This window comes from Lytechinus pictus, chromosome 1 (assembly GCF_037042905.1).
Source record: "Lytechinus pictus isolate F3 Inbred chromosome 1, Lp3.0, whole genome shotgun sequence".
In the NCBI taxonomy this organism is placed as follows: Eukaryota; Metazoa; Echinodermata; class Echinoidea; order Temnopleuroida; family Toxopneustidae; genus Lytechinus; species Lytechinus pictus.
The window spans coordinates 19,815,285-19,887,373 of record NC_087245.1 but is presented as its reverse complement, the minus strand read 5'-3'; the positions used below and the strand labels follow the sequence as shown (position 1 = coordinate 19,887,373).

General features: G+C 35.9%; 2 protein-coding genes across 3 annotated transcripts; one reads left to right on the top strand and one right to left on the bottom strand.

Moving 5' to 3' along the window:
* The first annotated feature begins 25,253 nt into the window (after positions 1-25,253).
* Positions 25,254-35,067, top strand: LOC129259031 (uncharacterized). Its single transcript, XM_054897303.2, has 4 exons — positions 25,254-27,059; positions 27,682-27,930; positions 28,616-28,829; positions 30,613-35,067. Exons 1-4 carry the CDS (start codon positions 25,278-25,280, stop codon positions 30,879-30,881), a joined length of 2,514 nt encoding a protein of 837 aa, XP_054753278.2. The 5' UTR covers positions 25,254-25,277; the 3' UTR covers positions 30,882-35,067.
* A 9,865-nt stretch (positions 35,068-44,932) lies between these two features.
* Positions 44,933-67,691, bottom strand: LOC129259021 (nuclear receptor subfamily 1 group D member 2-like). Of its 2 annotated transcripts, XM_064097763.1 has the most exons (7): positions 67,053-67,691; positions 61,719-61,947; positions 53,589-53,701; positions 52,986-53,130; positions 52,340-52,554; positions 51,481-51,889; positions 44,933-47,910 (listed from the first exon to the last, which is right to left on the bottom strand). In XM_064097763.1, the coding sequence occupies exons 3-7, from the start codon at positions 53,694-53,696 to the stop codon at positions 47,711-47,713; spliced, it is 1,077 nt and encodes a 358-aa protein (XP_063953833.1). In that variant the 5' UTR covers positions 53,697-53,701; positions 61,719-61,947; positions 67,053-67,691; the 3' UTR covers positions 44,933-47,710. The 2 variants fall into 2 exon arrangements, with proteins under 2 accessions (XP_063953833.1, XP_054753267.1); XM_054897292.2 differs by lacking the exons at positions 61,719-61,947; positions 67,053-67,691 and adding an exon at positions 61,511-61,614.
* Between the last annotated feature and the right edge of the window lie 4,398 nt (positions 67,692-72,089).

Below are 72,089 nucleotides of genomic sequence, written 5' to 3'. Positions count from 1 at the left end.
TGTTTGCAGATGGAAGAGTAAACAGAGAAGGGGCCATTTTCTGTCTCTTTAAGATTTCCATGGACAGTCTTGGATTGAACAGGATATGAACTGAAGGAGTTCTAGAACTTTTTAACCCATTGGGGACTGGCTGATTATGCTGTAACACCCATTTCCATAGACCCCAGCCTACATCCAGGCTTGGCTTGGTTTTCAATGGGTTAAGAGCAGATTAAACTGAGTATGGGCAATTGATCACTGTGTAGCAGTTTATGCAATCTAAACTTGATATGAACTGATTTTGGATGTGTAGGTGTCCAGGGATCTGACTTTTTGTTATTATTTTTTCTGGCTTCAGGCTGAGGATAATTTGTTCATGGTACCACATCATCAGATGTTATTCAATGGAGCCAATAAGTTAGCCAGTCCTTCAGCCCATGGTCAGGCTTCCATGCTAAAATGAGAATTCATGCTATCAACAATAACCAAAAGTTCCTGGATGTATGTAACACACAGCTTGAATTTGCCCTTCACTTTTTGCACTGAACTAGAAATTCTGCTTCTTGTTCAGTGATGTGTGACTCAACAACTTTTTGTCTACTTGTACTGTAGCAAGCGCTGGTCTAGTCGCATTTGCTTTCTCACCGCATTCTCAATCATTTCTTACATTTCCAGGAGGAACCATCATTTAACTTGCTACTTGTGTTATCCCTCTTGCTGTATACTATTCTTACCTTCAAGCTACCAGAAGTTACTAGGTCACACAACCATATGCTATGAGCTACATTCAGGAACTCTTGGTTATTGTCAATAATGGTGATCCCCCCCCCCCCCCGTTCCACTTGGGCTGATGGAAATGGAGTTCTTTTTAAATCTCAAGATTTATTGCATAGAAGGCTGATTGGACTAGAATCTTGAAACTTTAATGGAGGACCAGGTATCGACCACAAACCAATTTTTATAAATTTTCTGGATTTTGGAAGGAACTTTTGCAAACCATGATAAGAATAGGATAAATATGCTGATATGGTCAAAAACAAAAACAACAAAAGTCTGCATCATCTTGCCTCTGAATAGATATTAGCCCTGGTTTGTAGATAATGTAGAAAGTTATTTTGAAGATCATATTAAAGAGATACATTGAAAACAAAAATTTTGAATTACTTAAATTTAAATTCAAGTGCAATATTTTTTATCAATACACTCTAAATTACATTAATTTAGATTTACTCCAGATCAGCTGTGATCAATGACAAGTTGATATGTGAACTTGACTTGAATCCTGAAGATTTTTTTTAATTTTAAGATGGACTTGTCACCATTTAGTAAAGTTATAAAAAGAAAGAAGAAGGCCTTGAACTTTAATCTCTCAAATAATCAAATAAGCGAGCTTTGTCAAAAGTCAGAAGGGTGTCATGGTCTGTGGGTTCAAATCCACGCCATTCTGCAAGAACTATACCCACAATGTGGTACACTCAACCCAGGTGAGGTGAATGGGTACCTGGCAGGATTAACTCTTTGAATGCACAAGGCTGGCATCTCTGGATAGATTATTTCTAGATAGATAGCACAATTTATTTTATCGTTATTATTACTACTACTACAATTTCAGTGCCAGTTCTAGTTTTAAAGTTTGGAAGAGGGCGCAATTTTGGTGCTCGCCATAGGCACTGGTTTTCGTAGATACCACCGTATTGCCTTTTCTGAAATTATTAGTCAGTCTAACCAAAAAAAACATCTGAATCCCCCATTCCACTTGCCTTGAATCTATTAAAGGGTTGCACCAATACTATAGCAGAATAGAATGGACAAGATTGGGGATGGGTTTACTTTAAGGCATTATTACCTGTATCATGATCCATACAGATTATGCGAGGATGATAATTGACCTCTAATCAAATCCGTTAAGTCTTACCCAAGTTCATCCTTTCAAGAAATAAAAACATTAATCTATCCAAACAAAAGATATATTTCAATAAACACATCTATATTGTTAATACGCAAGAAAAAGCAAGGTCACGGTAGAGCCCGGGATGTATTAAGGTAACTTACTTTAAAACCCATTTTCCTGGCCATGTTTGCCTTTAAATCCAGCAACAATCTTATCGCAGCTCATAGTGGCTTTGAAGCCGTCAGGGAAATCATTGGATTCGTCCTCCCGGCGATACTTTATCCTCTATTCTTACCTGTCAGAATGTAAGGTATTAGGTGACTTTATTCTTTCAACACCTTGGTGACATTGGTCCTGTTCACACGCTTGAGTAGATCTTGGGGGTGTTTCACAAAGGTTTAAGCATGACTTAAAATCGCTCTTAAGGTTGACTTGGCTTGGTTGCATCGGACGGTGGGTCCCTTTGCTCTCCTACAGGTGATCCTTTTCCATTCAGTTCTACCCTGTAGGGGGAGTCTAATGTCACTTCTGATTTTGTCCCTCCATCTGGAAGGGGAACGTTCTGGTGGTCTCCTCTTTTCTAAGTCATTTCTTAAAGTTGTATACTGGGCCCCATCTGTGTTATGATTGATCCAATCAATCGTAACTCTATGGAAATCCATCAGTGACATAATTTTTTTCTACACGAAATTTGCAAAATGTCTTTTGTAAACAAAGGCGAACACACCAAATTTTCAAGAAAACCATGAATGTATGTATATACATCATATCTAGAAGGAAAAAAATGGAATAAACATGCATTTTAGATGTGAGCATTGCTGGCTTCCATAGTTGCAATAGATCTGATAAATCTTTGTAAGACGAGACCCTGGAATACAGTGCCTCACTCCATTAGTTAGATAAAGCTCAATGGGCATCCACTGACTGTATTCAGACATCATTGAGGTTACATGATAATGTGTGCATGTGGGAATTAAAGGATAGCTTTAATCACACTTAACTCTTCTTGATAATTCCAACAGGGGGGGGGGCATACTACCCCTATAGGACTTTGCAATCAATGAAAAGGAGGTCTGAGTCATGGAATCCTATATTATCCAAGTTATTCATGGCTTGAGTGAAAATGAGGAGTGCCCCCCCCCCAAAAAAAAAAAAATAATAATAATAATAATAATGATTAAAATCAAATTATCAATAACAATATTAATACAATAACTACTACTACTAATAATGATAATAATAATGATAATGATAATTATAATAGTTATAATAATGACAAAGATAGAATGAAAATAAAAGAATGAAATTATTTACATTAATAAATTATAAATGAGTAGGGAAAAATATGATACAAACTTAAAATATTAAAATCTAAAACAAACAATGGAAATAAATGAATAAATACATAAGTAATGGTCTGCTTATCTAGTGACCAATGTTAGTTGCTATCCAAGTTACTTGATGCAAAAATAAAACATCATAAAGGACATTACAATTTTACCTGATGCCATTTGCATGATCAATATTTATAGAACAGTATAAAGAAAATTGAATTATTATGAAAACACGATTTACAAGCAAGCATATCAAATCAATCACCTTAATTTCAGTTTGCAAGATTTCCTCTGATAAGTGACGTTAGCGTTTTGGTTTCTTTATGAATGTTTGAGAGTTTTCTTACATATATCTTGTACTATGACTCTATATTCCCAGGATTCCTGAAAGAGTGATGCAGTAAATACATTATACTAGGAAACTAGTGTTACTTGTGAATGGGCTCTTCTGTTGAATGTATGTTAGCTTTACATTTCTTTCAGAGTACTATGGATATATTGATGAAACCAGGGAGAAAGAATAGTCGATATAAGACAAGAAAACGAGTGAAGAAATTCAGAAAGTTAGGCAGTAATGTATCGTGGGGTACTCGCCGACATGCAAGGGATGTCGATAACGAGTCGCACAGAAGGAAAATATCAAAGGAAACAAGATACAGAAAGAGAAGGAGGAAGGTGGAAAACATTCAACGAAGTTCAATTTGGCATCACATACAAGCACCTCTCGCGTTACCATCTCACCCACACTTCAAGTGTGCCTCTCTTAACGTTCTCCTTGGAAATCGAGTTGTACATTCCATTTCCCTTCCGTGACGTGAGTTCCTTCCCCTCGCTCAAATTCGCTAATCTTTTAGCCCGAGCATCAATTAGTTATCTGTCGGTGGTCAGAGATGTGTGCAGGGGGAGATGAGAAACTTCTCCAAGGAAAAAAAAAAGATGGATGATCCGATAGCAAGGTGATAATTAACATGTGACTCGTTTGAACTTTGACATACTTCTCAAATATTTATTTTGTTAATAAAGTGCACAAATCATCTCTGTCCAAGCCCCCAGATAAGACACGCAATGGGGCAGCCTCAAGAAAAGACCATTACGTGTAACATGAAGTGATGTAATTGATATTTATCATTTGTAACTGTTTGACGGTGGCCACAAGCCTACAGATACAATTAATTGTACAATATTTGTACATCGATGGCGCTGTACCATCGTGAGTGGTGATAGAACGCACGTTCGGATGGTCTTACTCCGTTATCGTGAATGGTGATTGATTGCCATTCAAGATTTGTCATCACTCGCGGCCACATTTATGCTATAGATAGCACGCAGTTTTAATATGTCAGCAACATGTCACTGATCATGGCTGGTTGTAACTTGGTAAAGGTTAGGTCGCATGCACGAAACAGAGAACTATTTTTTTTCATTGTGGCATATTGTACGTAAACATGGACAATGTGCTATGTTCATTGCGACACCTCATCATAGGTCACACTGCTGTTGATTCGAAGCATAAACGTGCTACCTATTCCAAGTGGCAATAACGTCTGTCTGAATGACCTGTTACTGATCGCCTGTTGCAATCTATCACAAGTGGTGAATAACATGTGAATGTCATGTTAATGATCATCAATACTGATAGTGCCATCCATTATGTTTGAAAGCGCCCAAAATGAAATCGGGAACCTAACATATGCAGCCTAATGAGAATGGGTGATACCTCTTTTGTTTTATGAATTGCAGAATTCAGTGGTAAATAGTTTGAACGACAATATTGTTCTCAAATCAGAATTTGGAATTAAATACATCATAACATCCCACATATATAATGCTTTCTCTGAATGTCAATGTCTCCTTTTCTGTGAGGGTGTGTGTTTGTCTTTCAGTTTTTCTCAAATGCAGCCTTTTAAATTTTTGCCCTTTTCTATATTTTTTCTCCCCCTCTCATACCCTCCCTTTGTTACTTTATCCATCTTTATCTTTCAGTATCTTTCATGCTCTATCTCTGATGTTCTCAGTTGCCCTCTTTTTGCTCAGAAGCAGCAAACTAGTGAATTTTCTTTATATGAGAGCACTCATAACTACTCATTCCCTTTCAAGTCCCACTCCTACCAAGTATGTGCATAAGAGAAACCTGAGAAGGGTCATATACAGTTTTTTTGCAGCAAAACATACATGCCTCTCAAGCAAGTCTGCAGATCTAATTGCTAGCCTATCGAAAATCATCTTTTATTTGCCTTGAGGACTTGTTATTTCCTCATTTTGAGGATGGTATCACAGTACATTTTAGTTACACCACTGATTTACTTTTTCCTTCACTTTCTTTAAATTTTAGGCATTTATATTGGATTTTCTTTTTTTCCCCAAAGTATGCCCAAACATGTTTTTTACCTTTTGAAACTGTTTATAATAGTTATGCAGTTTCAATGGAAGATTAATTTACAACTACCTTTTTGAGTTATTGAAGGATTATGGACTCTTCTGAATGTTCCTTTATTTACACCATTTCTTGTAGAAAACTGATTGCTTTTTTTTCTGACACTGAAAATTGCTTTGTAACATGCTTTATCATTTTCTTTAATCTCATACTCTTGACAATATAAACACTCGTACATGTTAGGATCTGTCGTTTCATGTAAAGAGCTTTATTTCATTTTTCCATAATATTTGTACTTTTGTAGGAGAGTGTAATATGAGAAGCGTGATATATGAGTTTAAGCTGCCCAGTCCTAAAAGTGGATGTCATCCAACTTCTGGCTGTGTCAGCCCCATAGCCTTCAAGACACATCAGGGGCTTCGAGCGTGATTTCTGTAAATGTTTGTGTACATTTGTAAGTGTTAAATACATTCAGTATGTTACCTTAATAGGTGATCACCTTCACTTTGCATCCCCGCTGATTGGCAGACTCCTCAAAATAAATGCCCGCTGACAGAAGTATCCTTTCTCTGTCACGTTGAATTGTTGACGGAAAAATGTGAAGCGTCATCCCCGGATTAGAAAATTCTGATCTTCGGGATTAGCAGCGGCCAAATCGCAATCTCGGAGGAAGAGGATCGAAGGCCGTTAGAAGTTCAATCTTAGGACAATTACAGGAAACTGTTTTTCACACCCTCGGAGCGTGTTGCCTTTGAAGCAGCCCGGTTACCGTCCGACATGACGGATCGTGAGAGAAGGATGCGCACAAGAAGCAGAGGGTTGCTGATAACGATCGCACCTTTTCTATTTCAATTTTCCTAGTGTTTGTTAATGTGGTATTGTGCAAGTGACACCTGGAAGTGTGTAGGAGGCTCAGAGTGATGGATGTCTTGTTGGGTAAAGAAAGAAGAATGTGTTTGTTAAGAACCAGAGCCACATGTGTAACAATAATGATTAACATCATTGTGGTGATGGCATTGTGGGTGGGAGTTGAATCATTGTATTACATTCTCTTTTAAAGTTTAACAAACTTTTTTTCATTCCCCAAAACCTGGAATTCAAAGATTACACTAAGAGTACAATATATATGAAGTAAATATAGTAATGTGCAAGACTTAGCTGAAAACACTTAAGGAGGATACAAATTTTGATGAGTCCAATTGTAAATAAGATTTATAAAAGTTAGTGTCGTAAAAAGTGGTTTGATTCTACTCCCTTGATTTTGTTTTGAGAGAATATATGCCCCCCCCCTTCCCCCATTGTCACGACTGTCAGCATTATTTCATTATAAAAATCTCACACTTCTCATATATATGTTTCATTCAAAATATATTTTCAAACAGAACCACACCTTTAAGCACAAATAGATACCAATATCATAACCTTGCTTTCTAGTGGTAATTACCATAGTCACATCAACAGCCAATCAAAATCAAGGATTCCATAGAATGTACCATTGGAGGGTGAAGTTACTATAATAGTAACTTATGTAATGGCCTTGGGGTCTTCCCTATTACCTCATTATTTTGTTCTATCCCTGTGTGAATGTGATTCCTTCGTAAAGTCTTTGATTTTCATAAAAGTTCCTGAAGTAGCATTTCAAGTCACTTTACACTATACTGTTACATTCATGTATGATTTTTTTTTATATATTTTGGTTTGTATATTGATTTTTAAATGATTGAATAAAATGAAAATTGAATTGAAATTGAATTGAAGTCTAATTTTTTTCTAAATATCAAATTTGTATGTCAATTTTTGATACATTCAAATTGCCATTCTCAGTGGAGAAATAGTCAATTAAAAATGATGCATGCCAAACACTTTATAACATTGGCTCTTTCCAATATCAATTTCGATTTTTTTTTTTTTTCTTCGTCAACTGTCTTTGATAGTTGAATCAAATCAAATAATTTCCTAAATAATGATCGTGCTGATAGACACTGTTCCAATGTATAATGAACTACATAAGAATAGAATATTCTTGTTATTTCAGTTATATATTCTTTTCTTTGATGTATTTTTATATCCATTGCAGGGATTCTTCAGGCGGAGTCTCAACCAACATGAATCCTACACATGTTCAAATAATGGACAATGTGAGATATCCCTCTACACGAGAAATCAGTGTCAACTCTGCAGGTGGAAAAAATGTCTTGGCGTTGGAATGTCAAAAGATGGTACGTAAAATCCCTCTCTCATACCAACCCATGCTGCATCCTCCAACCTCCTCATCCTCCAACCCCATAAGCCTCCACCCCTAATCCTAAGGCAGGCAAAAGTCAGAGCACTGTCTCACTCACAGCAATCCTGCAAAGCATCTTTTCATCTTTTATCTTCACATTTCATCGTAGACAAAGCAATGGGGAATTTGAGAAAACTTGTGTGAAAGATGCATCAATGCCTTTCACTCTGTATTTCCTTAACCCCGTACTATCCTTAAACCGGACTATCGCACAGCTCATGAATATCGATGATTTTGCCACACAGAGTATGATTAACGCGCAGTTTTGACTTCTGTCATTGGCTAACGCTTAGCCCGGTTTCGTTTCACACTGCATGTCTTAGCACCGCAATATTAAAGCCGGCTAACCCTGCTTTTTTGCAGGGCCAGATAGTACTGCACTATTTATCGTGCTAACCCACTTTGCTAAAACGTATAGCGTGAAACCGAAGTGGGCTAAGCTTAACCCCCCCCCCCCTCCCCCCTGAGCCTCACCAATATCCGGGGTTGTGGAAAATATGTGCAGTGTGAAAAGCATAATAGTTCCTTAGCAAGATTCCTACTAAAAGACGCGGCGCAGACTTTTGGAACCATGTCTAATCAGTATGCTGGTTATACCACCTCAATGTCAGCAAATTAATAAATGATGTACATGTACAAGCTCTTGTATTAGGGAAATATTTCTTCTCCCCCCAAAAAATTTTTACTTCATCTCTTGGCTTTTTTGATGTGAAATCTTCCCACTTTTCATACAGTATGCCAAAAGGGCAATAAAAACAATAAGTATGATTGGAACACAAAATGAATGATGTTACTCAAAGACACAAGTCACCTCGTCGGAATCATATTAACAATATTTCATAATTTCCCTTTCTGCAGTGTTTCTCTTTGAAATCTATACCATTTTCCTCTACTCTTTTGTAGTAGTAAGCAAATGCTCTGTTTCTTTTCTTGTTTTATAGACATTTTAGTCACATTGTTGTACCAGTGCATGGTCAGACACACACAAATGTTTTCAGAACTATCACTGATATATAACAAAAAGTATTTCGTTTTGTCATTTTTGTACTGAAAGTAAAAACCTTTTTTGACATTCGATTAGGTTAAAATCAACCCAGCATATCCTTGAACTTTTTACGTACACGCAAGCTATACTTGTGCTGGTATTTTGTATATTTTCTAAAGTGGATGATAATGTTTATTAAAACGTAATTTGATGTCGCCTGAGATCTTTTGAAATTAATATCTCCTCTCATCCTCTATTATTTTTGTCTGGGTGTAGGAATTGTAATGACTCTATTGTAGCAATAGGTCCATGATTGTAGCTACACCAGATATTGCCAAGATTAAAACAAATTGTGTTAACACCCCCTTTCCTGTAAACTGGAGCACATTTATTTTTCTTTGTCTTTCCCTTTATTTAGGGAGTTGCATAATTCAGGAGGCCACCATTAAGCAATGGTCAAATGGTCAGCCCATCAAAAGTCAGAGTTTGTCCTTTCTCAAGATTGTAGTCAAATTAGTCCTCTCTGATTAATCTTGGGGTTCAAGAAACTCTGAATCAGGGATTCTCACTTGAGCTTGAGGCATGTCCTCCCCTGAGAATTGGGTTGGAAAACTTGCTGTAAACCAATGCTATTTTCCATAAAAGCCTTGAGTTGACTCCCAATTGTAATCTTGAGATTCGAAGCTTATCGAAAAAACAAAATTGATTGCATCTTCATTAGAAATTATCTGCAGCTCGTTCTAAATTGGGATGTTTTGCTGGATCAGAAATAACTGGATGATTTGGAAACGTGCAGGTGTGATTGTCTTATGTCCTCAGTTCCGATGAGAGAAGTAGATGACCAGGCCCCTGTAGGCCTGTATCACAATGATTTGTGATCAATTGCACATTTGAAATGGCAATTCACATTGGTTACTGGAATGTGTTTTGAACAAAATGCATATTCAACACCCGGGGGGGGGGGGGCACTCATTGGTGGTAAGGGGACGTGCTGCTTTGATGGCCCCCTTTTTCAGACCTAACTTTCAGTTCTCTAGATACTCCGAATGACAAAAGTTCCATTCAGAAGCCGCCCCGCTCGCAAGACCCCCGTTACGAAACACCTCAGTTCCCTTGCCCTGCCAAAATTGTCCAACGCGAGCTGCATGCATGGCTTCACGACTCCCTCCGTTAGCAGCTCCATGCACTGCTAGTGCCCACATCTACATGCAAAGTGCTAGCGTGCACCGTACCTACTGTACCACAATCCCGTTCCGCAGACCCTGTTTTTCACATTGCCCAGTATATATTTAGTTCCCAAGACCCCGTATATTACCCGTGTGGTCAGTTCCTTAGACCCCCATTTCAGGAATTTGTGAGGCACACCCCCATGAAAATATAATTTGATTCCCCCCCCCCCCCCCCCGGATTCATGAATGCTTATAATTGGTCATGTTTGCTTTGCAATCTATTTGTCACAACATTTGTGTTCCAAGGTAGAGGAGTATGTATCTCAAACCCTAGAGACTGTTGCAGGTAGAGTCACATTTAATCACAACTCACAAAATCAAATGCAAGTCCCAAATACAGGCTTCTGATTGGTTGATCAAGTTACGTTTGATTGCAACTCCTGATGAACGTGCCCCTGGCAGACCTGCCAACCAGTATGTTTTAGCCGTATTTAGTACGTTTTTGCAACCAAAATACGGCAGTACGTTTTTTCTTTGGAAAATACTTTTTTTTTATTTATTTTTTACTAAATCGTAATTTATTGAGAAAAATAATCTCTATATGTCTCTATTTCATAAAACATACACAAATATGGTTATTAGATCAATGTTATTTCAGGTAACTTGTTTTTTTTTTCAATCATTTTGTTAAAACCAGGGTGGAGATATACACATGTTTTTATGTTGTTTTTTTCATCTGCAAGAGCAGTGCGCATTTTAGCTTGAATGCAGCTTGAGCGCCGCGATGAGCGAGTGCGCCAAGCATTTTATTATGAAATACACTTTTTTTAGGGAAAAATACATTTTTTTTAATCACAGAATACAGTTTTTCATTCCCAGAGGTTGGCAGGTCTGCATATATATCTCATACGGTAAAAATACTGATTTTGAGGGATAAGAATACTGAAAATGCAAAATACAACTTGGCAGCTCTGCCCCGATCATCTCGAGTAGGTCCCGGGGGGGGGGGGGGGGGGGGGTACTCGGCCAAAAAAGTGGTAGGTATGTGCCGTGGGCGAGACAAAAAACGGAGGCTCTGGAGCGGGCATATTGTAAAAAGGAGGGTCCTTGGAACGGGCTTCGGAACTACAAATGTTTGTGAAAACGAGGGTCCTTGGAACGGGTTGCCTGCGTGTGAGTGCGTATGCATCCCTATGGAACGGGCATACGTGCATGCAGCTAGTCCGGCGGCACGGGCGCCGGGTGCGCTCGCGCAGAGGCGATGGTCAGACAGCGCTCTGCGGCCGCTTTTCACCAAAAATGCAGCTAATTGTAGCAGATCATTGTGGGCGTAACGAAAAATATGCGAAGCTTTGGAACTGATTTCTTTCTTCTTTCTCGACAGAACAACCAACTTCAGTGCGGTAAAAAAAATGAAAGTCAAGTCTTATAAAGTGTTTATATTTATATGAAGGGGCCTACACCAGCCATTTTTATGCTGGTATTTATCATTTCATTCATTGGTTAACGATCATGAATTTATGATTGAACCTTTTCAGAAGATCAAAGATTTAACATTCTGATGTTTCCTACCCAATCTACCAGTATGATTAGTTTATCTGACTTTCACTTTAGATAACCCCTACTTGTAATGCCTTAACTTATGAGCAAGTGTGGAACAGAAAGTCCCTTGCTGCTGGCGTACAGGTCCCACTTACGGCCCTTGAGGCTTAGGGGTTCTAGATGTTCTCTTGTGCAATTTAATTTTGTGAGAATTTTATCCAAAAAATTCATAACAGTTTTATATGAAAAAATACAGGCAAACTTAGACCAGATTTCAAAATTCAGTGAAAGCCAGTAGTAATCATAATTTTGTTTTTCAATAGCTGGCCAGACTGAGTTAGTTAGGGACTTCTATGACATCAAATAACAAAGAAGAACCGGCAGAAACAACTCAAAACTCACTGAACTTTTTTTGAAAGCCATATTATTTTGACTGCCATTAGTTTTATTTCAGTTGCGTGGACACACAATATAATAATATTGAGGCATGTTTCATATAGTGACATATAAGTGATTTAAAAAAATAAAAATTCAGCAAAGTGTCACTGGCCAGATGGAGAAGTTCTGAGGGCCGAATTGCGTTTGATTGGCTCAGAGCAAAGTTGTTGATGCTTACTTTCATAGTTCAAGATGAATTGGAGTAAATCTCAATTTAGTTCAGTTTCAACATCATTTTGGAGGTGTTGACACTGATTTATGTGATAATTACCCGTATTATTTTAATGGACTAAAAAAATCCAACTAAAATCCAAGTAGCATTTACAGGAAAAAGACAGGAGGGGTCGGGATGTTACCTTGGCCTTTATTACAAAATTTTCCGGTCTAAATTGACATTTATTGTGATAGAGTTGTAACCCTGAACTTTGATGGTTTTAATAAAGCGCTGCAGCCCTGCAAGACTGAAAATAACCCAATAGGAAGGAAATGTGAGTTTTCTAAATGATTCTATAGTATTAATGGTTAATTAATGATCTATTCTCATCCCCATTAAAGCCAACTTCTATGCAATGTTGGTAAACCGGTCAGGTAGGGGAAGGGGGCAACCACCGCTGAAAACAAGGGTATGGGAGAGAAGAAGGCTTGGTTGTCCAATATCTATATAGCAACCTTGTTGTTTTATTTATAATTCATTTACTCTTGCTTACAGTTCCCCCCCCCCACACTCACATCAAAATACTCTTGCGCTGCCCCTCCTAAATCCATCTGGCATTTGTACCCTTTGAATAATAGATGATGTGGTTTCTATTGTTTTGTACTGATTCAACTGTTTCGGAACGATAAATTTGAGATGTGTCTGCATTATCCCTTTTAAAAACCTACAGAACTGAAAATATCTGGAAGAAATAGATAATGTAAATTGAACATTTACTTTCCAAAGCTCTTAGTAGGAACAAATTTTATTTCAAACATTTATTCATTAAGAGTTATTATTTCTTGTTTACTTCCTGACTTTTTAACCAAACCCAACAGTGATTTTTATGTCAATATTTTTATAGGTAAAAATTATAGAATTAAATGTCTAGAGTAAAATTTGCAAGTCACAAAGGCTAACCTAGAGTTGATAATTGATTTATAAAGAAGGAAAAAATAGTTATAGGAACTCATTGTAGTAGACAGTGTCTATATTGTGAATGCAAGAAAAAGGTGATACTTTCCCAAATACAAGAATTCCTTAACTGATGCTGGTGAAAATTTGCCTCATTTCATTTGATCAGTAATATTGGTTTGTTACCGTAGATTGCAGCTGAAATGTAATAATTCTCATTGTCTCATGGCCATTATATCAAGGTTAGAAAGATGAAATATTAAATGCACCTGCAATATACCTTTCCTTGTGCTAAAGAAATCATACAAATTCTGTCAAATAAAATAATCAAACTCATGTGTTTTTTTATAATTCTAATTGGGCTTAACTTCCTAATGGCGCCGTCACATTTCCCCTACAGTGGCAGTACCGCAAGTAAAAAACAGCCATGTTAACATTTTTGTACCAGCTACATATAGGTGGTTTGAATAAAACAGCTGTGTTTGACTCACCATGCGGGCACCAGAGGGGTAATGTGACTGCAGCATTCAGGAAATATAGAACAACACTTTAATTTTACATTTCATTTGGTATAATTTTCAAAGTGATGGTGTTTAAGAGCAATTAAATAGTTGGTTTCGACCATCTTTTATATCTTTCTGTTGTATATAAGACCTGTGTTTAAGCTTGTTAAGTGAAGATGAAAAATCAATGTCAGTGGATGATCTTTTTGTAATGAAATGATATTTCACAAATTCTATTCAGAACACAACTAAATGTTGTCCCATGAATAGGGAATCATTGGGGGGAAAAGCGTGGTAATTTGTTATTCATGTTGGCTGTCATTATTGCTGATATAAAAAGTCTAAAATCTTGTTTATAAAAAACAATATCTTTTCATAAGGTATATGAAAAAATACAATGCAAGATAGCTGTTGATGTGGACATACATCTGTGTGTGTAGCATGACACATCAAAAATGAATTCTCAATTCATCATTATGTTTTTTGCTGTAAACACATTTGTATTGGATCAACCAACAAGGTCTTTAATGTTAGCTATAGATTTCCCCTTTAAATAATTTTAATATCTGATTTTCATCAATATTTCATCCTCCATCATAATTACATTTACTCGCATCATTGCCTCTGACTTAACATCCTGCTCAATCTTTATGCCCTGTTCATTATTTGCATGAATTACAAGTAAGAGTACTCAGTAATGTTGGAGCTCCAGTTTACAAGGAATTGGTCTTATTTCTCCCCTTTGGAATGTCAGGCTCCTGTGAATTTCATGTCATGTTGCCTCATACTGGCCCCTCTCTCGGGACACTCACCAACAGGTTGTCTGGAAAACCCGATCTCAAACTCCACACAGCATGGCCTCCCGCTCTTGGAAAGAGTAGCCTTCGACGGCGACCATGAACCCGGTTTTCGTTGCACTTCGCCTGATGAATATATCATAGGCTGGGCTCTTAATGAAAAGCCGTAATTGAGAAACCTGGCATCAATTATTCATGACATCATCCAAAACTCCTCCCTCGTTTATCTTTTCTGTTTGTGTGCCCATCATCATTTTTTGGTCACAAAGTCATGTAACCCATCTGTACCCAGAGATTTCTTTCTCTTTCATTTTTTTACCTCTCAGTAGCTGACTTACCTATACTTTAATGCTCTTATTTCATGTTTTTAAATCATTTTATGCATTTTATGTATATCCTTTTTTGTTGTTGTTGTTTTTATCTTTAAATAAGTTACTTGTTATTAATGCAGTGGTTCATAAATTTTGCATTTCAACAAGCTGGATGACAAGACCTTTGAGTCAATCACCAAGAACCACTGTCTATGTAGTAGCACTTTATGGCGGAAACAATCATGATTTATAGTAGATGAATTTGGAGACAGATATTTTTTGTTAGGTGATAAAATATGCTGCAGTCAGACATATTGACTTCTCCAAAAGGCTTATTCAAAATATATTGACATTCATTTGTTTACTCAAAGATGTTAGTGAATGCCTCATAATTGAAAATGAAATTAGAATTGGGATATTTAAGTTGTATTGTTTATATGGGAAATAAACAATTAAAATATATTGGTAGAAATGAAATAGGTGAATCAAGAAGGCTTCTTATGATTTGGTAATAGCAAAGATGTGACAGCTTTTATTACACGGTTATGACAAATTTAAGTGATTATGAAACATTAATATTTTTTATTCATTTTTACTTCCGAACACTGCAAAAAGCTTTTATCCAGTTCAACTTAGTTCACCTTAGGGTGGCACGACATTTGCTCCTGGACAATTGATCCGGTCTTAATATCTCAGAGGGCATAGAGGTTAGAGTTAAGATTGTAATAGTTTTTGGTTCAGAATAATGTAAAGATAAGGATTAGGGTTTATTTAGTTATGGAGGTGAGATTATGTATTTGGTGTAACCTGCAGATTTTCCATCTGAGCAATTGTCGCCAGAGAAAATGTCATGGAACCATCTTAAACAGTGCTTTAATACAAAATATGTAAATATTGAATATGCTGAACAAAATGTTAACCCCCTTTTTCAGAATACCATTATGTTTTTATTTTAAACTAATCTTGAATGACAAAAAATTGTTACATTTACTTTAATAATTAAGTGTACTCACTCAGCCATGAAATTGTTATAGTCTCTCATATTTATATAACTTATGAAGATACATTTGCTAACAATATTTGATCCTAATTCTTCCAATGAGCTTAATTCTAAATTAATTTTTTTTGTATTTAGTGCATGCTGACTCACGCATGACTTTATACAGAAATTGTAAATTAGGGAAGCAATATTTCTTCTAAATCATTTTGTTCAATTATTTTTTTATAACTAAGTTATAGCATTTGAAAAGGGAGAGTTACTTGTTTGTTCTGTTTATAACAAATACTCCAGAGATAAGGAGTTAAAAGAAGACGAAATACAATTTTGATAGTAAAAATATTAAGGGGAGCCAATAAACTTAGGCCTATAAAGAACTCTGTCTCCATCAGATATATCTTATTATATCTTTTAATTTTTACTAAGTTAAGTTCTTTTTCAATAAATATCATGAGAAGAAATCAATATAAAGTTTGCTATCACTTGCAGAATTACTCCAATGATCATGTTCACGGAGAAAAAAATAAAATTTAAATTTTTTGCCCTATTATTATTAGGTGATTCAAGAATCGTAAAACTTAAAAGAGCATTTGTTTAACACAAAATACCAAGCAGTCTGAGATGATAATTAAAGTGTTTTGCCATATAAAATCCAGAATTTGGTAAATTTTTTTTCGTGTTATGAATATTTCATTCATTCATAACTGTAGGTTCAGAAATGGAAGTGAAGTAAGGCCTATTGAATTGTAACAAAGTCAGCATAAAATATGCAATGAGTTTGTCTGAACTACCAGACAGAACCCCATGAGTCATTTGTAAGAGCACCATACATATCTCATTTCATATGAACGCCAGCCCTCTTTGAACAACTTCAGGTGTTCTTACGATCATTGTAAGAATTCAAGACTTCTAGAATTGTCTCTCAATGGTACAAAACCTTACATGGTTCTTGTACTGTTCTTACAATCATTTGTGCGGCATTTGTATAGTGTTTATTAATGGTATTTGTGACCAAGCCATTACCTCTTGTTCTGAGTCTGGCTACACAAAGTTTTAATTGAATGATGTGGCTGATGTTTGAAATCAGTTGCATTGTTCATCATGTGCAATTAATTGTACAAAAGAACTTTGTGATTAGACAGCAAGCTTTGTGTTACAGTCCTCGATGACTGTAAAGTTCTTGATTTTGGAATAACACTTGGTGTGTTCAAATTGGCATATTCATGTTGAAATTGTACACTAATCTTTTGGATAATTTTTTTTTATTAAAGGGGAATCCAACCCAAATAAAAACTTGTTTTTATAGGGAAAAGAAAAATCAGACAAGTTGATAGGTGAAAGTTTGAACAATATTGGACAAACAACAAGAAAGTTATGAATTTTTACAGTTGTAAATATTGGTAATCACTATACCCATGGAGACTTAAAATTGGCCGCATATGGGATGTCATAGTGATGTAAGGCGAGGACTACTCTTCCATGAACTCCAATATATATTTTGGCTAAAATGTCATTTTTCCCAAAAGTTTTATTTCAAATTATATTTTTCTTTCATGAGGACATAAAACAATATACTACCTGGGTAATATTTAGATTACTGCCCCAGGGGAATGGGTACTTAGGAGAAAACCACAAATCCCTGATAATAAAGTACATGGCCTATGGGAAAGTTGTCCTTGCCCCTTGTCATAATTTACTCACTCAGTTGCCAATTTGAAATCTACATAGTATTAGTGATCTCAATTTTAAAGCAGCTATAACTTTCTTAATGCTTGTCCGATTTCTTTCAAACTTTCACCATTCTGTTTAATTTATTTTTCTCCTTCCCAACACAACATTTTATGGCCAAGGCTGGATTCCCCTTTAATAATTAAAATATATTGTGATTACTACAATGTATCTAAGCAGTGCATACTTTTAACCCGGTTTTAGCATGGCCACCTTGTTCGGGTGCTCGAGCATTCAAGGAATTCTTTCCTACCGGGTACTCATTTACCACACCTGGGTGGAGAGTGGCAAATGTAGATAAACGCCTTGCCAAAGGACGCGAGTGCTGCGGAAGTATTCAAACCCCAGACCTTGTGGTTCAAAGTCAGGAGACTTTTCCACTGAGCCGCAACACCTCTGCTAATTGCTGTGACGTTAAGGTGTAAAAAGCTAAATCCCCAATTCTTTGCCCCTGAGAAAATTAAATTTTCATGAATACCTTTCAAATTGATAACTTGTAATATAAAGATTAATCTTACACCAGAACCACTTATATTAACAAGCTGCTTCTATTATGAATGTGTAACAATGTACTCTGCATGATCAGACACTAACTAATTACTACAAGCTTTCATTTCACCTGGTTTCTTTGATCAACTTTTTATTTGTATAGTAATCGACCTTGTTGATTATCTCATAAGCCAATTCATGGAAGAATACCTCATCTATTAATTATCTTATTCAGGACACAGACTTTGCTCACATTTCCTCTGAAATATGAATTGTTTCATTAACAATAAGTCGTTGTGTAAATTAGTTAAATTGGCGCTGCAAATCAAAAGCATGATACAATAGTGTTTCATTAAGATGAGAGGGGTTTTGTGTGAAGCTATTTCAAAAGAAATGTATTTTTAAGTGGTCATTAAAAAGAGGTGAAAATGGGTCATGGACGTTCATGTAGGAACTGAAGGGAATGTTCATAAAGAAAGGAGTATTGAGTTGTAGATCGTTTGATGTTAATTCCAAAATTTCTAACACTTCAAAGTTCAAATGGAATTTTAATTTTTAACAACTTTTTTATCTTGCAAGAAGGGAAATCTTTATTAATAAATTTCATCACTGACGTTTAGAGCAGAATATTATTTTGTATATGACAATAATATACTCCATATTGAATAAGAGGGGGAGTTTCAAACTTGACTTCAGATACTTTAATCAAAATTTTTCAGTATATTGATATAGGCCTTTAGATTTCCTCCTTGCTATTAGAAATAATGTATTAACAAATACCTGAATTTGTGACAAATACTCGATGCTTGAAAATGACATTATGAATTTTGGCAAAATTATTTTCATAAGCAGAGTAAAAAGTCTTAATGACTTAACAAAGATGTGTGCATTAAAATATTTCATTGTTAACAATAGACTAGTTCATAGTTTGTTCATGTCTCCAGTGACCTGTAATAACCACCAGTATTTAAAACATGGAAAAGTATTTTTGTTTTCCTTTTTCATTCACAAGAAAACATAGGTGACTTGTGATATGTTTTTAATTCATTTTCTAAAAGAGGAATACATCCAGGAAGTGAACGATAGAATGCTTCAACAGAATATTACAATTTATGCGTTTACAATTTAAATTGGGCACCTAGAAACATCCATATATATATATATATTTATTTAATCTATGAGTCACGTTTGGATCAAATTTGCACAAAAAAAGTGTGTTGCTATGTCAGACTTATTTTTTGGAGTTTCATGTGGATGTGCTTTAGGTTTTTGCTCAAAGACTTTCACATGTATAGTGAGTGATTGTATTACCAATCGGCCTTGTATTACCGAACGCGCGTATCGTATGCATCAAAAAATAATTTCATACGCTCAAAAGTTTGCAACACCCTTCCAAAGGGAACTTGAATAGAAAGGTGATGAAAAATGGTCGAAAACACATTTTCAAAGTCTTGAAATTCTAAAAATAATAAAATATGGTCAAAATAGCTCATCAGTAATCTTGTTGTTTTCTCAACTTTTCCCATAGAAAACACACGTTCGGTAATACGATACCTTTTTCAAGTGACCAAAATATTTCACATGCGAAGAGGGGTCCGATTTAAAACATATATAATTAAAATGAAAAACAATTTTGGCAAATTTTTTACATATTTATATTTTGTAGGTAATTGTGTATTCATGGTGAAAGTTTGGTGAATTTTATGAGAATAATGTGTTTGATATGATTGAATTCATGAAAAGTGTTCGGTAATACGATCCACTACCATACATGTTCAGATTATCTACACACTTACTTTATTGCAAGTAGAGGTTATTCACAAATAGCATGTATCCTTTAAAGTCCCAAATATTTTTATTGACCTCGGCATTGACGAAGCGACAAAGAATTCATTAGCTCTCTGGTGATTAGCATCGGACAAGACCAACCTTCGGTTTTTCAACTCAAAATAAAAAAAAGTTTTGGGACACATGCTGTAGATTAATTGCTAACATATAACATTCAAAAGCAGAAAACATTCTACACTCTTGATTACCCATGTGTATTTTTCACTCAAGGCCATTGGGAGTTTCATTTGTCTGTGAAATTAAATGTAATTGTGGATTGTTCCGTGTACCTGCCATCTGCAGATCGCTCTTAAAGCAAAGTATTCGTGCATGGGTTGATCCCGAAAGGGTCCGATCATTCTCTATAGACAATAGAGCTGTTCAGTAATTACAATTATGGGAATTATTAGAGTCCCACTTGGCCTGTTTATCCCAAAATTGTGCAGTATTAGACAGCAGAAACAAATGCATAGGATACAAGTTTGCATTATATATTAATTGCGTACTGGTACATTATCACACCAATAACTTCATTCTTCTCAGAGAATTGGTTTTTTACAGTGTTTATTTATAATTATCCGTCTATCCAACCATTGAGCTTCTGGTGTGGTGCCTTTTTCCTTGCCGTTACAAATTAGGTGAAAACATGCTATCTTAAAGCAAGCAAATAGTAGGATACACATTGTATATCCCCAGAAGAAATTTTAAGTATAATATTTAGTAACATAAATGAAATGTTAAGAAAGCAAGGAGGTTCATAGATAATGAAATATGGGTGTATATCTGATTAAATTTTCAGGTAAATGAACAATTTTTTTTTCTTAAATCAGAGCAACCATATTTTGTTTGGATATAGTTTAAGAAACAATAACACACACCATCATACAATCATTATAAATGTTATGGTGAAGTGGTTTTAATTCACATCTCTTAATCAGAGTGTCATGGGTTCAAATCCTAATGTATGCATTAATTCCCTTCAGTAAGAAATCCATACCCATTGTACTGCACTCAACCCAGTTGAGGTTAATTTAGACTGAGCAGGATTTTATTCCTTTAAACACAGATCATGTAAGAGCTGTTCTGCTAAAGCCATCATAAATTTCCACCCCATAATTGTTAAAATGAGCATCGTAAAAAGAAGTGATTATTATAGGTTTGTATGGATATTTAGAACCCTATGTCAAGTCTTGGAAATAATATAAAATATTTGATGTATTAAAAATTTTAATATGGGTATATTTGTAATGTATTTACAATGTACAGGGTGCCATCAATCTTCACAAAATGAATGAATATGGCAAGCAATATCAAGGTCACACCCATTAATTTCTTGCATGTTCACACATACCGGATAATTGTTGGTGAAGTATACAAAAATTAAAACCTATTATGAAAAGTTATAGAGGAATTTTGAGTTTCTACATGCTGATTAACAAAACAAGTTAAGTGAAGCATAAAGAGAGATTAAGAGAAAGCTTTGAAATGAAACTTTATTTAAATATATTCATTTATTCATTCTTTTATTTGCTGCATCCATATTAATACAATATACATTGCAAAACAATCCAACTCTAATACATAGAGAATTGCAAACTTAAAAGACTTTTACAATTATGCATGAGGAAAGAAGGAAAGATAAAATAGATGAAGAGAGGAAAACAAGTGTGTTAACAGTTACAGATTCATGGTCAGTTGCATATGGACTGTATATATATATATATATATATATATTATGTATATATACCTACGAAAGTGCGAGGTACTGTATGTCTCAACCGTGGCATTGTACAGTTAGGAAATGGTATCTGAAGTTCTACTATTCATGTGAGAGTTTATGAAATGTATATGACCGCTTCTTTTACTGTAAAATCATTCTCCGAATTTTCTTTATGAAGTTGTCAGACAGAATTATTTTCTGTAATATTTTTAAGACACTCATTTATCACATGACCTTGATAATTCATATATATATACCAGTTTAAAGCTTATACAATATTTATGATAGGACCTATTGTCTCCCCCCCCCCCCCCCCCAGTTCAGAGGAATTTGTATATTGCATATATTATCTTGGTAAAAAAATGAAGGTTAAAAGAATGCCAAATGAAAGTTGTCTGGAGAATTTAGATTAGAGTAATTATTTTTTCAAGGGAATTATTTTGCAGGCTCCAGTAATGGCCATGATTACATATGTACAACCGACATTTAGATTCATTGTCAGAAGGGGATAAATTAGTAGAACAATCTAAATAAATTACTTTGGCCGAGTGCCATGTTGCTGTATAATATTGTATTTTGGGATTGTAAAGAGGGAATTTGCTGCATTGCTGTGCGAATGTTGCTTAAATCTTAATTGTAATAGTAGTAGTGAGAGTAGTAGTAGTGGTAGTAGTAGTAGTGAGAGTAGTAGAAGTCGAAAAAGTAGAAGAAAAAATGAAAACACTTTTTAAAAAGTGTGGAAAACGCTGTCACTTTACTCTCTACTGTGTTTTTAGAGAGAAAAGTAGTGATAATAGACCTAGTGGTAGTAGTAGTAGAAGAAGTAGTAGAAGTATTAGTTGTAGTAATAGCTGCCATCATGAGGTAGTGATAAAAGTAGTGATATTGCCATTGTCTTTTTTTTATAATTATGGATTATTGCAATCATCATTCTCATAAAAAAACCTTGGAGATAGTAAAGTGTTGAGTAAATAGGAGAAGTGAGCCATAATTACCCGATGAAAACTCAATTTTCCACTGTATGGGTTTAAGGTAATGAACAATTCCTCATTCTCAAAGTCACAGAAATGGGGCAAAATGGTGGGGTAAATTGTACTTTTTGCGTTTTGTAAAGTTTGTAAAAAGCATGAGATAGGAAAAAACAGAGAGAGGGAGATTAGAGAAATGCAAAGGGATGGATAAAGAGAGAGAAACAAAGAGAGAAAAAAGAAGATGAGAGAATGGGAAGAGAAAGAAGAGGGTAACTTATATTGTTACATCTTACATGTAAGCTAAGCGTGCATCCAATGGTATAAAAAAAAATTGTGTAAGATATATCATATGATTAGAAGAGAAAATGATCATAAGATGAGATGACAATGCTTGCTCCAGCAAAGTCCATGCGCTGTGTTTTCACATCCAATTTAGATACCCTTCCTTTCGACTCCCACTGCAAATTACCAATGGAGCCACTGGGATGGACCACAACGTTATTACTGGTCAATCTTCAGCCACGGGACCCGAGAGGGAGACGGTCAAGAAAGTAGCCGACAAAAGGATGATGGGAGGAGATGAATAGATGAGGAAAGAGTGTATGAGGGATAATATTGCAGAACTGATGTAGATGGATGTATGATGCATAGAGGGAGGAGAATGTAGCAGAAAGAATGATACATATTGCTAGGACTGGAATGGAAGATTGGGGAGTAGTATTTACAATTAGTACAAGGGTAGTGAATCATGAAAATAGAATCTTTCTCATTGTGAGTGATATACATGTATATTGAGAAGGTAAAGGAGTAGATTTGTGAATGAAGGGGCTGGAAGTTGATACATAAAAAATCCTTTTTTTCTAACGATTTTCATTTCGGTTATATTCTATTTGATTACTTGATCTGCATAATCAGTAAAGAAGGTTAGACAATATTTGGGAATTTCGATGTTGTTTAATTTGAATGTATTATGAAAATATGAAAATTTGACTAAAATTATAAAGAATATCAGACAAGTGGCAAGACATGAAGGAGATGGGTAGAGGCCAGGGTCATAAGTATGGTATCTGAGAAACAAAGCAGAAAGGGAAAGCAAACTGAGTCAGACGTATAATGGAGGTGAAGGCCAATGCGACTGTTTTCACATCCAATTTAGATCTCCCTTCCTCCCAACTTCTTGGTCTCTTGTTTGGAAATTGATTAAAGTAGCTAGTAGGGTGATGGCTGCGTATGCCTTGATTACTGGTCAATCTTGGGTTAATATCGGAGCAATCAGGAGACGCTAGTCAGAGATCCATCAAAGATACGTCATCTAGGGTTTAGACCGGTCCCGTCGATGGATGTGTGAGGCGGGGTTGTATTGATGCGTCTCGGGTTAACAGCAATGCAAGGTTTACTTTTCAAATCTTCCCTTATTTGTTTGTCTATTCATCTCTCGGTTTGTCTGTCTGCCTTCATTTAAGTCGGCTGTTTTTTCTTATTCTAAGGTTGTTCTTCTCTCTCTCTCTCCCTGTCTCCTCTCCCTTTTTCATTTCTAATATAGATGTTTCAAATTGACCTTTTTGATCTATAGTTAAACCTTCCTATCTTTGACAGATATTAATCTAAATTAAGTATTGTCGATCATACCATCTATAATCAGTTTATCCTCCCAGAGTCCCTTTCTCTTTTTTCTATTGAGTCTTTTTTGTTACATATTAGTTATTGATTTTTAGAAATTTTCATTTTTTTATAATTGTATTAACATAGCTGCATTTCATAAGGAAAAAAATAAATTTTCTTTGTGTAATTATTGCAAATGAAAAAAAAACAATGCTACTCTCATCACATATATGGGCTTTCTAAGAATATTATTTTTAAAATACAAGGGAAGGAACAATCTCCTACTATCCTAAAAATTTCTCTGTTGTTTTTAAATTGTTTTATTAATATGATATCATTCTTTGAAATAGATGCTTTGCATCTGAGGAGTCCACCCCCCCCCCCCTTGTACACACACACACACACACACACACCCACACCCACACACCCATCACAATCATTCTCAAAGCAGTGTAACTTACCCATAGAATGTCCAATCCTGATCCCTCTCACTTTATTGAGCTATTCAATATGCCGAGCATGGGCAGCCCCAATTAACTTCCAATTGGAAGAGGAAATGTCTAGGAATGCACAATAATCGGAACCAAGGGGGCGACAATCACACCCATTAAGTTCGAATTTCCGATCTGAGACCTGGATATTTCTCACTTTAAGGTCAATTATCAAGTAATAGAGTAATGTGCAATGTGTATTCTGTTCTTTAAAGAAGGTATGCTGAGAATCAACTCCCTAATATGAACAAAATGTAAGTGGGGAGTGAGGGAGCCCAAGAACTTGAAGAAAAGGATAATCCCACTTTCATATAAATAGATATTTTTTGTAATCAAAAGAAATTATTCAATGATATCTTGTTACCCAGTCTTGCAGAGATATTTAAGCAATTGGTTTCTTAGCCTTCTGTCAATATAAAGTTTCAAGCAGCTCATTTTTGTTAAACCTTTTACATTGTGTTTCTGTAAATCTCTGAGACTTCAATTTGTATATGGCCAATTTCAAATGGCTATGGGTTGATGTTAAAAATGTTTGTTTGGTCTGCCATGTCAGTAGAAATTGCCTGCCTTTACTCATTCAATATTTTTTAAATATTGACTTCTGAAAAGTAATCGTTGAGGTTCACATCAAATGATGTGTGATTTTGTCTTGGGATTTATTTGGTAATTGTTTCTTTGCACTTTTCTGTGTTTTTATGTTGAATGCAGGATCCAGATTAGGTCGGAGATCAAAACGGATGATAGAGAAGATGCATGAGACCATCGCCAAACAACGTAATCAGGGGGACATGACAGTGAAGCCAGCTGGTTTCTATAGCAACCATCCAGACCTGTTTGCCCAAGGGAAGTACGGACCAGGCGGAATGCCACCAGGAGGCATGAACCATCCAGGTGGACCTCAGGGAGCGATGCTAGGGCACCATATGCCTCCAGGGATGGGTGGTATGCCTATGGGAGGCATGGGTGCCATGTATGGCCATCCTTCTATGGGAGGTGGAATGGGGGGATTCCCCATGGCAGCCATGTTGGGAGGAGATGGGCAAGTCAATCCACAGGTGGTCATGGAACACATGCGCTCCATCTCCACCATCATCAAACAAGAACTCGAGCAAGGGGGTCAGGAACGAGACCCTCCTGCCTTTAACGAAACCTCAACACCACCTGAGGGCTCCCCACCACCGATCCACAGTCGACGATCATCAGTCACGGGCTGTCAAGACACGTGCCCATCAGCCACCATGCAGCAGAGTGCCATGCAATCACCGACAATCACAAGTTTATCAACCCCACCGTTCAGGGCAGGAGATCCCAGAGGCAATGGCGTCGATCTGTATTCAGCTGTCAAATTGAGTTCACCGGGTAATAACACTGCACAGAGGCAAGACACCTCACCGAACGTACCCCAGAGTAAGTTTGATAAGTTTGAGGAGGAGTATTCGCATTGTACGTACCGCACAGAAAGTGCCCCTAATAGTAATGAGCCGCCCACCGCCATGGAGGTAGATGAGGCTGCGTACAGCAGGCTACCTATGTCTACCATCTCAAAGATGCTACGATCAGGACAACCTGTTATATTAATACCTAAAGACGTCTCCAGGGAAGGGAGGGAAGGAGAAAAAGGGCACAGGGATATAGTTATACCGCCAAGTCCAACAGTAGTGGTGATTGACAATCAGAAAGACCTCGATGCAGATATGGACGATCGTGATCGCGATGATGACGAAGAGAAGAGTAACAGATCAGATAGCAGAGATTCCCCGTCATCTTCGAAATACGCGCACGGGGTGTCAATGAAGCGACGCAAGTCACTAGAGGAATTCCCACTCCCGCACGGCAAGCAGATCACTTCATATTCACCGCTTCAGGGCCACAGTGGCCAATTTTTTCAAATTCCCTCATCCTTCCCTCAGGGTATGTCCCCGGCAACATTCCTGCCCTCCCATTCACCTCTGGGTTCACCCTGGTCTCCTATTGCCATGACCAGACCTCCTCTTGCAATCTCCTCATCCTTCATGCCAGCCTCTCCCCCTCACCTCTCCATGGCCATGTCCCCCATGGGTAGTCCCTTCATGGTCCACAACGCCAAAATGCACCATGCCGCCTCCATGGATCGCAAGAGCAACCATTCACCTCTCAATCCCAAATCTCCTCACAACCCGCTCCATCAAAGAGTCCGGTCAACGCCAGACCCCGATAAGTCCGAGAGGTCGCCGTCCTTCTCTCCATCCCTTCATCCGTCGAAGTCGCCGTCATCTCCTCATCAGAACCACAAGCCATTCATCAAGGAGGAACCTGGGCTGCAGGATGAACCAAAGATTGACACTCCTAGAAGTGGGATGCTGGAAAACTTCAACCCCAATGAACCCATCACGCCAGAGATGAAGACAAAGCTTGAGAAGATCATTCATGATGTCAACAAGGTCTACCACGACACCTGCCATTATACCTTCAGAAGAATTAAATTCTTGAGGGAACGATATTTCCCTCAGCTTGGAGAAGATGAAGAACTTAATGGAAGGGTGAGTATCAAACAGAAATATTAAAGTTCTTGACTTCCATCTGAATCTGGTCTCTGCTTGCATGTTTCTCTTTTCCAGTTCCAACTTGTCTAAGACTTCCATCATTGAGTAGGAGAAATAACCAGTTTTCTCACGATGTATCAAACGTAGTACATTCTACGTACATCGTGAGACAACTGGTTATTTCTGCTACTCAATCCTTCACCACGATGAACCTCTTCCACATCACTTCCATCATATTTCTTATTTAACTCCTTTTGACCTTCCTCTTCTGTTCTCTTTCAATTATCCATCTATGACATACTACCTGATTGTATTCTGATTTTTTTTATGTATGTGTCATTTCCAAATTACATAAAATATACATTTAATGCAATAATATTTACTGTATGAGCTTTTTGCCAGTCAGTAATTACATTTAAGCAAAGAAGAAAACAGAATTTTCCTGGATAGACAAAGAAGGCTAGTTCATAGCTGAGATCTCATTATATCACTGAATCAGAAAGTAAGGAATGACTCCAATGGCATTCACATCAAACAACATTATGCCCATTTCTTTATCCCAAACAGTCAACTGTTACAATAAAACCTTGCTTTTTCCCCCAAACCAATAACTTTGCAGTTACACTCCAAGTACGACCATGACTGCAGCAAGTGCGATCCTCCTCCAGGATTCCCCACCAGTCCCATCCCACCCAGGGAGTTGGATCCTGCTGACGGCCCCATCGATGGTCAGAAGATGTGGACTTTCTTCTCCAACAAGTTCACCAGTCAAATCACCAGGATTGTCAACTTCAGTAAGATGATCCCTGGCTTTAAGCAACTGGACAGAGAGGATCAGATCACGCTCATCAAGACAGGACTATTTGAAGTAAGAGCACAATAAATATTCTAAAATTAAGATAATTTAAAAAGAAAATTATTCATACTGTAGTGCCTTTTTACCAATTTCTTAGGGAGATCTGTTTTGTGTGTTTCCTATAATCACCTGGCTTGAATGAAATTATATTTTCTCATGAAATTTAACGTAACCTCATTTGTCATTTTTTAAATGAAACTGGTGAAGTAAGACCCCAATTTTTATCATGGCTACATGATATATCGAACATCTTATTTTAATTAAATTTAAGAATAAAATAAGTTCCTATATTAATCATTAAAGATTGAAGATACAACCTGATGCAATCAGGAAATCACTTATCCAGACACCTTTGTTAATCACTTAAGTCCTCCAGCCACCTGCATCTTATACTCTGTATCTGATCTACCTATAAGGCCGTAATTTCCAATCTTATTTCATTTTGTTGTCATCTTTTAAAACAGAAAGAAATATTTCGGATATAAGCCAATGCAAAATACCATGGAAACAACAAATGACCTTTAACTGTGGACCATTCTACGTGGTAGGATCCATGATTTAACATTACAGGTTTTTGTAAAGTAGTGTCCGAACTTTTCAAGAGATGAGGTCAGACCATAATCAGACATTCCTCTCCTCTTCATCCTGACCTCTAGTTCGAAGATCTTACTTCATACCTTCTCCCTCTTCCTCGCAGGTATTAACGATACGATTCTCAACCGTCGTTGACGTGGCAACCAACACGGTGTACTGGTGGACGACGGGGGACACCTTCAGCCTGGTCGACGCCCACAAGATGCCCATGGGCAACCTGTTTGATCTCCTCTTTGACTTTGGTCAGAGGGTCAATCGAATGATGCTGGATGACAGCGAGTATGCTCTGATGTCCGCAGTGGTCATCATGTCAGCAGGTGAGAGTTTAGTTATTGTCAGCTCTCAAACTGTATCCTAATTACTAGGGCTGGGACTAAAACCCGGGTCCCGCCCGGAAGCCTCGGGTACCCGGGTAGAAAAATCAATACCCGATACCCGAAAATTGCTTACCAGTATAACGTATATGTATTGTATTGCGTAGTGTAAGACATGATTGTAACTCATCACAAAAGTACACAAGTCTCATTTTGAATCTCACCAATTACCCTCGAAGTATCCATAAATATACAAGTTTTTCAAGTGATGATGTGACCGAGATCGTTCGATCGTCGCCATGTTTCTTTTGCAGCTTGAGCATATACGTTCGAAGCGCTAGCCAACCACGTTCGTGTTACCATTTTCAGTTCATCATAAACCGTAAAGAAGGTTTATCGCTAATTAGAATAGCTATGCATCATGGGATCGAAAAGGGGGCTGTTAGCTAGTTCTGCACGTGCGCAGAGCTAGCTAACAGCCCCCTATTTGATCCCATGATGCATTGCGGTTCTGATTGGTGATATACCTTATGGTAACACAATCGTGATTGGCTGGCGCATTCGGCACTCCGAAACTACCCGGAAATCAATTGACTTTGTGCATGTAACGTAGCTTAGCGATAGATTCTACAAACTCACGAACACGATGTAATATCGACGCTACTTTGTAAGATTTTTACGGAAAAGCAATAAGTAATCAAAATTTGCTTACCTGTGTGGTATCGGTGAGAAAACAGATCCTCCGAGAATACCTTTCATAATTAATATGAAATATAGGAAAGTGGAATTCTAGGTCGATTTTGGTACGAGGTGATTATTGCAGACTTGTTTTGATGGAATACTGTGTGGGGCACGGGAGGCTTGCACTGTGCATGCTTACTATATTTTCATTCATAAAGTTTGCTTGTGGCGCAGTGGCTGGATGACGTCACCTATTGGGTTTTTTTTACCAGTCATAATTATTTCATGCGACATGATTTTCGGGTACCCGCCCGAAAATGACCACGAGTACCCGAAATCAAAAATACCCGAAAGTCCCAGGCCAACTAATTACAGAAAATATTATTTTTAAATGTGACCAGCCGCCCCTAAAACCAACTATTAGTACCAGGGAATGTTCCCTGTAATAGCCAAAATAGTAATTTGGTTTTCAAAAAGCAAGTATTAGAAAATTACCTCATCTGAAAGAGTAATTCTTCATACTGTCAAAATTTTAAATGGTTAAATTAAATGAAATACAAGATACAAGGATTTCTTTGACATTTTTTTTTTGGGGGGGGGGGACTGATTGGAAGTTTTACTGAGCTTGCACAGTGTGCACATCTCATGCTTGAATGAACCCCGAACCAAAACTTTGTTTTCTCATTATAAAGCCTATAAAACTTTCAAAATTCATTATGGGGGACTTATTGTTGGTTTTAAGATGGCAGGTCTCAAATGGTCCACTGCACAATGATTGTTCTTCAAGCACCCTCACACTCAAGATATGTGTATAACAAATAGCAGTTGAAAGGTCAGGCAAATCATTTGTTTGCAGTCCCTGTTATTCTTAACTGTATGCAGTGCAAGTGATCTTTAACTGAATGGTATGAAATTGCTTTAGTTATAGTTATTTCAATGCCTTTCAGCAAATGCTTGTTAGGTGAATCAAAATGCACCATCAAAATAACTCTGAGGCTGTCTTGATCAGAACTATGTTTCAATCTTTATTCAAAAATCAGTTTTTAGATTAACATTACTTTCATTTGCTCACCAACCGCCCTTTCTTCCCCTCATCATCATCTAGATCGACCTGGTCTCAAGAACCGTAAGCTGATTAGGGAAGTCCAGCTTGATCTCCTCAAGGCCCTACAGCTGGAGATCAGCGACAACCACCCGGATGACGACCAGCTCTTCTTCAGGCTACTCACGACCATCCCCAAGCTACGTGAGATCAGTCCAGAGCACACGCGCCGCCTGATGGACCTCAAGATACGCCAACCTGGTGTCAGCTTTCCGCCCCTCCACGCCGAAATCTTTGATCTGGATAAAGAAGATGCTACAGAGAGCAGTTAGCGTGGTCCAAACTCATCCAGGATATATCAGAATTTACTAAATTTTGTCTATTTTTTGAGATTTTCAGTTGATACTTATATGTGTATGCAGAGAATGGTGTTGCATATGATACTCATTATGACAATACTGCCAAGATGAATATATCTTTTTTGTGGCAGCTATCACAATTGTAAATGGGTGCGTTTACATTTTACCGGTTTTTTTCTTCTGATGGAACAGAAAAAAATTATATCTTGAATAAAGATAATGCTCGTGTATCTTGTAATTTTTGCTAGAAAGAGGTTATCCTACAAAGTCTTGCTTATTTATATCTGTTAGAAATGGTCATCATGGCATTTCTAAGAATTATTAGGCAACTCTCAGAATGATTAATTTTATTGTATTTTAACCCCCTTTGGGTGATCAAAAAGTATTTTCATGGTTTATAAAACAATATTATTTCATACCAGTAATGGGTTTTTTATCTATTTGATTTTAAGCTTATCATCTACCATAGACAATTAAATTATTGTTTTTTACTGTAAAACAATCTTACCCTTCTTCAAATTTTCAATCATTTGACTATGTCCTTACTTAGGAAATTTTAATTACATCATTATTATTGAGGGGATTGCAAAACTTTTTTTTTATTTGAGCGAAATCAATTTCATAGTAGTTCTCCAACTGCCATGATCATCTTCTACTGTCTATTCTATTCTACTTATTCAACAGAAAGAATATTGGAATTAAAATTGACTTGTGTATGGCCCAAATTGTGAAAATATAGGATTTACTGGGTGAAAACATTTTATACTCTTCATATCGCAACATTGTAATGTATATTACATGAAATGAATAAGAGGATCAAATTATCAAATACTGCCTGATGGAATTCTCCCCCAAATTTTATTTTCCTTGAAAGTGTTCTATCCAGTAGCTCTAGAAGCTATTTATCATATTTTTATGATGTTGAAAAGAATCGCAAATCTTTATTTTCGGAAACGAGATTGAAATAGAAGAAATATCCAATAAATCATATACAGAGTACAACTGCCTGGAAAATACATCTCCAATGCAAAACAAATTAACAAACCTAAGTAGCATCCATATGGATTTGATGTATGTAATGAATTGTATCATAATATCCAGTGGATACATTGATTTTAATTGTTGACTGAGTTGTTATTATTATTGTGCTTTTGAGTGACTCAAAATTTTAGATCAATAACTATCTTTTTAATTTGTTTTATTTAATTGATTCCTTAATCTTCAAAATATTTTTTGTGTCTGTTTTTTTTTATAGGTTTGAAAGTAATTACTTTGAGGTGTTTGCCATATTCCAAACAATGAATAAAAAGATATAAGGCACCATTAGACTTTTTCCTTGCATATTCATGGCATTAAACATCCTTTTCAATCAATATGACTCTAAAAACACATGTCTCGATGATGTTTTGAGTCATGATATTTCTTATTTTGTTTGATTTTGATACTATCCATAATTTTTGCTTAAACCTGCAGCTAATTTGTATAATACAAAAATGAAAGATTGAGTAATAATTCTGTGTGTGATAGCATCATACGTTTTGCATTGAATAGGTTAATGGAGACCAGGGTCACTTTTATAGTAGCTTGTAACTGTAGCTTATAACAGAGTGGACAAAAATTGAAAAAGCCTTTGTAGTCGAATGTGTATTGTAAGTTGTTCTTTGTGAGTTAATGCATGGAGGTTGTATACTTCCTTGGTTTTTGTCACACAATTTCTCACTGAATTTAGATAAAAGAATGTTGTAACTTATTCAGGAAATTTCTATTGTTGTATCACACATTTGAATTTAATACTTGATCGAGAAAGTAATGATATTTTTGCCATTTTAAATTTGATTCATTTTTTTTCTGAACCAAATTAATTATATTTTTTTTCTATTTTATGTAGGTAACACTTAAATCAGTATCAACTACTTTAAAGAAAATGGGATTTCAAAAGGAAATATAGAATATTTCTTCTTGATATATATTTTATTTGAAAACAAAAACATGGTCATGGTGAAAATGATAACACTTTTTCTTTAATTTGTGGATGTTCCAAAGTCCTTTCTTTGTTATCAAATGACTTGAATATTTAGTCACTTTGCCATTCTTAATTCAAATTTTGTATTGTAAAATCCCTGTCAAGACAAAGGTAAATATTTGTTTATATTTTGATAAATTCACCAAAGAATTTCTGTGTATTTGTCAAGACATGAAAATGAAGAGGGTCACTCAATCTCATGGACAATATTTTTTGGCAGTTCATTTATTAAAATACAACTTTGACATGACTTTTGATATCATAATACAGTTTTATTCATGATGACAGCACGGAGGGGTTGATATTGCAACGGATGATGTATGTAAATGCTTAGAAAATTATACATATTTTTAATTCAAAGTTAATTGGCAATCAATGAACATTAACAGCTCATCACTATATTTTTATTGTTAGTAAACTAAGTAATACACCTTTGTTCAATAATACTTCAACTCATTTTTTTCTTATCATTGCCAACAATTTTTATTCTTGCTAAACAAATAAGATGCTGTTTTGAATTCATGTTTTGTCATGTATCAGCACTTTAAATAAGATGCACAATATTTCTTTATGAGGTGTTTTTTTCTTTTGAAATATATTAGAGTGAAATAACTTTGTTATCCAAACATGTTTTACACATGAAAACCCTAGGTATACGTACTGAAATATTTGCTGGGTAGACGCTTTTTGTAGTGATTCCCATTTTGCCAAATTTGTATCTCCATTTCTTTATCACGTTCATGTGATTTGAGTATGCCTGTGATTATTGAAATTAAGCTGTGTCAGAATGGAAAAGGAAGTTTCTAAAATCATTATCTCTGTCATTGTGAAGACTCTTTCCTAGTTCAACTAGAAAACACTTGCGTGTTGTAAAAGAAAGTAAAATGAAATATATGAGTTACTGTAGCTGAAATAACGAATGCTTCCCCTTATCTCTAAAGTTAAACTTGCAGATCTGTAGACTGGACTGCCTAAATTGTGATGTGCTTGTGATTGTATAGATGATGGTTCTTGAATCTTACCATTGAATAAGATGTAATAACTCACTGTAATATATAAAGATATACGGCATATGTATGTGGCTTGTTATCACGAAATGCACAGAATCTATTGTTAACTCAAAGGGATGAAACCCAACATTTATGATCATTTAACTTTTTTTATATCATGCATATCTTAAAGATGTCATTGAAATATATTGCATATTATTCTCCTTAAACAATCTCAATTTTAAAAAGTCAAGGACTGCACTACCATTTTAGTCTTTTTCATATTTTGACAAAATAGATTTATATCTTTCATCTTTGTGTTATCTTGTAACATGCTTCTTTGCCAAATGAGCACTAATAAAACAATTTCTTTATAACTCACCTGGATTTTTTTTAAATTAAAACATTCCTAGTGTATTATTGTTACTTGGAAATATGCAGTTCATATTTACGCAATTTTGCTAATTCGGATGATAATCTTAAAAAGAAATCGAATTAAACCAGTTGGTAACATCAGTGAATTTCACTCTGATTTTGATAGTTTGTTATGTGAATTAATGTCCTGCTTATTTTTATTCTTTATTAACATTGTTATAAACAGTTCAATTACACAAATGCTGCTGGATAATTTTTTAATACCATAAAAAAAGAGATTGGTTTTGTGAGTCTTTAAACACAGTCGATGATGTATTAATATAGATTTATCTTGAATAATAGCAGTGTATAATGTGATGTTGTGTAATAGTAGCCCCTTGTTTAATTTGATGTGAGGTATATACATTTTTGAAAGAAGCTATTAAGGAGATGGGTGGGATGAATTGGGTCGGATATATTGTGTGGAAGGTAAAAATTCTGATTCATGGTCGTTTATGTAATTGATTTGCCGATGCCGAGCTTTGTTTGACGTGTTAATCACTGAACACAAAGGAATACACACCTTCTGACACGAGCCACTATTTGTAAATTATCTGAAATATAATCTCAGGCATTTTGAATGTGAATGTATAGATCATGTAGAGTTAAAACTTAAAAAAAGAGAAATCTGTGTGATCTTGGATGTAAATATGAATATCTAAGCATTTTTGCCACTACCTGTACGTAATCTGTGCTTTGACAATTTACAGAATCTTGAGTGTGTCTAGTGTATAAAAAAAAGAAGAAAAGAAGAAATCAATTTTCTATAGTAGATGCATCACTTGAGATCGTTGAATTGGAACAGTGCAAAAACTTACTTATAAATTGTACTAAAATATTTTTTTTCTCTTTTTGCTCACGCTCTCCTATGCTCTTTGCATGGAGATTGGCAGAGCTTTCTCGATTTGTTGTTGTTGTTGTTGTACATGCACCTTTATTTGTCCATTCAAGTTACAAGGGTGCATTGTCTGTATAAAATGTATTTTATGGGTTAATTCTGCCAGTTGTATTACATGGACTGAAAACATGTATTTTTGCATTTTCTGCCAATTGTGTGTCGTTCAATGTGTAAACTGCCAGATGAAAATGTTGTAAATTACTGAATTTTAAAAGAAAAAAAATAATTGCTGACTGTTTACCTCAAAGAGTTTAAAAGTTTAGGGCAGCCTCTGGTATGCACTAGCCAAGTGTTTTCATTTGACCAAATGTTGCCTATTGACATTTGCAATTATTGCCCTCAGTTAAAGGGGCATGTTAGCTTCTGTAGAATAATGCACCTCAAATAAATGGCTTTCATTCACGAAGCAGCCATTGTTAGTCTGTGGACACTGAATTTGAGTGTATCTGGAGTTTTGATTTATGTCCTATTAGTCTAAACCATGTCTTAGTGTGTCGTTGTGTCGTGAAGAATGCTTATGTACGACTGTATAGAAATGAAATAAGATTCTAAAACCAGCTGAAATTTGTGACATGTTTAAAAAAGACAAATTTAAAAGATTGTAAAAAATGTGAGTGTATTTTCCTATGCATGTTTTGATGCATCAAGTTTTATGTGTTTCTGCATTAGTTGTCCCGTACGACGAACCAAGTGGTTTGAAATCACCATGTTATTATTTGTTTGTCAGAAATATTCAAATGAATTGCATCTCATGAGGAGCTTAATTATGTTCTGAGAAAACATATTTCTGTTTGTAAATATAATATTTTGGAAATATTAGAATAAATTAGACATTCAACAGAATAGAAATCAAATACTTATCACTAAATATTGTCCATATTATGGAAGTTTGATGGGTATTTCATTTAAACTCCATGATTTTGAAGCATAACAATTAATATTGTTGATTATCAATAATTATTTTTCTCTATGTAAGTATTAAATGTATCACTGCTGTTTCTCTTTGCATAAGCAAACTTTATTGGGAAAGAATTTATTTCTGTATGTTTCCAAATGTTTCTCTTGTTTTATTTTATTTTCTGTCGTCTTAGTTTCCCTGAATTGTATTGAGAATGAAATTAAAAGAGGAAGAAATGCAATCACATGCGAGTTCTTGCAGCTTTGATTTCTTTATTCATTGTATTTGTTTTGGTTGTTTTTTGTGTTTTTTTTTTTAGATTATTGGAACATATGTTGATTGTCCTATTTATTGTTAGTATTTTTGTTGTTTTTATTTTATTTCAATAACAGCTGGTTGATAACTGTGTAGACAAGTTATGAGGGAGAGAAAAGAAATAGAAAGGAGAGGGAAAAGACTGATCTAGTGGATGAGAGTGGGAAAGTTATAAATGAAGAAATAAAATAGAAGAAAAGGCACACACGGAAGATAATGGACAGAAGTGTTGGAGAAAAGGAAGAAGAATACAAAAATATTGGGGAAAAGGTGGAGATCACATAAGGTATGATTATAGAGAGAGTGGTATTAAGACAGAGAAAAAAGAATATGGAAGGAAGAGAGACAATAATGTCATTGGAAAAGAAGGATAGAGGGGGAAAGAGATGGACAGATTGAAAAGAAAGTGCCCAAAGAGGGGGAAGGGCGGACGATGGATTGTAATGGGGAGAAGAGGGAAAACAAACTGGGGTAAATAAGATATGGGTAGGTTCAAGATCTCGGTAAAAGGAGTTGTGTATCTGGGGTGGACAGGGATAAAATGTTGTCGAAGGTGTAAATTCTATGGATGATACATGATTGAAGAAATGCAAGAAACCAAGATTCTTGCAAGCTTTATGATACAAAGGGGGCTTAAGATGTACCCTGTATAGAATTGAGAAACAACTGATAGGAGATACCTTATAAATGTGGCTATCCAAAATCTTTATTAACAAAAGTGTTATTGACAAGTCCAACCCAACCAAAAGTTGATTTGAATGAATAGAGAAAAATAAAACAAGTACAACACCGAAGATTTCATCCAAATCGGAAGTGAGATAAGAAATATATGGCATTTCAAATTTTGCTTAATTTAAAGGAACCCTGATATTTACATTCTCGTCGGTATGCAATTGAGGGGACTGATGACGTCACCCACTCACTATTTCTTTATCATATGAAATAAGATTTTTTTTTTTTCTCCATTTTCATTATCATGTGAAACAAAATTTAATTTATCCCTGAACAATGTGGAATTACAACTACGTTAACATTTTGTGGTTAAGTCAAGTTGGTCCTTCTTGTCAATTCTGTAAAAATTGAAATATCGTATAATTCACACAATAAAAAAACAAAAGAAAAAGAGAGAGGGACATCACTGGGTCTCTCTTGTGCATAACTGTTTTATGAAAACTAAGCAAAATATTTAAATGTCATATCTTTCTTATTTTACATCCGAATTTGATTAAACTTTCAGTGTTATGCTTGGTTGATTTTCCTCTATTGACTAAAGTCAACATTTGTCTTGGGTGGCCTTGACCTTTGATGAAAAATAACAACTTACCATCCTCAATAATGGCACATGACCTCTGATCGAGCCCCATCCTTTGATGTGCGCATCATCGTATTTTTCTTTTTCACCTTGAAATAATTCTTCGAGCAATGGTATCTTCACAGTATTTTGATCAAGTTGGGTCTTTTTAAGGAAGAAATAATTCAACACATGGAATTGTAACGTCGCAGATATCATAATTCTAAAGTAATCATTATTTAAAAACACTCCTTTTAAGTTTCCGGCGATAAAACGCATGGGCGCAATGGGGCTCATTAAGAAAATACTTTTCTAATAAGGTTTTAATGGTGTGAGAAAACGTGCACATCGATGTTTCATTGTTTCATATTATAGATATTATCTGCTTGTTAATGTTGCTGGTCCCATGATTTCCAAAATATTATTTAAAAGAACACAATCGAAAGAGATCCCAAAAGGACGATCTAATCGTCTGTCGCTAACATAAAAGAGAATACTAATGCAGTCGTTATGTAAACAGAAGAATGTAGGCGACGGAACTCATTCGATTGAAGAAACGTGTCGAATGTCCATCCATTAATGGCCCATGATCTATGGTTTTCTTTTGGTCTTAATTGTTTTTTTGGTACTGTTTACTGATCGTGTTCAAATGTTAAGCATATACCTTTTACAGGGGCGGACCCAGCATTCGCCAATGGAGGGGGGGGGGCGGAAAGAAAATTTTCACACACATTTTCCCCGATCGGCCGCTCAAAGTTGATTTTTGTTTGTTTATTTGAAGGGGTAGTCCCAACAGTCACTTCTTAGCTATATGCTTATAAAGCAATATAAATATATGAGCGCGAGCTAATTTTTTTTTTTTGAAATTTCATGTATTTTGTCATGAAATTTGAACATCCTGTTCAATGTTTGTGATCCTGAACAAGATTCGTATGTAATTTTATGATTACTGCGAGCGCAAAGCGCGAGCAGAAATTTTTAATATACGTTCTGGCCTGATCGAAAATGGACCTGTTATAAACTGTTTGTAGTTAGCCATGAAGACGATACATAATTATTTCAACAATCAAATATAATGCGCAGCGCGAGCTGAAATTTTTTCGACATTCGACCTAAAGAATTTGAATTCTGAGCACTTTTTGTAATCGTGAACAGGATAGATATATAACTAAACAATGCGAAGCGCGAGCGGAAAAATTGAGATTTAGACCCCAAAACTCTATTCATGTTTTATTAATCATGAAAAGAATCGGTTACTGGGTATCGATCTTCCCACATTAATAATACGAGTGCGAAGCGCGAGAATAAAATTTTGGATATTCTGATCTGAAACTGAATGATTTAAGCATGTTTTAAATAAAGAACTAGCTGCGTATCTCAATAAATATGCGTTCGCATGTTTTAGATTTAGACCACTGGCGGATCCGGGGGGGGGGGGGCAGCCGGCCCGTGCCCCCCCCCCCCCCACCTTTTGAGAGGCACAATTTTTTTTGCTTGTCAAATTTTTCCTCGCGAAAATGTGCCCCCCCTTTGAAAAATCCTGGATCCGCCCCTGATTTAGACCTAGAATCTGAGTATTTTGAATACATTTTTTATCATGAAAATCAATAATGCGAGCGCAAAGGGCGAGCTGAAAATATTTGATATTCCGATATTTCTTTGTGAAAAATACATTTCTCACCAATCAAATTGCGAGCGCGCAGCGCTAGCTGATTTCGACAATCAAACCTGAAAAGGGCTATAGAACTTTCTGGAATACATGAAGAGAATAGGTACTTGGCAAATCAAATAATGCTAGCGCGCAGCGCGAGCTAAAAATGTTGATACTCAGACAATAAAACAGACATTTTACAGACACTTTTTGAAAATCAGTTTGTAAATAAAAAGTTCGATGTTCGAGCTCATATATGTTTTGTATATTGACTTCAAAACTTGATATTTTAAACCCCATACCAGCCTATTGAGCAAGATATGTACAGTGTGTCTCATCGAGCATGCAATGCGAGCGAAATATTATTATATAGTGACAAGAAATTTTTTTTTTTTATTTTCCAAGTCTCACCCTCCCATTATTTTATTTACTTTTTTTTCCTCTTCACTTTTTTTCCTCCTCTCTTTTCCGTTTATTTCTTTCTTTCCCCTGTTTTCTTTTTTTGCTCCGCCAATAGGGGGGGGGCCGGGCCTTAAATTGCTCTCGACAACCTAAAAGTTTGCTACACGAAAGGGGCGACCTCACATCGCCGGTTCACGGAAGTGTGCCCCCCCCCCCCCCCCCCGAAGTTGAATGCAGTCAGAGCCCTTTATGACATTTTGGCAAGTTCGTTTTCAATGGCGCGTATCAGGCAAGCTCAATGCGAAACTGAGAAGCTGCGAGCCTTTTTGTACTAAGTTTCCAGGAAAAAAAGAAATTCTTTCTATTGTTTACCGTGATTGTATCAAGGTGGTAGACGTGATCCAATTCGATTTGCAGAGCTCCAACAGGTGAAGCATTTTTGTAGTTGGATGGATTGCCTCACCTGGCATTTTAACTTCACCGCTCTAGCTGCATAGGCCAACTCTACTTTACATAAACCAGGATTTATTGGTCTGCGAGCTAAATGTGATGGATATTTCAGGTTTTTGCTGAGCACAAATTTATGGCTGAAAATTTAAAATCATGAATGTAGCATCGAGATCACCATAACCAACAACGAGGCGTTCCCGATCCCGTGCAGTTTGTCAGTCAAGCAAAAATAATGTAAGTTAAAAATTCCCATGTATTTTTTTTTTGGGGGGGTGCCTTATTTAGTATCGATACTGTGTGGTGAATAACCTTGTTCTATGTATCGTTAAAAGGAGTTAAGGTTACAAATGAAAATTCGAGTGAGAGGATTTAGTAATAATGGATGAAATTGAAGTACATAAATAAAAGCTGTGTGTAAACTAAAAAACTCAAAACTAAAGTGAAACTAAAGAAAAACTGAGATGAATCTGAATTTTTAATTGAATTTAATGCGAAGCCGCAATTGATCTCCCCATAATTTCAAACGTCTCCAGCACATTAAGATATTCAAGAAGTTTTCTGTTGGATGATATAAATCAAAGAGGAATTTATAATTCAAAGGAAAGCTGTGATGGTCAGTATGGAAGGTTTCCCTGGGAAAGAATATTGAACAAGTGGTTTTGCATGGTTGTGTGTGTTTGTATTCAATGAGGGATTTCCCCATTTATATTTTCAAGTCAAACGGGCAAACACAACCGAAAATACGATTAACGTGCACCACGCATTATTTGCAATAGCGCCATCATTTGGAACTTCGCACAATTTTCTTTTTTTGTATGAGACAGTCCAACAGAATTGATAAAAATACAACGGTTGAAATACGATCTGCAAGAGACAATAAGATAATTCACAAATCTGAAACAGCAATATTGATGACAACCAAATCCTATATGTAAATTATTAGTCTTTTTATTTTTCTTCATGACGGACCTATATAAAACACAGAATAGTTTAGTCAATGGGCCTGTAAATGAAAATTACATTATCACTTTTTCTTACTGTCCAAAATTAAGTGATTTTTATATGGGGGGGGGGGTCGATTGTGAGTGTTCGACAAACAGACTTTTAAGCCACAACTTTTACTTTGTTTGCATCATAGGGTATATTTGCTTTTGCCCCCTGAAAAAGGAGGGATAGTGAATTAGTCGAGTTTCATGGAAATATAAAATATCCGACACCCGGGATCCGACATTTTTTAAACCAAAGTATGCGATACAGCGTCTGCACCCCGGCTCTGTTCTGTGCATATTGAAGAGCGCCATCATAATTATCTGAACAAGAAGCTCCGTTTTTGTTATTGACGTTTTGTTATCAATTTGTAAAACTTGCAACACGAGTGATTTATTCCGGGTCTATCTGTAGTCATGCAATCCAAGGGATATAAAAAGAAAGAAAAAAAATCACACGATACCTGTGATGAGATTCTCGGTTGACAGAATCTGCAGAAAGAAAGACAATAAAAGAAATGTTACCTAAAAGGTCAAATCTACCCACGAAAATATCGATTTAATTGAATTAGTAAAAAAAATGAAACAAACATAATAGTGAAGATTTCATCAAAATCGGATGCAAAATAAGAAAGTTATTACTTTTAAAGATTTGCTTATTTTTCACAAAACAATTAGCCTAATTTGCACAACTCAGTGATATGCAACTGAGAAGGTCGTGATCACTCACTTTTTTTAATTGTTTGAATCATACAATATTTTGATTTTTAAAGATTTGACAATAATGATCAACTTGACTGAACCACAAAATGTATTCAAATAAACCATTCACTATACTTTATGTCGTATGTAATTGATCAATGTTGATGTTGTATAAGTGTTATTCTAAGAAATTACTTAAGTTGTATAATTCCATTTTTGTAAAGTGCATTGAGAGTCCTTGCAGGTCTGAAATACGCTTTATTAGAACTTCATTATTAGTATTGTTATAATGCTAGAATAATGATAATTCCACACGTTAAGTGAGGAATAAAACTTTGTCTTACCTGACAATGTGGAGAAAATTAAAATATTTCATATTAATGAAGGACATAGAAAGATTTGCATAACAATTTTTCTTGTGGTTGACTCGTCCTCATATAGGCTATCCCTTTTTACTTAACACTAAACCCTATATCGTATCAGTGGCAGATTTGAGGGAAGTTTTTAAAAAAACTAACATGAGCAATATATTTCATTTTCGAATACATTGAATATACTCTTGCGCTCATTACCCGTCCTATTGTCCACATTACCACCCCCAACATTCCACCATGCACATAGGCGGATCCAGAGCGCCCCCCCCCCTTATTGACAGAGCAAAAAAAGGGGGGAAATAGGGGAAATAAAGAAAGAAAAAAAGGAAAAGAGAGGAGAAGAAAAAGACGAGAAAAATAAGAGGAAGGCGAGCGAATGAGATGAGATGAGGGGAAGACTTTGAATTTAAAAAATCTCTCATATTTCATCTCTCATATTTCGCTCGCACTTTACGCTCACATTGCCTGTTCGATGAAATAGATATCTTGCTCAATATAGGTTGATATGGAGCTTAAAATGTCAAGTTTTGAAGGCAATGTACAAAACATATTTCTGCTCGGACATCGACCTTTCATTATTTTGTTTTAAATTGATTTTTAAAAAGTGCTCTGTAAAAATTTTCGTTTCATGGTCTGAATATTACCATTTTATGCTAGGGCTGCGCGCTCACAAAATTTGATATGTCAAGGACCTATTCTTTTTATATATTCCATAAAATCCTCAAAATTCCCCTTTCAGGTCTGATTTTCAAAACGTATCAGCTAGCGCTGGACGCTCGCATTTGTTTAGTGAGTTTAATTAGTATATCTCAATATTAAATCTATAACAAACTACTGTACCCATTTCATGACAGTTTATCAAAAAATTCGGCTCCCGATTTGCGCTCAATAATATTGATAAAAAAATATATTAAGTCATTCATTCTATTCATACTTTTAAAAAGTGCTTAAATGTCCAGTTTTCGGGCCATAACATCAACAAATTTCGTGCTCTCATTAGGCTTATTAGATTAATAAATAAAAATTTTTCATGAATTCCTAATAATTAAATTGTTCCTTTTTTCAGAATGGAATATCGACATGTTTCATCTTGCGTTTAGGAAAAGGAATAGGAAGATAGTCGTTATTTTCATATGATTACAAAATGTCCTTAGAATGTCCCGGTCCTAGATCAAAACTCAAAATAATGATAAAAAGAATAATAAATTATCAGCTCTTTATTAAGTGCGATCCATATCCATCTCACAATTTTCTTGCACAGTGCTTGAAATGGTGCTTAAATTTACCCTTTACAGATCGGAATATTTTCTAGGTCTTTATCTGAACACACACACTCATGATTATTCAGATACGCAGCTTGTTCTTTACTTAAATTATTATCCAGTTTCAGATCAGAAATTTTATGCTCGCACTTCGCGCCTGTATTATTAATGTAAGAAGATCCCCAATTACTCATCCTTTTCATTATTTACAAAACATGAATAGTGTCCCGTTTTTAGGTCTAAATCTCGAATTTTTCCTCTCGGGCTTCGCGCTCGCATCAATAAATTGTTATATACCTTTCCTGTTCATGAATATAAAAAGTGCTTAGAATGACCATTCTTTAGGTCGGAATGTAAAAAATTGTTAGCTCGCGCTTCGCGCTCACATTATTTGATTGTTGAAATATGTATCGTCTCCATGGGTAACTGCAAACAGTCCTCAACAGGTCGCTTTTCGATCAGACCAAAACGTATACATGTATCAACAATTTCTGCTCGCGCTTCGCTCTCGCAGTAATCATTTAGTTGCAAACGCATCTTGTTCAGGATCACAAACATTGCCCAGAATGTTTAGCTCGCGCTTCGCGCTCGCATTATTTAAATAAGGCTTATGAGATTATTATATATTTATGTTGTTTTATCAGAATAAAGCTAAAAAGTGACTATGAGGAATACCCCTTCAAAGGAAAAACAAAAAATCAACTTCAAGCGGCCGATCGGGGAAAATATGGGTGAATTTCCCCCCATAGGAAAAAGCTGTATTCCCCCTTATGCATCTATCTTACTCTTTCGCCGCACCCGCCCCTCTGCCTTTTTCCTCTTCCTCCCTCAATCTGTTCCTCACTCTTTCTCACCTCCCTGCCTCCCCCTTCTCTTTGTATCGCTCTCCCTGTCTCTCTCTCTCACACACACACATCCACCCCTTTCATTATCTTCATGTACCCAATCTTGTTCCCTCTACCTTCCCCTTTCTTATCATTACTCTTGATTTGGAAGCACAATCCACAACTCCATTCAATCTAAATTATTTTAAGAAAATTATTGATAGGTTCAGTTTTTCAAAGACCACTTATGATCATCCCTCTATCTTAAGTCAGTCTCATGTCATTCTTTTCCCTATTTGTGATTTTCTTTGATTGTTGGTAATGTGATTTAAATTGTAATTATGTCATACCACGATCTTTAGGGGTGGTGGGAGAGAATCTCTCTCCTTGTTTCGTAGAAAAGACAAATTCCATTTAAATCCATAAGCCCCCTACCAACTTCATTCCGACCCTCATGCTACATATCTTTTATTTTACTTACTTGAAATATGATGCAAGTCAAAGTTTTCCAGAGCAACGAACACAAAAACAAGGTTAGCCATTGATTTTATACTTAAATTGTTTATGTGCCATTTTAATAATATCATATAATCTGCTGTACAATTTTGAAAACATACAATTTACACTATTTCATAATATGATCACGCAGGTAACGTGCACAAAATTATTATATCTTTCGACATTACAGTTACAATGTATGTATATTTTAGGACTGTCTATAAAGCATTTTTGAAAAACTTATGCACAAAGTCACCAAACATGATGCAGTCATCACAAATTACATATCACCACAATTTTTCAAATACATTCCACTTTATAAAAGTTCATCACCTGCATTATTTATCGTCCCTCTTTAAATAAAATCTTGTTCATGTTATTTTCTTTTACCTTTTTGGATACATATTGCACCCTGTTTGATCATTTAATCTTAGTAGTACTTAAATAGAAGCAGCAGGGCAAAACATGGTAATACTTTGTAAAGAAAATAGTGAATAAGTTAAAGTGACCATAATCATTATCAACTACTTCTATTGCACACACTTGACGTATTAGAGAGTTTTCTAAACCATGACAATTGGTAAGTGGAGGGTAAAAAAAAAAAACAGTGCGCAGAGTGGATAAAGTCATACTGACACAATCTTTCTCCATTTTGAAATCCTCTAATTGTCCTTTAAAAAGTAACAAAAATTGTTTAAGTCATTAGAAATAACACCCTTTGTTGCTTTTTACAGACATTTGTTTTCTTGGACAATTATTTGGAAAAAGTAGTCATTTATCAAGCAAGCGGGTATAGAGAATGCAGTATATTACGATGGGCCATGGTTTACAGTGAAAAAAGGGAACTGATATTAGCCATTATTTCCAGGAGAGGCAAATGATTTAAGATATTTATTTAACAAGTTCAGTGAATACCATGTGGATGTGTGTATATTAATCTATCTACATGTCTTTCAATGGAATGTTGGGTGAGATAATTGTTAAATAGTTTAGGGAAACAGCGTCAAATGGATTGTTTGGAGCAGAAGAACACAGGCTCAGATTTCACAAATCAACAAGAAAGTATATCGTCTCTTGAAAGGTTAAAATAGTTTGAATAGAAAGAGGAAATTTAAAAGTTGAGATGAATAGAATTTGAAGACTTTAAGGACATGTAGTAAAGAGATGGACAATATGATCTCTCGATTTACACATTGGAAGAAGAATGTGTTGAAAGATTGATAGACAGATAGTAGGAGATACATAATGGATAAATAGACAGAAATGAAGACAGAGAGCTAGAAAACTGGCAAAAGAAAAGACAATAAGATAAATGGATAGACAGATAGATAGATAGAAAGACATTTAGATAGATTGATGGATAATAAAGAAACTACAGTTTACAACTGGCCCCATTCACACAAGGTGCTTTTATCCAGATGTACAAGGGTTCAAAGTTGAAAAGGGTGAAAAATAGAGTCAGTGATGCTTTGATCAACAGAGCAAACAATGACATTGAGTGATTTTGTACTAACAAAATGACATATTGATGATTTTCTAACCACTCACTCAACTTTACATTAGTAACAAAAAAATCCCTCACCATCAGTGGTCAGCACTCCAGAACTAGAATTACATCGAAAGCATAATGTTAATCCTCTTTATTGATCACATGCTATACCAGCAAGGGAGAAGGTGATTTTCTTTGGTCTTCATAATATATATCTTACTATTATGCAGCAACAGAAAGCCACACACATGGAAAACAATACCACAACAACCAGAATACAGAAATATTAACATAGAGTGTGTGAAAAACTCCTACATGACAACATCCATAGAAAAGCAAGAAAAGCACAAAAATTGTTTACAAGGCCAAATATAACCATAACCCCATGATTATCCAAATTCCAAAATGGTATAAAATTAACTTGGCATTTATACAAAAAAAAAAAACTAAATTGAAATTCTAAAGGCATTTTCATACAATATCGGTGACAAGAGGTGCAACATATAATATTTTTCATTATTCCAGAATGGAAAACAACAATATTTATACATTATCAACCAGGGGGCGTTTCACAAAGATTTAAGTCAGACTAAAAATCGTGCTTAGATAGTCTGTGGTATAAGACACATCAACGCACTATCTAGATCATTTAGAGGGGACACACTCCACCACACTTCATGTGTGCATTGGTATCTAAGCATGAATCTAAGGGCCTTTTCACACGTGAATATTGAATCATCATTGTAATGATGATTGCAATTCTTCTTTAGAATCATCGGACATTTCACATGGAAAATTCGTACCGTAATTTGAGTTAAACTCAACTGGAATTCGCCTCCGGAGTAGAATTCAAATTTGCGATTGTGATTAGCTTTCATGATTCTAGTTTGGTTTCACACGTGCTAAAAATTCGTCATTAGCCTTATTTTCCTCTGGAATCATCATTCAAATTACGATTTTTTTTTACCGTGTGACAGGGCGGTAAGACACACTTGACTATTTGTGAAACATCCCTCAGTTGCTCATTGATATTCATTCATAGCGCAGCTTGGAAAGAAATTGTCAAAATTATGAGTCTTTGCAGTCATGGGGGACAAAGTGGTGATATGATGAGAAAACCCTCCTAGCATCGGACGAGACACACATGTTCAGACGGTGGTCTGTAACTATGTCACTACAAACACTATCTCTTCATTCTCTCGATGGTCCTTATGATTGACATGGCCACAATAAACACTGCCCTCTATAGTCCGCACAGAGCCGTCAGTCATCTATCTCTTAATACAAAGTTCCTTTCAACTGTCTTTAATACATGATTGTTCTAAGGAGCAGTGCCTCATTTTCCCCCATCAAAAATATTGAGCATCTTGTCAGAGTTGATGACGCTGAATTGTCTGACGTCTGATAGTCTGGTGACGAGACGAGGGAACACGGAACGGTCATTGGGATGGTTGTGCATGACCTGTGACTGCAGGGCCTGTATGACCTGAAGCTGCAGCGGTTCTATCTGATGAGGGTACTTCAGCCCAGGACGATCTGTAAATGGCCAAAGAAAAATATGAGAGAATTTGTTAGCTGAATCGATTACCAAATCCACACAAAGATATTAGTTATTGTGGCTTTGAAATGAAACATACAAGTATATAAATATTGCAAAATAGTCTAATAAAAAGAGAAGCCAAGCTACAGGCTTTTGCCTGATTCAGTCCCTGCCAATTTCCCATTTCATGATTTTAAATGGTACAGAACATACGGGGCTTTAACATGTTGTGGCTTCTTTTTTGGCCTTATGAGTAAAAATAATGATACACAGTTCTTGTATAGTGCATATTACATTATGATTATAACATCTATAGGTGCTTTGAAAGGACTTGGATATTATTACCCAAGCTTTAGCTTGGCAGCCGTAAATATCTACAGTGAACATGCATTTTAGGGAATAAATTCCTGCCCGGTACCCATTAATGTCACCTGGGTTGAGTGCAGCACAATGTGGGTAAATTTCTTGCTGAAGGAAAACATATCATGGCTGGGATTTGAACCCACGTCCATCAGATTGAAAGACAAGAATCGTAACCACTAGACAATACTGTCTATATTACTGAATATTTGATGAATAAGTGAATAAAATAATTGAAGAATAAAAATTAGCCCATCTAACGTTTAAATTTCAATGTATAATGAACAGAATCTCAAACAAATTTCAAGAAAAAAAAATTTGTGATCAACTTTTATCTACATGTACAAAAATAACCTTTGATTCATTCTTAATCACTTTTCATCACTGAAATAAAATCTTCTTCGAAACATGACAATATGAACTAGATTTTCCTCGAATGTATGATGCTTCTGTTGTTTTTATTTGTATTTCTTGCTAAGATATACCATCCAATGTCTCTCCCTCTGAATATTTCAAGGTTTATAAGGCATTGAATCTGAATTAGAACAGAATCTAGGTTAACCATTCTACCGTAAGGTGAACAATCGATAATGTGGTCTGTGTAAGAGACGACACAGACCACACACTCACACGCATACACCCATACCCAAATAAACAGAGCGCCCACAGCATGGCTAGGCCACAGGACGTTTTCTCCCTAATAGCTAAAGTAGGTCCTGTCATGACATACTTCTCGGCGGAAGTTCATGGGCATACCAGGGAGGGCAAATGGAAATACAGTAATACAGAGGGCCATATATCAGTCTCCTCCTACTTTCTCATTGCTATTGAGCAATAGGATTTTTACTGTATGAAAATGAAATTAAAATGATTGTGAATTCCTTCTCAAGGATATATATGTGTGTGTGCTAATGGTTATTTAGACATTGAAGTCTTAGCAACTCTAAATGCAAACGATGAGAGATAATTATACCATTTTGGTACTCCTGGATAAAGCATCAATAAGAAATAGTTGGAAATTGTGTGTTGCTGGCCCATATCATCCTCAAATTGGGGAGGCAGAAGTTAAACTTCCATCTCTCGGTGTAAATGATGCAAACAATTGCCCATTTTTATGGAAATATCATGCGTCACTGCACCATTAGGCCTACATCCCCATCCTCGGGGCATAAATGAAATACAATAGAACTGAAATTAACAGAAAAACTGCATATCTTGGCAACCGTTCACCAAACAATGCACGGAACCCTGGTTTGCAAGTCACCTTTAGAAGCAAGCGCTGCGGCAGGGGCAGGGACGACTTTAACTTTTGCTTTCCTTAAATAATGCAAAAATCAGAACAGCAAGACGTGGTATTTGGCCTGACTGACACACATTTGCCCTGGGTTCATGATCTATGGTGGCCTTAGAATTGACTATAAAAGGAAGCAGAAGTGATTGAATCATCGACGAAGCCCACAGTACCGTGTTGTTCCCTTTTTCTCTGTTTTGTTTTCATGACCCACTTCTAGCTCTAGTTCAAGTGCACCATGGTGCGTCAGTCAGTCAATGCATATCCCTAAACTATGCTTGAATTAATAATCCTTTTTGATTTGATATCATGGCATTACAGCATCCAATCGTTTTGTTATGTACTATACAGGTTAATATGAATCATCGCTTCTTTGCTCAATTTTCAGACACAAAGGTTCAATTTAAATCCATTATCTTGGTATGAATACGTCTTTTTACTATAATTTTTCAAGAATATTGGAGTCAAATTTTGGATTGAGAGGGAAATATAGTGTAGTAGTGCAGTAGATAGACACAAATGAAAGTTTAGTTTATAGAAAAGGAAAAGAGAGTAAAAGATAATGATGAAAGGAGATAGGAATATAATAAATAATTGGTAAATAAATATATTAAATATGGACAATGATGTTCTGAAGAGAACAGGAGAAGTGAATAATTATGAGAGAGAGAGAGAGATAAATAGACAAAGATGACATATAAAGGAAAGGAGAAAGCTAATTAAAACAGGGAGGTGTCAAGAAACAGGATAGATACGAGATAAATTGAGATATATCCTGGAATGAAAATAAGGGATAGAGAAAGGGAAAATAAGACATATCCAGAGAAGTGGAAGACAAAGAGAGAAAGACAGAATAAAAAACATTCAGAGGTAAAGAGGAGAGGAATGTTAGAAAAAGAGAAGGATTAGGATTAGAAGATATGGAAGGGTAAACTTGGAAAGAAGAAGCATGGATGGAAAGAGATGAGAGGAAAGAGAGAATAAGTAAAAGGAAGAGATATGGATTAGATGAAGGAAAGAGGCAGAAAATAAAGGCTGAAAAAGAAAGAAAAATTTGTGGAAAAGGAGAGAAATAAGAGGATATAAATAAGAGGAAAGGAAATGAAAAGTTTCGAGGTGAACTTGCAAAGCCCTTTGTGAAGTCACTACGAGCGACCTACTTTCAAGAAGGGGTTTAACCTTACCAATCTGTCATCGCATTCTAGCAACCAATCTTTTTCCTTGCCTATCATGTATCTAGCAAGGTGGGGTATTGCACTTTAACCAGGAATTAATAGCATGCTAGTGGGGTATGGGTTGATCCCGACAGAGTGATCAGTTGAATTAGGTCTTCACACTTCTTTCACCAATGGATTAATAGAGCATGGGTTGCCTGATATAGCGATATTAAGTAAACACCCCATTGCTTTGTGTTTTCCAAAGTCCTCAGAAATACAAATACTCTGACAATATATTACAAATGACAAATGTAATGACACTGTAGGCCTAATTGTTGGAGGTTTGCCCAGCTATGCAACATAAGGAAATGCATTTTTTTTTCTTCATTTACCAATATATTATGTACATGTATCCAGATGCACACAGAAGCAAAGAAATATACGTACACTCTCTCATTCAATTCCTTTTGAGGGAATTCTTGCAACATCATATCTTAATAATTTCTTTGAGCAATATACCGGGTAATGTTCTTGAACCTGAAATTTGAAATTTTATAAATATCAATTAGAATATAATGGGAGTTACGCCAATAGAAGTCTGCAGTTTGCACTGAAATGCACTGGATCAATACTTGTAACCTAAATTGAATTCCTAATTCATTTGTTAGTTAGTCTTCAAAGTGAAATCATTTATACTTACTCTCAACTCTGGAAAGAGATTAAAGTTCTGTTTAAAAAAGACAAGCAAAAGCATTTACCTGCACTGAGGAGGATAATTGCAGTGAAGAGTCCGACCTCGCTTGTCACGATACCCAATGCCTTGAATTTCTCTGCAAAGTCGACCACATCCAGCATGATCTCCTTGATCGATATCAGGCCGCACTCCTCCAGCATTTGGCAAGCCGACTGGCAGCTCTCGATGAGTTTGGCGCCCTCTTCTTTAGTGTTTAGATAGTGAGCCAGCCGCACCAGGAGGATTTCCAGCGAGCCCTGCTTGAGTAGCGTGATCTGGTCTGACTTGTCTAACGTTAGGAAACCCGGAACTAGTTTGGCAAAGCTGATGATGCGGGTGATGGACGCCGTGAAGTTGTTGGTGATGAGGTTGTTGATGATCTTTGAACGGGTTGCCATTACGCTGTCTCCATTATTGTTATTGTTATCTGAAACCTGATTGGGACATGGGAGAAATAGGTCAACAATATTAGTACCACCAACAGAATTTTCATTTACTTTTATTTTTTTTTTTAATTCCTTCATCTTTGAGGCTGCAGAGCCCTCTGAAGTTTACCATAGAAGAACAACATAATAATCATCAATGTTTCATCTCAAGCAGATATTAAAGATAATCTGCTATGCTGTTTTAGTTCTGCGGCCACAGACAATGATAGCGCTTGGGAGTGGGTTAAGAGTAGGTTATATCTAAGGTAAAGGTTATATTGTTTTTGCCCTCAGTAATCACAAAGACATGAATGCTGAAGGACTCCTTGGATCGGGGCCTTTTGACCCAGGAATTCTCCCCCTCCTCAAGCTGAACCCAGCTGAATCAAAGAATAATAAAATGTCTTCTTAAAATCCCAGAATACATGTATGTGTGCTATGTCAGGCAGACCATCTCACCTGCGATAAGAGGTTGTAACTCCTACACTGTAGGATGCCCCAATCCCATAAGGTCTTCTTCTGTGCCTCATGGATGCTGAGTATTAGCTGCTCAGTCTTCATCTGTGAGTCCTCCAGGGCACTGGTGTCCCCGTCCCCTGCAGGAGAGCGGGGCGGGGAGGGCATCAACAAACCCTGGGGTTTGCACTTCTTGGGGCATCTACCAAGTCGGACAGCTACAAAATGATAAGAATGGAGCAAAATAATGTGAAGATTTTTATCAATAAACACTGAACTGTCTGGTGTTGATTATGAGTGCAAGAGAGGGTGACATGACAATGTTTTTGGTACTACTGTACATGACTAGGAATTGATTGTATCTTAGTCATCAATGGCAACTTCCAAAGAAAACTTGAATTTGATTGGCTGTTTCACTCCACCATCAATATTGCTACAATTGGCCCTCATTTATGCTGTGCACAGAATTCTGGGGCTGACAAAGGGTTAGTGTGAATGAATGTCACTATCATTCTTGAGCACAAATGACTATGTGGCAGCACATGTCCTCTGGGCACAGTCTAACCAATGAGTTAATACTTTGTTTTGTGTTTGATTGTTTTTTATTCCAGTTGCATTTGAGGAGTAAAGTCTTGTTTTAATTTCTTACCATCTTTGGACATCCCGACTGCAAGGCACTTCTTGAGACGACAGTACTGACATCTGTTCCTATTAATTCTCATGATCAGGCACTCGTCTCCCTTACTACACACCCGATATTTCACATTGTGTTGGATACTTCTTCGAAAGAAACCCTATCAGTTCAAAGAAACCAGCAAAGATAAATGTGAATTACCCATCAATCACATTTCAGATCAATGGATGAGACAGATAAACAACTATCGCAAAAAGATATTTGATTGTGAATTGAAATTTGCAGGAATGTTGCTACATGAAAAAGTTGATACAAAATCAATTTATCCATCATAATTAATAGGTACCGTATTAACAAAATTATCTGATAGTTTTCTTTGTAATTTTACATTGTGTTGGTGGCAAGGGTAGGAAAAGGGGGGGGGGCAAATATAAATCAATGTCCCTATCATATCCCTGCTCAAGAGAAATTACTACATCGTATCTCATACTCCATCCTTGCATGTTTTTATTTTTGACAGCCTAGTCAAGACTTCAATTTGATCAATCAATCAAACAAAAACTATCAATTTTTGTGCATTTCCCCCAAATCCATGAAATACTTTAGAATCCATCTTACCTTGCAGCCTTCACATGCATGCACACCATAGTGGAACCCGGAGGCTTTGTCTCCACACACACGGCATAAGACTGCATACCCACTGGTTGATATCGACGTCATCATCATTCAACCTGTAACAACACAATCAATGAGAGAATTCAATTAATCCATTACTAAGTTGTATTGATACAAATCAATATTCATTATAATCCACTTTCTCATTTTACTAAAAGTAAAACAAAAAGAAAAAGTGGATAGAATTACCCAAAGGATTGTGAAATAAAATATCAGAGAAAGTAGAAATACTGATAACAAAAGGGAGATCAGATTCTTTCCTCCAAAATCTAGAGTGGATGCAAAACAAAATGTAAAAAAAATAAAAATAAAAAGAGGAACAATGACAAAAACAATTTGAATGTAATTCAATTCAATGTTTTTAATAAAAAAGTACAAATAAATGTTGGTTTATAACTATATGGCTTCAAATCCAATACTCGCGTGGACTGAATGTGAGCCACAAAGAAAAGATTTGAAGATTTTCATTTTTTTTTTAATGACGCTCCTCAAGAAGCTAACATGACAACAAGATTCATCTTATGACTGACGTCTTCACCGACAAATAGCTGTATTCCCTCGATCAAGTCACGTTGCTTGGACATATGCGGCAATCAATTTAAGGAATCATTACAGCATATTATATCAGTCAATGTCATACATACAATGTACATGTATTTCATAACTGTCCAAGAGAACACACATTAAGAACTTAAAAAAATAAACTAAGCAGTAACAGAGAAAGAGAGGTCCTATCAAGTTACAAATAGATGCTTGGTTCTGATTAAGATATCTACGCATACTAGAAGTGGCCATTGAGGCAAAGTAGGCCATCATACTATAAGAAGCAGGGACATGTAACTATTAAAGACAAAATTCAATAAACATTTTACAATGATATATTGTTATCAATCAAAAAATTTTTTTTTTGCTCATGGCTATGGTGTGGCTTGTATATTTTCTCAACAACCAGAAGCATGTTGAAAATGAATGATTGAAGTAAAAATGTTTTATAACACCTTTGATGAATGCATTTCTAGCTCAAACGCATAAATTTCAACTCGCACAAATTTGTGCAATTAATAAGGCTTTTTGAACCTTATAATTAAAACACCTATATAGTATCAACTGCAAAAAGTTTCTTAAAACATATTATAAAATCTTAAATCTGACCCATAAAAGAGATGATAAATGCAGGCATTTAGGGGGACCCACTGTAGTCTCCACAATCTCAGAGTTCAGACACTCTCCAATTCATCCTTTAACACACAAGATAAGGGTCTGTGTTTGGAGACTGTGTTAAAGTGGGTCAGGTTATTAGGACCAATGAAAGGCTTGAACTTGACCTTCAAGATATCCTTTCCATTTCGAAGTGTGTGACCCATTTCCTTTGGCATACAAGATTGCACAACCTAGTCTTTGGTTCCCATACTCTACCATAATAAGAGTGCATTAAGTAATATATTGATAAGATAAGACCTAGTAATAGGTCAATGATTAGATCAACCATGGATATAAAATGAATTGAGAAAAGAATGTAATGCTGCCATCTGTAGATCAAAGCAGGGCAATTCTTGTCCCCTCTCCACCTTCCAATGAATGTACTCTCCCCATTCATCTGTAAGCCCCCCCCCCCACTACATCCTTCCCCTCTCTTTTTCTCTGCGTCAATTGCAACCCCACTCACAATTTACAGTAGCAAGGTAATCATTTGGAAAAGGTAAGGTCTTTTACGCTCTACATGATTTTACAGAGTAAGCAATAACAGCATCAGATCATTCTATAAAAAAAAAAAATCAGTTTTTATTCAATTAAAGATGTTCACTAGTGTGCGTATCACATCAATGAAGGGGCTCTTCTTAAGAATGAAATAGATGATGTTAATGTATGTATTTCATGATCTATTAATGTCTCTGGCAATGTGAAATCAACAAATCCAAGGCCGGCATATGTTTATATGTAGCCATACTTTTATTTAACATTATTGTCATCGAATTTGACTGATCATTACAATGGAGGAAGGAAGTTGGCCCCTAATCACATGCATGACAAATACGAACAGCATGTTGGGGAACTAGCTAGAATGTGGCATTCCCTATCCGTTTCTTTTTTTGTCTTAATAATCTGTTTTCCTGAACATACATTGTGAATACAGACCTATTGCAGTCATGTTTCCTTGTTGATTCCCTCCAGCCTTGTATCACACTGTATGTTTCCATGTTGATAGAGAGTAGGATCAATAATGAACTCTGCACTTTCACTGACCTCGCCATAGTCTTGGTAACGAGAATGTGTTTGCACATTGAAGATACCTTCAAAAACCTACTTAGTACATGATCGAGAGCATGCAAGGCTACATGATGGACTGTGGTGTGAGTCACAGTCAACCCATAAATGTCAATTTATTTTCTCTTTTCACGGTTGCATTCTGGTTTACAAGGATGCTGAAAATAAATTCTCGTGCTCCTGTTATATGTATTTTCGTCCCTCCTTCTTGGTTGACCCAATTATGAGTGTCTGCATACTCATACACACGTGATTAGGGCATGTTACCCCTTGGGTCTCCCCGTTGTGTGTCTGTGTCAATCTTGGGGTGTGTTCATTGTCGGTCTCCAAATTCAAACGGCAAAATAAATCATGATTACAAAACATGGATATAATGAGAGGCAAAGACAAATGTGCTATATTGCCAGTCGTAAAAAGTAAAAGTCTTTCAAATCACGATTTGGAGGAAAATTTAAACGTAAAAAAAGATGCGTTTGTAAACGTGATCAGTTCCAATTTGATGACCTTGAGCATCGCGAATGCGACATTGAACGCAATTGAGTTTTGAAATGTCTTTAAATTTGCTCTTGCAGTGGAAGCCTACACAAACAGGTGCCAGAACTAACCTTTCTTGTGATGGTTCAAACTGCGCACTAGAGCTGCACTAACGGAAGCGGGAAATTTAAAGATGATCAACATTTAAAACCTTTATATTTTTTACACTGAACAGTGCACCGCTGATTGTTTTCGTGTTCGGTGTTTTCTAATTGAGATTTCAGTCATGATTCATGTTGCCGTTTTAAGTTGAAAAACGACATTGAACACACCCTTGCATTCATGGACCTACGCATTGCAAAGTATATTTGATCTAACCCTCATTGAATCAAGATTTTTTTTAAAATAATGATGCAAAGTTTTCTGAGAAGATTTTAACACCCCCCCCCCTCCCAAAGGGAGACATTGAAATATCAAGCTTAGAAACACTTGATTTTTTTTTTATTGTCTTCAAGCAAATTTGTGAATATTGTGTACAATATACAGTATACACAGCATAAGTTCTCCCCCAGCCCCCTCAGGAAAAAATCCTGTTAAAAGATTATTTTGTCTGCTTTAGTTCCTTGGATCTCTAAATCACCAGTTTCATCAAATTCTACTGAAATAATTACACCGTCATATTTCTGTATCTTATTATTTGACTTGTTTTATGTACTTGAATATCTTACATTTTTATAGTCATTTGATTTGATGTAATAATGTTTATGGATACAATGTTGACTTGTTTGTAATGTTTTAAAATGTATTTTACATATGGTATACAGTTGTGCTCAAAACTTAGTGAACCTGACAACAAAATGCACTCCTCCATGCCGAATGTTGACAACACTACAATGTTCAACAAGCCCAGAAAAACACATTTTATTTAATGTAATATTTTATCACTTGACAATTAAAAATATATGAAATAAGGCAGAGCTTGAACACATTATGCTCGTTTTCTAGTGGGGTTCACTAACTTTTGAGCACCAATGTATATGCCTAATTGAATGCCTAATTACCTTCAACATATGTTTTCTTAATTATCTTAATTTTCTGGGGACTTTTTTTGCAATTTGAGGGATAAATCATATTCAGACCAGCGAGGGTTTTTTTTTCACCGCTACCCCCTTTATTGTTCTTATTCTCATGCTTTTGTTCCTGTAAGCTCACTATTTCACTTTCCCTCACACCAGATTAAGAGATGATAATGATCAACTGAAGCTGAATCCTTTAATGACAATGGCTGCAGGTGACAAGAAAGAGCACTTGATCTGTTTCATCAAATGGCTTGACCTCCCCCTCCCTCTTCATCTCCGTCATAGTTAATTCAATCAATGAGGATTAATTCATCACATCCACAATACTCTACCTCATATGAATACTGGATTGTGGACAAAGAGAGTTGAACACTCGTCACAGAAGGGTTATCTAACATGTACCTCGAGGTTAAAACAATATCCAAGCAGGATTATGTAATGTGCATGTATTTAGAATGACCGAGACGAACTTGAGTTCGGTGGTTATAGGGTGTCACAGGCTTCACCTGCCCAAATTCGATGAGCAAAAAACAAAGAGACAATGAATATGGAAGAATTGATGTATTCCGTCATACCACAAAATTATATTAAGTCACGACGATGTTACTTAAATAAACGTGCACACACACATGATTCACAAATTAACAGTATCCTATTAATTGGGATCTGGCACATAGGGTGCTTGCTTTGAAATAATTGACATCTCTGAATAAACATTATTTGTTGTATTAATAATTCAAAATCACATCTTTTCCCATGAGCTGACTTTTGTTCTATATGATGCTATTTAGCTACTTGTGTGGTTGGGTTCTTCATTTCTTTTAAAGGGAACGTTCATCCTGAAAAAAGTAAAGTTGTAAAATGTAATGTAAAAATACTAGAAAAAATAATAAGTAATAATGGTGGTTTGAGGAAAATCCATTGAATATTTAAAAAATTATGAGAATATTAATATTTTTTAATTTGTGACTTCATATACAAGCAGTCAGCCCATATGTTATGTAAAATGAAATGCCTACATTTCAATTCATGGATGGTTCATGATGACTATTCTTTTTTTCTTTCAGGAGCAGGTTTGAAATAATACTGAAGGTACACTAAAACCATTTGCAATTGTTTGAGAAAATGACATTCCATTTTTTTTTACTACACATACACTGTACATACATGTAGGGAAGCTGCTTGCATATGACATCACAAATAAAAATCTAGTAACTTTTGATGCATCTTTGATGCATTTCCCTCAAACCTTCACCAATGTTTCTCCCTTTTTTTTCTATTATTACAACTCTTTGTCAACAGAGTGAACATTCCTTTATATAGAATTGTCTTCTTTTGAATAGTCAGTCCATTTGAATTTCAATTTAAAGGAAAATACACCTGGAACTGTTGTAATAACCTACTTTGTCAGGGAGAATGATACAATAAATGCAATAATTAATATTTTAGATAATTAGGCCAATAGGTGGTTTCAAACCGCCTCGATCACAAGAATCCCCGTTAAATTACGAGAACTTTTTTAGGCTGAAAAATACCCATTAATTATTCCTGCATTCACACCGCCCTGAAACATACCCTTCGGGATAAGTTCCTGAAGTTACGAGCATGCGCAGTATGGTCTGATAAGCAGCAAGGCGCGAAATTCGAAATCACTAGCCCAGCAGCAACCCATGCACGGCGCCGCACCCAACGACACGCTGGGCTAAAAGTTCCCGTAATTTGCTTTCAGACCGCCAAAATACCCACGACCTTGGAAAAATCCCCGCGAAAGTTCTCGTAATTTCGCCAAGTACCTACTATTTATCGGGTATTTTCTTTCGGGGATATTACGCGTAGTTTGCTTTCACACCGCCAAAATACCTGGTATTTTCTGATCGGGGTAAATTTCCCGATCAGAGAATACCTGGAACTGGCGAACTTCGAGGCGGTCTGAAACCACCTATTGTACCAGAGGTTAATGAAAGAGCGTAAAGAGACAATGTCAGTACAACTCCTTCTATTGATGTGTACAGCAGATTAAGTCACGGTCTTTTTCTTTCAAGGGGTTTCCCCTTTGGGAGCACTGATAAAAACCTATTATTGATACATACTGTACTATAAATCACTCAAATAAATATTGCCTATTCAGGTTTAGGTAAATACATTGAAGTGATTATTGAATTCATTTTTGTAACTTTTTCATTTTACTATTCATTTAAATCATTGAACACTGACTGACATGTGGTATTGTATTTCCACATACCATCAAAACTGAAATACAAAGTTCCTTCTGAAGGGGAAAGAAATAACTTTGGGTAAAACGCATGTAGCGGTTTTTGAAAAAAAGAATGTCTTTATTTGGTACACAACAGCCCACTGAACTTTTCATGTTTCATAATCTCTAATATTTGATTGATTTATAATTCAAACAGAAAGCAAAATAGATGTGAAAATATACTCACTGAAGAGACAAAGTCCAAAGGAAACACCCAAAATAGTTTGTATTCATTGGTATTCATTGATTGGGATCAGGACTGTTTGGGCAAACAAAATCAACTATCAAAATGCGGACTTCTTTCATTCCAGTGCTCATTTATAATCATATCTCCCTGGAATTAATCAGCTCGTGCAGTGATTCAAGACTGAATGTGGGATGAGAGAGATAGTGAAACAAAGTCCCGCAGTGTAGACTACTGCATATTTGCCTAACTTTGCGAGTTCCATTTTTCGTCAGAGTTTCAGGGCCAAGTACGTGTGACCTATGCCATAGAATAATGTCAAGTATACTTGAACCGACCTTCTTTCGAAGAAAGCAGAAGGAAGGAAGAAGGAATGAAATTAACAGAAAGAAAATACTAGTAGTGGATGAAGACAGAGAGGGGGCTCGAGAGAGAAATAGGGCCAAATGGGATGAGAAATACATAATCGTAAAGACCTATATTAAAAGAGGAAAAATAGTGAAAAAGAATCAGAATATTAAGAAATTTTTTTTTGTTTTTATGAAAAGTGAAATAGGATATAAATGAAAAATATTCATTTCAAACAATATTAACACTTATTTAAGCATACAGTGTACCTACAAATATCTGGTTCATATTAAAGAGACGTGTGGACGGGTGTATTCATTTGGCAAACATACATGTACCAGGAAGAAGCAAAAAAAAAAGATAACAAAAAGGTAGGGAGAGAAAGAACAGAAAAATGAAGAGAAGAGGAAAGAAGAAGAGAAAGACAAGGAGTGATGTAAAGAAATAAAGGACATCAACATGCCTCCAAGCTCGGCCTCTATTTGTGGAAGTATGACTGCATTGACCCGACCCACCTTCGGCCAAAATAGAAATAGCCATCAACCAAACAAAGTCAAGATTACATGTCAATCAGTAGAGCAATAAGTGGACCCAGAGATTGCAGTTCAGCAAGGAGTGATGACAAATCTCTTGAAAATGGTTTCAACCGAATTCAATGACAAAGATCTGTAGGGCCTATACACCTGATTCACTAGTGCTAGCTAGTCTTAGATCTAAACTCAATCCAATCACACACAATCTCTTATTTTCAGCATTTCTTGTAGTGATACAACTCTTCATTTTTTTGACAGTATTATGAAGGTATACAGTTATACATGTAGGATGGGGAGTCGGGTGTCCGGACACTTTATATTTTTTAAGCCTTCTTTTTTGTCTTTGGATTAATTACACTAAAAATATGAATTCAATAGTTGTAATCATCTTCTATTTTGTTCTCTGTAATATTTCCTAACACTATGTACTAAAAATTGATGAAACTTCGCTTGTAAATTTTTCCAAATTACTTTCTAAAATTGATCGTCCGGACACACAACCTGTCCGGACACACAACAACTGGGTATACTGTACATGAGCCTGCACTGTCAAAAAGATAGACCAAAAAAAAGAAATTGAAGAACAAAAAGAGGTTTGCTAGATGACTATTTTATATATGTTTCACCGTCTTTATTTTGATTTGAATCATATACCATACTTAATTTTATGTTCACCATAATGAGCCATTACCCCTGAAGTTACAACCCAGCACTTATCAGGTACTTACTGCTGTCTTAAAATACCGGAACGAAGCTGAAACAATAATTAACCCCATAAAAAGAAGGTAAACGAATGAAACCTTCGATTCCAGGTCTGCATGACCTTTGAAAAAGCGCTAATAGGAGACCTACATTGTACTGCGCTATTGCAGGTTACTTGACCTAGTTACAGAGAAATGGCAATGGCAAGGCTCAAATAAATTAAATTGGGCTCACCCATTGCGCATGTGTGTTAAGGGCACTGAAGCCACGAAAGCGATATTTGGAGCAAGCGGGGATCGCTGCTACAGCATGCATCCGCGACAAAAACAGCTCCTCCAAAATTCAACTCTGTTGACCCATTTATCAGCCTGGCTAGCATTTGGAGATTGAACCCGACCCAATTCTTGGCAATTTAGCACAGCTAGGTGTACTATGGCACCATTCTCGTTGGCAAGTTCATGATCTGGGACGAAAAATCTGTTATATCCAAGAGCAAGGTTTAGAGAACAAAGAACAAACAGAGAGAGAGAGAGCTAAAGTAAAGATAGAAAGACCACTGTCCTCACAAAAAGGCTCATCTCCCTATCAAAATATAAAAGAGAACATGGTGGAATTATAATCCATGTAGACTGAATTAAGATACACCAAAATGACCACAAACACAAGATAGTGTTGTAAGATTCAAATAGGCAATACAAATTTTACGTAACTTAAGTAGGCCATATTCATGACCATTAATTATATACACTGTAATCATTTGCATTCAACTAATAAAAAGTAACAGGATTGGTTGCCCAATATCAATAGTAAAGTTAATAGCTCCATGGTTAAACAGTGACTTTCAAAAACGGTCACCATAATACAGGCTCATATCTATTCTAATCCAGGGAACAGTTTATATATTGGTAGTGTAGTTCATTTTTCCCCTACCCCCTAAACACACAAGGTTTTCCTGCTCTTGAAAATAAAACATGGAAGGTTGTAATACTGAGCAAGCAAGCAAGCGCAAAACAGCAAGGCTTCAACTTTTGACTCAAGTCCAAGTGCAAGACAGAAATGAACTGCCCTAGTTTCTCCATATGGCAAAACATGGCCCCTTCGATTCTTGATATTGTTTCCCCGTTGCCATAAGCAGGAACTACATTTAATCTTTTCCAGACTTGCACAGTTTATGTTGCATCCAATCTTATTTCAAATTAATTTCACTGCCTGGAGGTTTAGACATAGTGGGCTAGAGGCTTGAGATTATTGAATTAGATGATTATCATCTCTTAAAGGACAAGTCCACCTCAACAAAAAATTGACTTGAATATAAACAGAGAAAAATACGACACCCTGAAAGTTTCATGACATTCAGATGTAAAATAAGAAACTTATGACATTTAAAAGTTTCACTTAATTTCACAAAAACAGTTATAAGCACATCTCGTTCTATATGCGAATTAGGAGACTGATGGCATCACCTACTCACAATTTTTTTATTCCATTTCAATTTTCTCATTGTCTTGTGAATCAAAGTTTTACTCCTCCCTTAACATGTGGAATTTTCATTGTTTTAACATTTTTTGGTTCAACCAAGTTGGTCATTATCTGTCAAATCTTTAAAAATTGAAATATTGTTTAGAGAAAACAAAGACATGTAGATCTTTTTTTTGTGTGAAAAATAAGTGTTGATTTGCCTCCTTTCTATATGACATTTGCTCCATGCAGTGCCCATTGATCAGGCCAAAGATCCAAACATAGACAAACCTTGAAACCTACATACACATACATAACCCTAATCCTTCCACAATTATAAACCAAACACCCTATCACAACCCTAACCTTCACCTAAGCTTGGCTTGTATGGCCAGAGATATAATCGGAGGAGCAATTGTCGCAGGAGCAAATGTCAGTCTACCCATCAAAATAACATAGTGCCACCCCTATTTATAACAAATTAACTACAGTACATTCACATTTGTAATTTTGCAGAATTTATTTTTTAAATCCTGTAAAGAGGGTCTCATACAAGAGACTATGTGTATTGTACTAAAAAGAGGCCAACAATAATTGCACACACGAACTTCCCATGAACTTGGAACACCACAAAGGTCTGAGTCTCATATAGGCAAGCACTATTTACACCATCGGGTTGGCGGCCATCCAAATAAAGACATGCAAACAACCATTTTATTTTCACCCAGAGCGAATCTAATTCAATAGGCCCTTCTGCGAAATATATACGTCATTTTGAGGGTTTTGACAGTTATTCCTTATACCACATGATTGCATTTATCTATATGTGTTTCAAAGGATATGAACATCCATTATATTTCTACAGGAAGATCAAATAAATTCTGATCTTATCTGTACTGATCAATATGTAGGCCTAAATTCATAAAAAAATGCCTAGCACCCTACCACTGAATAAGGAATATGTCATATGCCAAATCTAATAAGTGTTTTGTATTTAATACATAAAAAAGCAAAATATATTTCAAAATCCTTCTTTCTAGGTAAATTTACTTTATAAATATTCTTTCAATTCAATCACCCAGTTCAATTTTAAGTTGAATGGCCAACATTAAAGAGATTGATAAATATTCTCCATTTCATCAGGAGTTGGGCTGTTACATGTAAACACATTATCTCACATAGCGACACACCAACTGTAGCAGTAAACTAAATTTTCTATGATGGTGGCTGTCTGAATTTCCAACTACTAGTAATACATGTATGACAGTGCTTTTCAGGGAGAGCTAGCTGTCTGAGAGATGAAGTCATGCCCTACACAATACCAAATGATAGGGTCTATTGTATGAGGAAATAAAAACTGATATTGAAAATGATCAAGTGGAAAGCCAGGTTTTAAAAAAGGAATGCAAGATCACGATGTACTTTAACTTTGCCTCTCGGATTCAGGGAATTATGTTTTGTTTTTAAGGGCTACTTTGCATCACTTTCTAACAGTTACTCCCGCTCAACTAATGCTTTGGGATATGTTCTCTTCAAGAAAATATTTGCAATCAATTGCAATTCAATAGTAAATAAATTTGAAGATGATAGATAGATAAATGGTTTATTAATAAAATCAAGACATCATCGCGGCTAAGGCCGAATTGCGATGTATTACAAGGTAATAATTAATGACAAAAAAAAATATTCAAACAGTAACATAGATAATTACAAAATAAATATTACGGATAAAGTATTGTATTGAAACTTGTTTCAACAGGCACACCAGCCATTGAGTGCAAATTTATGATTAGGCCCCTTTCTTTTCAGCTAGACAATAATTTGAAGTCATTTATTCAACCATAAGTATAAACAAAACAAGATTAACAGATTCACAAAGTAACACCCCCCCCAAAAAAAAAAAAACCCAAAGAAAAAAAAACCAAATACTAGAGGGGTCTAGTGGTATATTAACAGTTACATAGATGGCTCGGAGACCCCACAGAAATAATAAGGGGTCACCATACATTACAATAACAAATTGAAAGAGAATAAAAATCATTCTATTAATAATAAAAACAAAATGAAATATATCACATGATTATATACAATCAAGTGACAACCAAGTTAATATAACAAGACTTTTTAAACGTCCATGAAGTTGCCTATCTCATAACCGATTTTGATGAAACTTGTTTAAAATTGTTCCTCTTGTTTTACTATTTCCAATAACATATTGCTTCTCTTCTTTGGTTTTGGTTTCCTATAATTAAGACTTTTCAAAAATAAAGGCGAAAACCATACATACTACTGCATGCAAGCACTGACTGACCTCGACCTCAGCTCTGGTCTGTTCCAACTTCCATGTTAAAAGTAGAAGCAGTCAGCCATGCACAAGCCAACATGTAGGTGTTCATGTTACGTAACGTGCAATGTATTTCAGTGCTGTGACCGAGAATTAAGAAATCAAACTAGTCTACATCGATCAGGCAAATTCGCTCATCAACATAAAAAAAAAAAATTGCTTTGCTATAAACAATGCCAGGGGACAATAATGACTACAGTAAAAATACAATCATAGCTTGATAGTCTAATGATATTAAATTTTTGTAATATACTACACAAAATCTCTTGGATTTAGGGAATCCGCAAGCTTAATTGCCGAGTAAAGCCTACGAGATACGAGACTGTATTTATTGTTGACCTTCTAAAACCGTCCTCACGTGCACGAGCCACGCGACATGCATGCTCTAGATTTTAAGACGGAATAGGTCGTCTATGGTCGTTACACGCAGTGCAATGCAGATTGGACATTCGCAGACGATGCGATCCACTAGTACATCGCCCCGGCACATCGCAATTCCTTCACCAAAGATCTGTTAGTGGGTGGATCCCAAAGGCCCGAGAAATACCCCTCAAAATCCAAGGTAATAAGTTAAAAAGTGATCATGTCATTATCGGAAGATTTATGAACAATTATTATTAAAAATAGAGTAACAGGTGGTATTACCAATGTTACTAAAAATTCATAAAGCTCAGCATTGATCAGCGCATCCCACCTCGAAAAGGCGCGTTTAAAAAAAAAAAAGTAAAACTCTATTTTTTTTCAAATAAAATCATGACATGTATCAACATAAGTAATCAAGTTTCAAGTTCAATTTCCAATGCCACGAAAAATGACATCAATTAAATAACAATTTATAATATAATTAGGCCTATAATATCTTACAAACTTTTGCTTTTCAGTACGCCCCTCCTCTTTTTTTCATTTTATTGGTAAGTTTCAACCATGCAAGTGTTTAATATGCAGTACCGGTAATTGATATAGGCCTATCTTATCATTGTGAATGATTTATTATGAAATGTAGGCTACTTTGAGGATTTGTGGAATATGAATAGAAGTCTATGAATAAATAAATAATATATTAAGCCCCATAATTCTTCAGTAAAAATAATTAACAATTAAATTTTATTCGGGATTTTACTAAATAATTCTTGACCCTTACATACGGTTACGTTGCTCTGCTTTAAGCTTTTAAGGATATGGGCTACTGTTTAACGAATCTGTAAATGTTAAATAGGCCAAAAACAAAGTTTGGTGATATATATAGGGCCTAGGCCTAGCTACTAGTAGTACTACAATACAAGTAACATATCAAAATCAGATTAAGAATCCTCGCTGAAAATTTTAATGTTAGATTATTAACCATGGACCTGTACTACTCTGTGCCGACTCTGTAGGTCCATGGATTAACCCAAGTTCTTACTAGATCTAATTCGAGTTAATATGGCTAAAATTATTGTGTTATTTGCCGATAAAACTTTATGTATTGTGTTAATTGCAAAATCAAATCAAGATCTAAGCAAGATATTTCAGGTGAGTTTGTCAGGCAATAGATCTCGACAGAATATAGAGATTTCCCCGGCGGAGCTTCCTGACCTAGCTTGCATACTTTGATCTACTTCTGCCTTGAAACTTTACCAGGGATCGAAGTGGAAGCCGGGAGGTAGAACCATAGATTCTAGGTCTAATTTTAGTTTCAGACATTGTATACCGATTGTGTATATCTTCTTGACAATGAGTCTAGATTCAAAGAAATGCAATTCAATTGCGATGCCATGAAAACTCACCAGTTTTGAACTCTAAAAACACCAGACACAACAGAATTAAACAAGGATCACCGACTGTTGGTAGTGTTTTGCCGTTAAAGTCCTGGCAGTTATTATATGTAGCAGACGACACTTGGCAGTTCCTTCAGTCTTCATCAATGTATACAAAATAGCGTTGATAGACCCTGTTTGACTTTCCCCGCTGAAATAAAGATTTTAATGTTCGACAGGTGCGCTGCTGCACTGGATGCGAAGCTTTTCGATATCGATGGATATCCGACGAGTTGAACTGGTGACCGAGTTTTGTTCCCGAGCAAGCGACTAGTCGTGGACCGGAGACACGTCTGATTCCTTCGAGAGCGAGAAAGATTCTCAAGACTTTCTTGTAGATTTATCGTTCTTATACACAGACAATTGCATCCTACTGCAAGATAGTACAATGCGAGATGTTTCTTGCCCGATATCTGGCAAAGAGGGCAGTTATCTATCTCGAAAGTACATCGAGAAGGAAATAGCGCAATATTAATTATTTTCTGGTTATGCCGCATCCATATCCCCACTTTCAGATATCGTCTGCACCCCAACGTGAGTTCACTCTAAAATTAGGTCGCTTAGGTAATACATAAACTGCATTTCGAGCTCTGTAGACTTTAATTCCACACATGCACACAGAACGAAACCCATCAACACATTTGTCAGATACACGTGCCTTGGAAGAATACATTCTTCAGCGGGGGTTATTTTGTCATCGCTTTTGAACGCTACACATGCATTCATTGTATGCATTTTTGCGGGGAAACATACAGACATATAAAGTTAATGAAAACATATTTCATTAGGATTTCTTACCTGTAAAATATTACAAATGATACTTTTTGTGCCAAGATATTTAAATACAAGAATTATTTGAAAAGCCCCCAAGGAATGATCCCGGGGAACAATCAAATATGACATCGGAACTCACGTTTTTCGATACCGTGAGCATAGAGCTGATTGTTTGTTGATTGTTATGAGTTACGTAATAATAGGTCGGTCAGCGCCCGGGGTCAGCGGTTGGAATCGTGCCCCAATTTCGATCCACCGGGGTCATGGGGTCCGGGATGGACGAGGTCCCGTAACACAAACATGATAGGTCCATGGTAGGATCCATGATCTGTAATAGCTCCATGATCATACCTAGGACCAGAGAATTAGTGGAACCAGGGGGTTGGGACTTTGGAGTAGGACCATGGACCTGCTAGCAAATCTCCATAGATTGAGAGGTCCAAGGAATCCATGGTTGGTCTGACCCTCGACCATTAACGTTGTACTAATATAAATTATAAGGCCCAGTATACAACCAGCAGAATGAAATCATGCGGGCATTACTTTACACAAAAACTAAGTTCATAATTTGTTTTCAGCCACATTTTCCCCGATCGGCCGCTCGAAGTTGATTTTTATTTGTTTCTTTGAAGGGGTAGTCCTAATAGTCACTTCTAAGCTTTATTCTTATAAATCAACATCTCATAAGCCATATCTAAATAGTGCGAGCGCGGGCTATTTTTTTATTTCATGTATTTTGTCCTAAAATTTAAACATTCTGGGCAATGATTGTAATCCTAAACGAGATGTGTATCCAACTAAATAATTACTGCGAGCGCGAGCAGAAATTTTTGTAATATACGTTTTGATCTGATAAAAAAAAGGATCTGTGAACGGCTGCTTGCAGTTAGCCATGAAGACGTTACATATTTCAACAATCAAATAATGATAGCGCGAAGCGCGAGCTGAAAATTTTGATATTCCTACCTGAAGAATTGAAATTCTAAGCACTTTTTGTAATCGTGAAAAGGATAAGTGTATAACTGAACAAGAAAAATTCGAGATTTACACACAAAAAATGGGACACTCTGTTCATGTTTTTTTTAATCATGAATGAGTAGTTGGAAATCCTCCTACATTAAAAATGCGAGCGTAAAGCGCTAGCAGAACATTTTGATATCTGAAACTTGATAATGATTATCAAAGAACGAGCTGCGTATCTGAATAAACATGCGCGCGCGTGCTTCAGATTTCGACCTAGAATCTGGGCATTCTAATTACCTTTTTTATCATGAAAATCAATAAAGCGAGCGCGAAGCGCGAGCTTAAAATATTTGCACCTAATCCATCAATTTCACTTTCCAAAATGCAAAAGCGCCCCACTGACAAGCTTGGTCGCTTTGATCCCTCACTTTTCTTCGAAATATTTTACGCATCCTGCTCCTCCCACAGGAAAAACAAACTTCTGCATACGGCCTTGTGAATTATCGTTTTGATTTTTTTTCTGTGTGAGCAAACAAAAAATCCATACGCACCTTCTTGTGCGCAATGATTTCATATTCATTTTTGCACTGTTAAAAATAATTTGAACAACACTGTTTACTATGTGAATCGCACAGTAGTTTTTTTTACATTTTAAACAAGTGTTTGAAATCTTAAACAAAGTTTAAATTCAAATATTTAATTATCAATAATTCAAGCATGGTTGTTTAAGATTTTAAACACTTGTTTAAAATGTTTCAACAACTACTGTGCGATTCACATATTAAACAGCGTTGTTTATTATTTTTAACAGTGTGGGGTCATACAATGCCAGATTATCCACAAAATGCCCCCCCCCCCTCTTTAGATTAGATTCTCTTTCCACTTCAATCCTTACAATCTTTCAACTCAGATGAATAGCAATGTAACATTCTTTTCATTTTTTTTCAGTGCGGGAGAATATTACAAAGGAGACTTCAAGAATGTCCCAAATATTTTTTGAGTATAGACCCTTTTGGTACTTCACTCATTTTCATGTCTGCTTTTGATAATGAAATAACACATTTTTGTTATTTATTTATTTTTTATACGAGTAACTATCATATAAATATCTTTTTTCATGTTAAAAATGAATCTGTAGGGGCGAATCGTTTTGACGTTATTGTAAATTTTGAACTATTGAAAATATTAAACTAAAAATAATATACAGCCAGAGGTATCAATACGCTGCTCTGCTGGTGACGATATTGATATTGAAATGCTCGAGGCGTGGGATAAAGGCTGAGCTATAAAAGAATCGGAGATTAGTTTGTATGATTTAAAATCATTTCAAAAAAAAAACAGTCGATGGAAACATTAAAATTCATATTGCACAGTCACCTAGATACGGAATAGAGGGCAAATAAAAGGTATATCACTAAGGTTATAAACAACAGATAATATTTTTATGTGGGTGGCTAAAAAGTGCACTTTAATCTAAAAAGGAATGAAAAAAAATGTTCATTTTTTATTATTATTCACTGAGTAATACGAGCAAAACTTGTTGGAATTAATATGTAATATTTATCAATGCATTATCATGATATTCAATGGATGATGACCGATGCTCCTCTATATTACCTACACAATGTTTGTTTTAATACACAGGCTTTTCTTGATCTTTATTACATTATGTTTATTTTGTGTTACTATTATTTTTATTTTATTGTTAACAGGTTCTCGTGAAAGACTACTATCGTTGGTGATGATGAGTCATCCTGTCTAAATATCATGAAATAGATAAATCTAAACAGAGAAAACAATTGTATTTTATCAACCCGACTAGTGGGACTTTTATGTCAAGTATGCTTTACAGAAAATCATTGAATAGCTCTAAAACATAAAAGCCCTTTTTAGACAAAAATATATTTTTTTACGAAAAAGAAATCATTTTTAATCTACAGGTACAAAAAATAAAAAAAAATAAAAGAGAGAGGGGGGTGCACAGAAAAGTTAAATTTGCCAATTCATTCATTGCCAACTCGTCCACTCATTTGGTCTAATGCCATTCCGTCCATCAACATTTCGTCTAACAAACATTTGATCCAGTAACCATTTGGTCCAATCACCAGTTTTTCTATGACCATTTCTTTTAATAACCAGTTGGTCTAATACCAATTTTCTTTTCATTCATTTCGCCCAATTAACACTTTTCTAATTAGACCAAATGGTTTATAGACTAAATGGCTATTGGACCAACTGGTTATTAGACAAAATGGTGAGTAAACGAAATGACAATTAGACCATGTGGATAGTGGACCAATGACGACAGAACAATCATAGTGAAAGTAAACGAGTTGGTAATTAGACGAATTGGCATTAGACCAATTGGAAATAAACCACAGAAAATACAATCTACGTACTGTTTCATGATTAAACGTAGATGGCGCATATGACGTGATGTGGCAAACTGGTAAATTCGTTTTTAGCCAGGAGATGATTATAAAGTAACCTACATTTTGGGGAATCGAATTTTAGTTGACATAATCATGATTGGACGTGTTTTTATGGAACTTAATTTGATATAAAAACGACAAATCTTTATTTTGTTTGACAAAGGATGGATTGGATTAGATACTTGACTCAGTTGGTTGAAAGCAATTGAAGCTTTGTTCATACTGTGTTTCCAGTGGCCTTTTCGGGAGGGGGGGGGGGGGGGCAGACCGGGGCGACGCTCCGGCTCGTGGAATATAGTAGATAGAGCCTAATCCGTATGCCCTTCAAAAAGGATGTACACACATCCACTTCAAGCAGAAACATAAAATGATTGTGAAAATTATGTTTGCATCCAATGCATCCAATGCCTCTTTTGAGATAAGTGTCCTTTTAGCTTTGCATCCAAAACGAAAATACGTTCCACCGCCCCCATATTTATGGGGGGGGGAATTCACTCAAAATGTTGTACAATAAGAATACCTCCCCAATACAAAAAGAGTAGAAGCTATTATTTGCCTATACGAAGATTTATGTGTGATAAAGAACATTAACATAGAATAAAGCAACAATGGCAAACATACACGCACACCCCCACACTCAAAAGAGACTGTTTTATTGAAGGGCAATGTTTCGCAGGCGAAAGTAGTGCATGGAAAACAAAGAAATCGTTATAGAAAACCGTGAAGATAAATCATGGCCGAAAAACAGGTAATTAAGATGATCAGTAAATAAGCATTCATTTTGGAGTATGTGAAATAAAAAGCAATTGATTGGGTAAAATTAGTCATGACAACCTTT

Bases quoted from the DNA above. Each gene is read 5' to 3' on its own strand.
- LOC129259031 (XM_054897303.2), top strand. From the start codon at position 25,278: ATGATAGAGAAGATGCATGAGACCATCGCCAAACAACGTAATCAGGGG. The intron at 27,931-28,615 runs GTAAGAGCACAA...TCTTCCTCGCAG, and splicing joins TCAAGACAGGACTATTTGAA to GTATTAACGATACGATTCTC. The intron at 28,830-30,612 runs GTGAGAGTTTAG...ATCATCATCTAG, and splicing joins AGTGGTCATCATGTCAGCAG to ATCGACCTGGTCTCAAGAAC.
- LOC129259021 (XM_064097763.1), bottom strand. From the start codon at position 53,696: ATGATGATGACGTCGATATCAACCAGTGGGTATGCAGTCTTATGCCGT. The intron at 53,131-53,588 runs GTAAGATGGATT...TTGAACTGATAG, and splicing joins ATGCATGTGAAGGCTGCAAG to GGTTTCTTTCGAAGAAGTAT. The intron at 51,890-52,339 runs GTGAGATGGTCT...TGTCCCAATCAG, and splicing joins GTTACAACCTCTTATCGCAG to GTTTCAGATAACAATAACAA.